Below are 72,089 nucleotides of genomic sequence, written 5' to 3'. Positions count from 1 at the left end.
AGGGTCTCCCATTAGATCCCTACCTTGTTCAGGCCCTGGCTTTGTTTTCTGTCTCCTTAGGCCCTCAGGCCATTAAAACAAATCCAGGTTTGCTGGGTTCAGCAGTTTGGCAAATGATTTTAGGGCAAAAATAGTTTTCCTCTCAGATTTTTTTGTCTTCGCTAAGATTGACCTGATAATTTTTTGTACAAGATTTTAACTTTTCCATTTAAAAATACATTTATATACATATTATCAAGATTTTCTAATTTGCTTTTAATAAGAATGTGCAAACACACAGCCCACTATACTCTAATAGAGCTTGAAGCCCACAATCACTGCCATAATTTGAGACATCACACGATCATTCTATTTTTAAAAAATAAGTTACTTGCTTAAAATTTTTCATTTCATAAATATACCAACTTTTTTACTAACAATGTTGAAACTTCTTATTCAAAATACATTCAATGGGGGTGCCTGGGTGGCTCAATCGGTTAAGCATCCAACTCTTGACCTTGGCTCAGGTCATGGTCTCACATTTTGTGAACTCAAGCCCTCAGTCAGGCTCTGAGCTGACAGCACAGAGTCTGCTTGGGATTCTCTCTCTCCTTCCCTCTCTCTCTGTCCCTTTCTCTCTCTCAAAATAAATAAATAAACATTAAAAAAAATACATTCAGTGATCTCAAAAACAGGTGTTCTGAGAAATCCTGGAAGACAAGACTTTAAACATTGGTAGTTTATAATCATTTATTATTATTATTATTATTATTATTTTACATTTATTTATTTTTGAGAGACAGAGAGAAGGAGACACAGAATCCAAAGCAGGGTCCAGGCTCTGAGCTGTCAGGACACAGCCCAACATGGGGCTTGAACTCACAAACCGTGAGATCATGACCTGAGCCGAATCCAGATGTTTAATCGACTGAGCCACCCAGGCGCCCCAATATAATCTTTTTTTTTATAATAAAATCTAAGCTTGATGGAATAAGCAGAGAATAAAATGTACAAGATCTTAAATGCATAAATATATATTAGTTAATCATGCAGTTAAACATACTGTTTAATGATTCAGATTCTTACAATATTTCCATTATTAAAAACTATCAATGATTTTTTTAAATATTTATTTACTTCAGGGTATCCTCTAGAAGTTGTTCAAATAGCTTTTTTTTAGAGAGAGAGAGAAAGAGAGCATGAGCAGGGTAGAGGGGCAGAGGGAGAGAGACAGACACAAAGACAGAGAGAAAGAATCCCAAGTAGGCTTCACGCTCAGCCAGGAGCCTGACATGAGGCTCGATCCAATAACCAGAGATCATGACCTGAGCTGAAATCAAGAGTTAGATGCTCAACTGAATGAGCCATCCAGGTGCCCCTCAAAATGACTTTTTAAAATACACATCTAATACACCAACATATCTTATGTTTATTTGCCGTTTGTCTATTTGTCATCGAAATCCAAACGTGAGGAAGAGCAAATAGTGTTGGTTAATTCAAGATAATAAATTAGGTGTGCTTCAGTTAATTCTGGTTTTTATTTCCAAGCAATTTTTATTTTTTACATGGCATTGTGAAAATTGCCAGCGTTATCCCTCTTGCATGGTCCAGCAAACAGAATCTTACTGATTGATTCCAGTAGTAAATGATCAGTTCAATGTTTAGATGGTTGAGCTGTGCTTTCATTTCCCCTTGACACAGCTTCCGAGCAAAATTCAATCATTTTAAAAACTTTGAAAAAAAAAAAAAGGTTCAGTAGTAATTCAACTGGTGAGAAAATCCAACATAGAAATAGTAGGACTTGGGAAATCGTCTGACTCCATAGATTCATCCAATAATTATTTACTGTGCACCTATTTCGGAGACGCACCAGATATCGCGCACACAGTGAACAAGACAAAGTCTCTGCCCTCAGGGAACTTTGTCTCCCAAGGCAGTCTCAGGCCTTTGAGGTGGCCGATGGGAAAAATAGCTTTCTTTCTACACAGCTTTTCCTCTCCTTTATCATCTGGTTGCTCTTTGCAATTGCCACTGCCCCACCCCAACCCGGGTGCAGTCTGGGGGAAATATGATGGGAATAGGGAGGTCCCATCATCCCAGCATTGGCCTTGTTGATGCAGCCTGGTGCCATTTCCTCATTTCCCTCGCGAGAAGTCCTTCCTATGCCTTATCCCAGAATTCACTCGTTAGAGTCTGTGAGGAAATGCCCAGTAGAACCTAAGTCAGGCTTTGTTCCAAAATATGGATGCTTAGGGGCACCTGGGTGGCTCAGTCAGTTAAGCATCCAACTCTTGATTTTGGCTCAGGTCATGATCTCACAGTTGTGAGACTGAGCCCTGCATCGGGCTCTGCCCTGACAGCATGGAGACTGCTTGGGATTCTCTCTCCTTTTCTCTCTCTTGCTGTCCCTCCCCCATGTGCATGTGTGTGCACATGCGTGTGTGTGTGCTTTCTCAAAATAAACTTAAATAAATAAAATATGGACACTTATGTGGATGGTTTTATGTAGCAACCAAGGCAACAGAGGTTTTCCCAACAGAGGCAGTTCCATCCTCAAATGAGTTTGTAGGAGTTGATATCAGTAATAAAGCTAAAGCAGAAAAATAGGAGTGCCCTTGCTTATAAGTGCATAGAAGACAGATCCTGGGACTTCTAAAACTACCTGGGAGGAAGCTTCAGCTGGGAGGCTGAGGGCCTTGTCAGTCAGTAGAAGCAACAAACCAGCAAAAGGTAGGCTTTAAGGTTAATGTAATCTCATTGTTATCCAAAGCCAGTGAGAACTGGGGTGATTTGGGATACATACGTTATCTTGCTGTCTCTAAAATGTAATCAAAAGAGAAAGGAGGGGGGCTCCTGGGTGGTTCAGTCAGTTCAGCGTCTGACTCTTGATCTCAACTCAGGTCTCCACCTCAGGACTGTGATGTAAGACCTGCCTTGGGCTCCACACTGGGCCTTGGGAAAAAAAAAAAAAAGAGAGAGAGAGAGAGAGAAAAGGGGATTGGAGAGGACTCTGGGAAATGCTCAGAGAGAGACTTTACTCTCTAATTCTTTTTTTTAAAGCCACATGACTCCTTCACAGTTGGGTGCAGAGGGGTGAAGTTACAAGATTGGGTAGGCTCTGTCCCATGGTGGGTCTTAGACGAAAGGGCCTGCTTAGAAGGGACAGTGCTAGGAAATCAGAAGCAAGCACCCTGTGTCTGGATGAAGTCAGAAGAAAGCAGGCATTGACTAGGACCAAGAACTATGCAAGCAGGAAGCCCGGACCCTCACCCCAATTCCCACCCTCAACAGTAACTTGTCCGACCACCACCCCCAGAGGCCCAGGCTTACTCCTCACTCCAGCTACTTCCATCATCCTCACCACAACCTCCCACTTCATTTTAACCCAACAACCAACCTACAAATTTTAGTATTATGGCTCTCAACCTTGGCTGCATATTAGAATTACCTGGGGAGCTTTTAAAAACCCCAATGCCCAGGCCAATTAAATCAGAAGTGAAACCCAGGCATCCATAGGTTTTAAAGCTCTCCTGGTGATTCCAGTGTGCAGCCAAAGTTGAGAACCTCTGCGTTAGGAACACAACTTATTAATAATAAATTGAATACTGCCTAGCTTTTCATCAAAAGCAGAGTGTCAAAAAGGGAAAGAAAACAGAATGGTGGAGATAGGGCAGGGGTGCAGCGTAGAAGGCAGAATTTTGTATCAGTAATGAGAGACCATGGATGTGTGTGTGTGTGTGTGTGTGTGTGTGTGTGTGTGCGTTCTATGAAGAGCTCTTTCAAATTTAGAACAAAGACATTGAGACCTCCAAAGGGAAACGCACAAAGGTCATGGACAATTCACACAGAAGAATGCAAAGAGTAAACGAACATGGAAAAATCCTTTTTGCTGATGATAAAAAAAAATAAATTAAAAGCAATCTTGAGGTCGCATTTTACAACCACTAGTGTAAAAAGGAAAAACTTAAATGACGCTTAATTTTGATGAGATTGCTGTGAAACCAATATACTCACAAATTCTGATGGCACCGTAAATTGGTTTTAAAAAAAAACTCCTTCTGGATAGCAAATGGTAGCATGAAAAAAAATTATAAAGGTGTTTGGACCCATGGACTACTAGAGGTTGATCTTCAGGAGGTATTTGAAGCCAAATGATATACACTTGAAAACAATCTCTGCAACAAATTCTAAATAGCAAAAAAAAAAAAAAAAAGGAAAAAAAAAGAAAGGAAACAAGCTAAATTTCCAACATAGGGTAATAGTTTAATAATTCATGGTATACCAGCACCACAGAACATTATGCAGTCATTAAGCTGACAACTATGAAGACTGAGGAAATGTGGAAAAAATGCTCCCTTGAGGGGGCCCTGCCCCAGGCTCAGCACAGCCCCGCTTCTCTACAGCAAACTGCCTACTGGGCCCATCTGAGAAGGAAGCTGTAATTTGACCTGATTTCCCAGCCTCCCCTGGGAGACCTCTGGGAGTAGCTCCTGTCAGGGCTCACTTCTCTGTTTCCCTCCACGGGGGAGGCCGGCTTCTTGCCACCCAGGCTCTTATCTCTAGAGCTGCGAACACCCCGCTACCTGCCAGATCCTTTTTCACTCTGCCCTCCAGAACCCTGAAGTCTCATCTGCAAAAACCCCTGTATCTCCCTCCAGCTTCATCTCTGAGCCGTCCCCTGTCACGTGGTTAGGAAGCATTTTGGAAAGTTCAAACGTCAGTCGTGGGTGATCGGGTCCTGCTTCTGCCAGGGCGGTAGCGTTTGTTGCAATGAGCTAAACAGCCCCGCACAATGAAGAATCGCTCTGTGTTCTGTTTATAATCATCTAAAGCTAGACTTGACCTGTACTCTATGTATAAACCCAAAGTATTTTTCACATTATTTTTAAGTATAGCGAATTTCCCAGAAATAAAACTTCCATGTACATTGAGGGAAGAGGGCACTTTGGGGCACTTTCTTAAGAGTTGCACAGCAACTTTGGAGAATCCCATCCAGGCCGCACACCTCTGACCAACCGCCTGCGGATCTGGCCCATTCGCAGGGTTCCCCTGATGGGTTCATACAGTGAGCAACTTCGTCAGGCCTTTTAGTAAGGTCATGACCAAACATTTTTACAGGTCAAAATAAAATATCGTACTGTAAGTTACTTTCCTTTTTATCCTTGCGTTCCGTTACAGCCAGAGCGTTTCAAAATATTTGTCACAGAAGGGGAGCCCTGCACCTAACAGGGATGAGCCCCAAGCTTCCTCCTCCCTGTAGCTCTTGCAAGTGGCGGCTGATTTTCCTCTCGTTCCTCTCACACGGGGTCTCAGCGTGGCCTCCTTCGTCACCTCTAGACCTTGTCTGCGGTTTCCTCCAATAAAACGTTCAGGTCTTTCTATGGAATGTGCCTTCAGACTAGCACCCATGACTCCTCAGTGCTCTCAACTGCTGACTCCCAGGCCGTGCCCCTTCCTTTACTGATTTTTAGCACCCTGCTCAGTCAGTCATCTTCCTTCTACCAATACTTCCGTCCTCATTCCTCGAAACCCCAACCTCTATGAGGACAACCCACCATGCCCCTGACTTTGCATTTTCTTGATCCTACTTCCAGAGACCTCTTCTTCTACCCCACGTTAGCCACGGCTATGCTCCCAGTCCTCAACAGCACCAGTAATGGCACTACCTCTAATATCACAGTTTAAAGCCTCTACTCTCTGACCACCACGTCATGTCCTTCCAGCTCACTTCCTCTACTGTCCTCCCCTTAACGATTCCTGGACCTCTATGAGACTTCCCGTCCGTTGGTCCCATCATTTTCGCACTCTCACTCTCCTTGCCTGATCTTCTGCCCTCTCCCATGTCTTTACCTTTATCCTGACTCTTGACCGACGCTTGATCCCATGGTGTGCAATTTTACACACCGCGCACACAAGCACACACACCTGTATCTAATTCCTTTGTCACTTGCTCCCTTCACGGTGTCGTCTGACAAAAGCTCCAATCCTAGTTGCACATTCTACCTCCTGCTGAATGTAACTGAGAAAAACACACCATCTTGCAAACCAGCCTCACTTTCAATTTATGACAAACTTTACAAGTAGCATTCAGCTGTCCACACTGGTAATGTAATCCTAAAGTATGTCCCTGGGAAAATAGACTTTCTCCCTAAGTCACCTCTCCCACATTTTCTCCTTTCCCAAACCATCGACACCACCTTCCCCTCCTTACTCCTTGATGATGGTCTGCGCCTTTATTTCATTGACAAAACAGACCAGATTTGATGAGAATCGCTTCGTTGTTCTACTATTAAATCTAACAACCTATATGAATCTGTGCACATATATCACATTTAACTAATATAAATTGGGGGAACTGTACATATTCCATTGAAGACCAACCCCCACAACTCCTAAACTGATTCCCATCACCTCTTGCCTGCTTAAAGCTTTTTGCCCCGTAATTATCCCACTTTCTTATGAATCATTATTTTTCTTCTCATCTCCAATTGTCTGCAAACTTACCATAATATGCTCCGCATCCTTGACTACATCCTCTTCCAACTCTACTCTATTTCTTTCCTCCTGCTCACAGCAAAACCTCCCAAAATGTGTCTCTCATGATGTCTCCACTTCTTCACCTCTCAGTCTCTCTATACTGCATCCCATCAGAACCTCATCCTCACCAAACCGCCAAAGCAGCTCCCATTAAGGTTACCAACAACCTCCAGGGGCATCTGGATGGCTCAGTTGCTTAAGCGACCAGCTCTTGATTTCGGCTCAAGTCATGATCTCACAGTTCATGAGTTCTAGTCCCATGTCCAGCTCTGCGCTAACAGTTCAGAGTCTGCTTGGGATTCTCCTTCTCGCCTTCTCTCTCTCTCTTTCTCTCCCTCCCTCCCTCTCTCTCTCTCTCTCTCTCTTTCTCTCTCTGCCCCTCTTGTGCATGCTCTCTTGCTCTCTGTCTCAAAAATAAACTTAAGGTTACCAACAATCTCCAACTGGCTAAACCCAGTGGGTTTCTCTGTCCTCTACCTTATCCCACCTCTCAGGAGCATTTTATTCCATCCTTCCATCACATCCTTCTTAAAGCATGTTTTCACTGTTTCCAGGATGCCACACTATCCTATTTCTTCTCCTACCTTATTGGCCACTCATTCTTAGTTCCCTTTACCAGGTGCTCAACCTGGTTCTGCTCAACCTCTAAGTGTTAAAGCCTCCTAAGTTTAGCCTAATCCCCTTCTTTTCTTTTTTTTAATTTTTTGAAATGTTTATTTATTTTTGACAAAGAGAGTGAGCAGGGGAGGAGCAGAGAAAGAGGGAGACACAGAATTGGAAGCAGGCACCAGGCTCTGAGCTGTCAGCACAGAGCCCGACATCGGCCTTGAACTCATGAGCTGTGAGATCATGACCTGAGCGGAAGTCAGACGCTTAACCAACTGAGCCACCCAGGTGCCCCTCCCCTTCTTTTCTATTTACCTGGAGACCTATGGCTTTAAATACTACCTATAAGCTTATGACCCCCAATTTTATATCTCTAACTCCTCTCCCAAGTTCAGATGCGTATCTCCCATTGCTTATTCGGTATCTCTTAGGGGGCTGCCTCATAGGCACCTCAAACTTAGCATGACCAGTACGAAATGCCTTGTGCCCCTCTCCCCACCCCCATAGTCCACTCCTCCATGATTCTTCCCAATTGCCTTTATGGCACCATTATTTTGATAGCTAGGGGCCCTACCTATCAAAATTGTTATTTACAATGGGAAATACAAACATGCAGCACATCTTTGTTGTCAAGGTACTCTTGCAAATGTGTGCCACTGTCTGAGGCTCAGACCACAAGTGAATCCAGCCAATCGGAAGTCACCAAATCCTGATGACCACCTGCAGACACTCAAAATTGTCTATTACCTAGCTGTTTTAGTCATCTGATATTGTATATAACAAACCACCCCAGAATTTGGTGGCTTAAAACACGATAGTCCCTTGTTTGCTCACTATTTGGCAGTTTGGGCAGCTCATGGTGGAAATGGCTCATCTCTGATCTATAGGCATCTCCTGGTGAGCTCACCTGGGGCTGGAGGCATCAATCTCCTGGGAGGATTCATTCACAGGCGTAGCCAGTGGATGCTGGTTATCCGACTGAGATCATCAGCTGGTGACTTCGATTCTCTGATTCTCTGTTGCGTGGGCTTCCCCCAGAAGCTTCTTGGATGTCCTCATAGCAGGGTGCATTCTAAGAAGAAGGTGATAGAAGCTGCCAGTCCTCTTAAAGGATAAATCTGAAATTGGCACAGAGTCACTTCCATCCTAGTCTGTTGGTCAAATCATCACAGATCCAGCCAAAATTCTAGGGGGCGGAGAAGTATACTCTACCACTTAGCGAGGGGCAGTGACAAAGAATTTGGAGCCATCTTTAATTCATTGCACCATCCCTCTGAACTGTGGAACTGACCTGTAGCTGGTTTGACTCTTCAGAAACTGTGGTGTGCTGGCAGATGTTTAACAATTGACTGGACTGCCCTGGGAACATGGGGGCTGGGTGTCACAATCTCACTGGTTCCCCGACACATGTACAGGTAGTACACCCCCACGGATATAGACGTCAGACAGAGGAGGGAGGCAGGGAGAGGTGGGGCCTCTGCCATGGGAGCAGTGAATATAGACTCCCACACGTTCCTGTCTTAGCCCCCTCCTTCAGCAAAAAAAGAGCAGAGGTAATGTATCTCTGACTTTTCTGCTTACCCATCTATAAAGCAATCTCAAAACTAGTTGCCTTTATAACTGAAAAGCTTTGTAAAATACTATATGCCAAAATACAGGTTTTGTGACCTCCATTTTTTTTAAAAAATCCTAAAAGATCTCCTCTCCCTCTAAACACACATTGTCATTGTTCTCAATTAAATGGGTAAGAGCTGGAGCAAGAAAAGGAGCCATGCTCCCTGGCAGAGCCCTGGGGCTGATGAAAGCGTTGACTCAGTGGGTCAGAGGAACATGTCCCTGGAGACACGCTCTAAGCTTACACTGAGAAATCGGAGTTGAATCAGGTGTCAGAAGACCCATTGAGCCTTGTAAATGGTTAAGGGAAGGCTGTGATCAGCATCGAGGAGGGCTGCTGAAAGATCAAAGGCACCATAGAGCAAGAGACAACCCAAGTCAGCCGTGAATAATAACTTGTTTTCTTCCTTGAGGAGCAAAGCATGCTAGGGCTAAAGCCAGAATGAACACATTCAGGCTCCATCAAATACTGCAGGAAACGCTTATGTGGATGTGGGGGTGGGAGAGGGGTGCGGTAAAAAATTAGTCTATATGGGGCGCCTGGGTGGCGCAGTCGGTTAAGCGTCCGACTTCAGCCAGGTCACGATCTCGCGGTCCGTGAGTTCGAGCCCCGCGTCAGGCTCTGGGCTGACGGCTCGGAGCCTGGAGCCTGTTTCCGATTCTGTGTCTCCCTCTCTCTCTGACCCTCCCCCGTTCATGCTCTGTCTCTCTCTGTCCCAAAAATAAAAAAAAAAAAAAAAAAAATTAGTCTATATGGTCCATAAACATTCATTAAGTCTCTGGAGCTATGAGGAATGTGCTTGGAATTAGGCTCTCCATTTTACGGCTGAAAGAACGCATGTTAGATGAAGCAAGTTGTTGAAACACTTAAGTAGACGGAAAGAAGCAAAAACAAACAAACAAAGAAACTATAAAAAACCCAAATATTTGTTCCCCCCTGCTCTGTCCATCAGAGAATGTAGCCTTTATCTTACATGATGGTTATCTAGTTACTTTCAGCCTGGGGAAAGATCTGAAAAATGGCAAAACGCCTAATCTATAGGCTCTCTTGGGAAAAGAGCAGGTGAACATAAGAGGTTTTCCTATCAATGGAATACCAAGACTGACTTCCAGCTAGGAACCCAGCCAACTTCTTCTTTCCCATTGTGAAGAAATACTGTAAGTGGACACACTAAGCCCTAAGGAAACTGGTTAGAGGGGAAAGAAAAATCAAAACCCAAGTATAGAAAGATAGGCTAGTAGGATCAGTTTGCTGGGTTTCCATCCAAATCCACCTAATTATGCATGAGGCTTGGCTGGCAGCTTGACATCAGCTAGGCTGTCCCCAGGCTCCTCGGGCTGAGCCTGCTCTGAGTGAGTAGCAGGGCAGCAGATCAACCTTCTAGAAGCAACTGGGTTTTCTGTCCTTGTGCCCAAAGGAGACCCTTCCAGAAATCTAAATGTATTCTTCTCTTTAGAATTACTCCTTCAGAAGAATGTCTAAGATGTAGTTACTCTGCTCCTGCTTACACACAGCTTAATGCTGTCCCTCCTCCCTGCCCTTGGCCTTGTCCCTTTCCTTTTCCCACTGACCCCACCCAGAAAGGGCTGTATTTCATTGTCTATAGCTAACTCAGTCATGCTCTCTGCACCAAGGATAGTTTGGGGGGGGGGGGGGAACTTTAATATTCGGTGGCATCTACAAAAACATCTGAAAGAAATCTAGCAGGCCTCACTTTTGCTGTCCTCTCCAAACAAGCACACGCCAAGAGAGGCTTTCTCAACTATGGGAAATTTTAAAGGCATACAGCTACCCTCGGCTTGTTCTACTTCTTTCGTTTTACCCCCAGCCCCACCCTTGGGCAGCAGAGTGGAAAGGGACCTCGATGTCCATACCCTCCTCCCCTCTGACCCTCAAGGAGGGAGGGTGGTGTTCCACTGCAGACTGGGAGTCCATGCACAGGCAGATTCCCAGGCTCTGGACACTGCCCATGATCTGCCCCTCCTCTTCCTCTGTGTCAATCAGCCCCTTCTGCTCTGCCAAACCAGCTGTCTGCACCTGGACATCTCTGTCATTCTGCTCCCTTACTCTGCCTGGCCAGAAGCCAGCTTGGCATGATCCTAGCTGGGGTCTGTGCTCCACTCCGGGCAGCCAGCTGGACCTGGGTGGGGGTGGGGAGGGCTCTCCTGGGGCCACCAGCCCCACCACTGACAGAAGCAGCAGACTATGTTCTGGCTTCACCTAACTTTTGAACCAGCAGAAACTAATCTTCAGGCTTTCCGGGAGATTCGGAGTGCGTGCCCTAACCGAATGAATGGGCCTATTGCAAGGCATTTCTTTTTTTTTTTTTTAAATTTTTTTTTTTCAACGTTTTTTATTTATTTTTGGGACAGAGAGAGACAGAGCATGAACGGGGGAGGGGCAGAGAGAGAGGGAGACACAGAATCGGAAACAGGCTCCAGGCTCCGAGCCATCAGCCCAGAGCCCGACGCGGGGCTCGAACTCACAGACCGCGAGATCATGACCTGGCTGAAGTCGGACGCTTAACCGACTGCGCCACCCAGGCGCCCCAAGGTATTTCTATTAATGAACAACATAGTTGGGTTTATATGGGTGGGCATATCTATAGATCAAAGCAGATATTGTCATCTAAGTAATGTCCTTACAATGTGATTATAAATGGTAGGGTTTTGTTTGTTTTTTTTTTCAATTGCCTTCAATCCATTTAGGGTTCTGAGACTTCCCAAAGTTCATGTAATCTCTCATAAGTCTCCAAAGAGCCACATTTTCAGGGACCAGATTTACAACGTGATACACATTGTAGCAGGACACCCAAGCCCTCACCTCCTTATGTTGAGCCTTACTTGGTTATAAGCAACAGAAAACCAAATCTACTGACTTAAGCGACAAGAGGGAATTTATTGGAAGATACTTGTGTAGCTGGTAGTGAAGAATGTGAAGGAAGGAAATAACAAGGGTGTGCTGAGGCCCTGGGTCGCAGGGGGTCACTACCCTCTCCAGATGCATTGTCCTTGTCCTGTGCATTAGTTTTCTGTTGCTACCCTAACACATTACCACGAGTGTAGTGGCTAATTTCTTAGTTCACAGTTCTATAGGTCAGATGTCTGCCTTGGCTCAACTGGGTTTCCTGCTCAGGGTCTCCCAAGACCAAAATCAAGGTGTCGGCCATGCTGGGCTCTTATCTGGAAGCTCTGGGAGCTTTTAGGCTCATTTAGGTGGTTGCTGAATCCATTTCATTGCGATTGTAGGTCTGAGTTCCTCACTTCTTCACCTGCCATCAGCTGGGGGCCTCCATTGGCTCCTGGAAGCCACTGCAATTTGTCTGCATATGGACCCTTCCAGCTTCAAGTCAACAATGGGGTGTCAAATTCCCCTCCTGCTCAAATTTCTCCAGCTTCTGCTGCTTTTTAAGAGAACAACTGGTTAGATCAGGCTCACCCAGATATCTCCCTATCTTAAGGTCAATTCTGCCACATAAAATAACAATCATGGGAGCTATATCTTATCATCTCATCATATTACAGTTTGGGGGGGAGGGGATTAGAAAGTTTGCCAACCACACTATGACTCAGTTCCGATAACTTTTAGTCCTTGTCTATCTGTGTCATGTGTCAAGCTCTCAAGAGAGAAGCTCAGATTGGCCAGTATAGGTTAAGTGTCCATCTCCATCATCAATCAGCTATGATTGGGGATAGGTTCATACAGAAGAGGGGTCAGCACCTAGATATCAGCGGCTGTTCCGGGACAGGGGAAGATGGTGGGGAGAAAGGCGAAGATCCTGAGAAGAATCCTTCTTGAAGAGGGAAATAAGGCAAGTGACAATAAGAGAAGAGAGCCCTAGGCAGCACAGCTGGAAGACAAGCCACCCAAATTAGGTAGAGAACCTAAGAGGAACATGAGCAAGATTTCCGTGCTCACGTTTTGTCCTTGTATTTTCCACCTGGGTTAAAAATCTGTGGTGTTGACCCTGCTGCAAAACAGAACAGTGACTCATTTTAGTTAACAAGTACATTTCTGAGAGCTGCTTTTTCCTCTGAGGAGTTGGCGTGTGTATGCCCCCCCTATGCTTCCCACTGAGGGAGAGGGTTTAAAACAGTACTGCCACAAAGGAAGTTGGTAGAAAGCAATCCAGAACCAAGCAGACAACCTTTGGATTTTGTAGGGTATTGTCATATCCTTTTTGTCGCTCCCAAGAAAACTAGGATTTGGGGGCACCCTCCTGATTTTAAAGACTTGAAAACTAAAACCCCTAGCCAAAAGTAATGGCTCTCTTTAAGGTGACTCAACAAGGCACCAATGTATATAGTAGCACTTGAGACTTTTCAAAGAAAGAAGTCCTCATTGAATCGTATGCCTTGTTAGACTCATTTGGGGAAAAAACAAATGTGCAGTTGGCTGCATCTGTCAAGTGCCCACTTTGGGCAGAGCTCCCTGGGAGAATCAGAGAGATAGGAAAGAAGCGAAGAGACTTTGCGATACAGCGGAGGAAGCAAGAGCAAAACTAATTATGCCTGGAACTGTGTTTTACTTAAAATGAAACAGAGCCTCTCCAGAAGAAGTGGTGCAAACCCTCTCATATTACGAAGTCACAATGAAATTGATTTTTATTCTCTTCAAAAGTTTATATGGTATACTGTACTGTACCATACAGGTCTGGATGGGTTCATATGGTAGCTCCAAGACTTGTGGGAATGATTTTCTGTGCTTCACTTACTTCTCACCACACTGACTTCCTTCCAGAAGCCATTCCTCCTGCCTAGAAAGTATTCCCTCATTCCTTTCGAGTGTTTTCCTTCCTGTCTTCAAAATGCTTCTGAAATGGTTTGTTCCTTTTATCCCCATCATCTGCCTTCCTATTTGTTATTATCCTTACTTCCCCAGTTACTATCTTAGTACCCATCATAGTTCATGACCATGCGAGTGGGAGAGGGGTAGAGACAGAATCCCAAACAGGCTCCGTTGCCAGGGCAGAGCCTGATGGGGGCTGGAAGTCACGAACTTCAAGATCAAGACCTGAGCTGGGACCAAGTCATTTAGGCATCCTGGCGTTGCTTTTATAATAAGGATTTGGGAGGGGGGCACCTGGGTGACCCCATTGGTTAAGTTTCTGACTCTTGATCTTGGCTATAGTCATGATCTCACAGTTCATGAGATTGAGCCCCACTTGGGCTATGCGCTAACAGTGTGAAGCCTGCTTAGGATTCTCCCTCTCCCTCTCTCTCTGTTCCCCCCACACACACACACTCACATGCCCTCTCTCTCTCTCTCAAAATAAATAAATAAACTTGGCAAAAATAATAATAATGACTTTTTTGTGGTAATTTCCAAAACCTCAGATTGCAAATAATTTGCCAAGTTCTCTGAATGAGCTACTTTTCAACTTGTTTTCTTCTTTTATATCCCACTCCATCATCTACGACAAATCTCATTCCCATAACCCCACACCCACCCACATACCTACTTATCCACATGAATTATTTTTATGTGATTATTATTAATATGACAATAATATGACAAGCATGCAACACTACAAACAGGCACATTTCAATAACATAATGACAAAGAGATTGTTGAACACATTCCCCAATGTTAGGGTAGAATTTTGCAAAATAATTACTAAAAATTCCAAGAGGCATTTACCAACTCTCTCTGTGCCACTGGACTGAGTCCTTCACTTGCATTATGGCACTTTAATGTCAAATACATGATTGAACAAAACAACATTTCTTTTTTTTTTTTTTTTTTTTTTATTTTTTTTTTTTTATTTTTTAATATATGAAATTTACTGTCAAATTGGTTTCCATACAACACCCAGTGCTCATCCCAAAAGGTGCCCTCCTCAATACCCATCACCCACCCTGCCCTCCCTCCCACCCCCCGTCAACCCTCAGTTTGTTCTCAGTTTTTAACAGTCTCTAATGCTTTGGCTCTCTCCCACTCTAACCTCTTTTTTTTTTTTTTTTTTTCCCTTCCCCTCCCCCATGGGTTTCTGTTATGTTTCTCAGGATCCACATAAGAGTGAAACCATATGGTATCTGTCTTTCTCTGTATGGCTTATTTCACTTAGCATCACACTCTCCAGTTCCATCCATGTTGCTACAAAAGGCCATATTTCATTTTTTCTCATTGCCACGTAGTATTCCATTGTGTATATAAACCACAATTTCTTTATCCATTCATCAGTTGATGGACATTTAGGCTCTTTCCATAATTTGGCTATTGTTGAGAGTGCTGCTATAAACATTGGGGTACAGGTGCCCCTATGCATCAGTACTCCTGTATCCCTTGGATAAATTCCTAGCAGTGCTATTGCTGGGTCATAGGGTAGGTCTATTTTTAATTTTCTGAGGAACCTCCACACTGCTTTCCAGAGCGGCTGCACCAATTTGCATTCCCACCAACAGTGCAAGAGGGTTCCTGACAAAACAACATTTCCTTCCCCAACACAGCATTCTCAGTAGATTCTATCTTTTCTGAAAAATAGATTCTTTCTCTTCCAAGAACCTCAAGGCATTCCATTGGCATCAAGTAATTCATTTAAATTCTCTCACCATCCCTAAGAGGAAAACACAGGATTGGATATTACTTATCTTTCTGTAGAGTTGAGGAAGCCACAGAGATGTAATTTCCTCAGAGTCACTCAACTACCAGTGACATCTGTACATGTCTCCATTTATTAAAGCTGAAGGCACTGTGAGAACAATTCTTTTATTTAATAGACATATCTTGTGGTTCTACTTTGTATCAGGCTTTTGTGCAGGGAATTAAAGTCTGATTCACGCATGGACATCCATGCTGCGTGCCTAGGCTGTGCCAGGTACCAGGAACAAGACAGATGCAGCCCCAGGCCCCACAACGGAGAGGCCCTAGCTGTTCTCAAGTTTACAGTCAGAGGGTAACCAGGGGAGCATCTGCAAGTGAGGCGTGTGGCCTAAGAAATAGAAGTGAAAGTTGTGTCTGAGGAATTGGAAATATGCATGAAAACACTGAAGTGACAAACAAAAAGATGGTAGATATGTATAAGGCAAAGAAACTTAGAGACGGGTGAAAGCTACATGTGGAGGAAAAGGAAGTGAGGAAGCAGCATTCACAGGTAGAGACAAAAACCTGGGAACACTGAGGGCCACCTTGAGAGGAGCTGCTCCTTCAGTGGAAGGACACACAGGTCAAGGCAAACTTGTAGAGGGGGCAAAGAAATAAAAACCTAACTCCGTCCTGCAGATGTGCCTAATCTCCTGCCAGATCTCCCAGTGGCCAGTCCAGGGATCTGGGGTGTCTGCTGATACAGTCTAATAGGTTTTCCCAGGCTGGGTGGAGGGTGGAGGCGAATGGACAGTGAATCTGGAGGGGTGAACAGAAGATACCCAACACTTCCAGTTATGCTGCTAATTTGTGTTCCTTGACCAAGTCCTTTGGCCTCTTTGGACATCAGCTTCCTTACTGTTCATAGGAAGGCCTCATTCTGGTCATCTCTAAGGAATCTCCCAGGGTTGGCACTGTATGGAGAAAATGAGTCATTGGTCTGAATAGGCTTGCATTAAGAATTAGGGAGGGGCGCCTGGCTGGCTCAGTCGGTTGGGCGTCCGACTTCGGCTCAGGTCATGATCTCACGGTTCGTGGGTTCAAGCCTCTGACAGCTCAGAGCCTGGAGCCTGCCTCAGATTCAGTGTCTCCCTCTCTCTGTCCCTTCCCCTCTCACACTCCGTCTCTCTCTGTCTCTGGAAAAATGAATAAACATTAAAAAAAATTTTTTTTAAAGAATTAGGGGAGATTGGGACACTTGAGTGATTCAATTGGTTAAGCATCCAACTCTTGGTTTTGGCTCAGGTCATGATCTCATGGTTGGTGAGATCCAGCCCCTCATCCAGCTCTGCACCGGCAGTGAGGAACCTGCTTGGGATTCTCTCTCCTCTCTCTCCGCCTCTCCTCTCTCTCTCTGTCTCTCTCAAAATAAATAAATAAAAATTTTAAAAAAGAATTAGGGAAGATTTCCTTCTACTATCAACCAAGAGTCATTCTTTCCCACCACCTGAGCATGTATGGTATTAAACTGACTTAATAGGAACCCTCTTGACTAACAAATGGAAGAATCTACACTAAAATCACAAAAGGTCTGTAAACTACAGCTCTGGGACTGTTCATCTTGGTGTGTACCTTGGGGGAGTCAGTCTTCCCCTTGCTGCAACAGCCAGGAAGCAGACATAGACACAGAAGGTCATACCTCCCCTGTAAATATAATTGCTATTTTTAACACCAAATAATTGAGGAGCAAGGAGACAGAAGGAGAAGGGAAGATTATCACTATCTATATTGGAAGTGACTTCTACCAGTTCCTCTAAGGACACTACAGAGTAATTACCACTGAGAGGAAGTGTAAGATGCTGGCTGGTTGGCCAGCAGACAAGGGTTGAGTAAAGGGATTAATGTTAAACTCAAGGAAGCTGCTTCCCTATGCAGTCAAGTGGCTCTGATGGGTCTTCTGCTGGCTGGTAGAGAGCATGGTTCATTCATTAATTCTGAGTGTGTACTGAGAAATGGCACACACATTAACTGAAGAGGAGAACTTGCCACTATAAGAAGAGAGAAGGATTTCTTCCCCCATCAAAACCAGTAAGATGTCATGGCTCATTTTATCCATGAATTCCAATGTACTTGCCGAGTCGCACACTCTGACTTCTTGATCCGAACAGATGGGAGAGGTGACATGATGAGGAGATTAAGCAGTGGCCATTAGAGCCAGGATGCTGGGGTTCTGTCTCTCACATCAAGTGACCTTAGCAAGTTACTTAACTTTTCTGAAGCTTAGTTCCTCATCAATAAAATGAAGAATTGTGCCTTCTCATGGACTTCTATGAGGATTAAAGTATTTACTAAAGAGCTAATAAAGTTAAGAAAGGTAAGGGGAGCCTGAGTGGCTCAGTCGGTTAAATGTCTGACTCTTGATTTCAGCTCAGGTCATGATCTCACGGTTCATGGGTTTGAGCCCCATGTCGGGCTCTGCATTGACGGTGTGGAGCCTGCTCGGGATTCTCTCTCTCTTCCTCTCTCTTTGTCTCTCCCCAATTCTCTCTCTCTCTCTAAAAAAGGAATAAATAAACTTAAAAAATTTTTAAAAAGAAAGGTAGAAGAATGACCTAATATGCAGAAAGTACAAAAGTGCTTAATAAAATAAATATTTCAATGGGAAGGCAAAGAATAGAATCCAGAGACCATCAAACTTAAATCTTTGGTAGATGACAGTGTTGTCTTAAAAAAAAATGGAAAAGACAAAGGTAATTCCTATTGAGTTTAAGCCAGTTGCCAAGTAAACTTGAGAAGTATTTGCTATCATGTTTTTTTTTTTACAGATGTTAGTAAGTGTTTGGCCTATGGTTTTTATCTATTACAGTTGTCATACATTAATATTTAAGTGTATATAAATAGATACACACATATATGGGCCAAAGTTCTCCAAGTACATAAGCTACTCTCTGAAGAGTATCATTTACTTGCAGTGGAAAGAGTAATACATCTGAAAACATGTTAAGATTTTGATTCTCAGCCTTTTTTGGGAGACCTTGGATAAACCTAGCTTTAGGGTATATTTCACCATCTAGATAGGAGGTAATATCTCAGAGCATTATGAGGATCAAACGAGTTAATACAAGCAAAGTACTTAGAATAGTCCTTGAGACATGGTGAACACTCAAAAAAATGTATTTCCAATATCCTTTCCAGTGTTAAGTGATGTCAGGGCACTTGTTTGGTCACAGAGGAAAGGATTAGCTGAGTAATCAGCCCAATGAACATTTCTTCCAGGGCTGAGAAAACAAAGTTGCTCTAACTATGAGGCATATACATGCAAGAATTGTTAATGAAGAGCTTGCTAACACATCCCTGGATCCCACCACCATACCTGGGCCCTCACCTAGGTGCTGCTGCTCAGGGCTATGTTGGGCACCCATGTCTCCACTAAATGAAAGCTTCCTGAAGTTCTCCAGAGGGGTCAACCTGATGGCCCCTATGCTCTGTGAGAGTTTGGCTCCACTCAAATCACATGTGGTACTCAGGTTTGCAAATCCAAAAAGAATGAATCAAAACAGAATTAGTCTCTACCGTAGAGGCAGCCACATTATAAAAAGCCTGAAGTGCCAGAATCATTTACTTTATGATTGCCCATTTGTTGAGCACTTTATCGAAAACAAGTCTTATGTTATTCTTTTTCTCATAAGAGAAACTTGGTCGCTACAATGACTGTTGTCAGTTTTCCTTTAAACAACGTTTTTGTTAATCTTGACAATTATCACTCTTGGCCATATACAACTGCTGCATTGCATTTGTGTGTGTGTGTGCGTGTGTGTGTGCGTGTGTGTGAGCGCATATGCATATGTGGGTGCAACACTTTATTTCATTTAAATAAATGCCTTGTTATCAGCTTAGGCAAATAGTTGGTGTATGGTTCTTGTTTTTTAAGTTAAGTTTTTTAAGTTAAGTTTTTTAAGTTAAGTTTTTTAAGTTTTTTAAGTTTTTTAAGTGTTTAAAGTTAATCTTTTTTCACTTTTTTTTTTTCTGTTACACCAGTCAACCTGATCTTTAATTTTCATGGCTTGGAAGGCTTTGGAGAATAGATAATATCTTTGGTGTCAGTCAAGCTAAGCCAGAAATATACTCATCCCTGATACAGGACACTGAGAGGAAAATTACCTGTCTGAAACTCAGCACTGAGTAAAATGGGGGAAATAGCCCCTGAGAATTCACCCTTCACAATGATTTTAACCTAGAATTTTTACGCCCAATTCATACTACCAAGGTAGTCCAAAAATCCTTAGGCTTAAACTGAAGCAAGAGGCTTTTAAAATAACTGAGGAGGTTTTCGGAAAAGTAAATAGAATTTCTAGTAGTGAAAAACATAATAACCAAAAGTATTAATGATTAGGTTTGATAGCAAATAAGACACAGTGAAAGAGAAAATTAGAGAACTGGAAGCTGAAAAAATTAGCTATAGTAAAACACACAGAGGAGTTCCTGGGTGGTTCAGTCAGTTAAGCATCCGACGCGTGAGTTCGAGCCCTGCGTCAGGCTAGGCTGCCAATGCAGAGCCTGCTTGGGATCCTCTCCCTCTCTCTACCACTCCCCTGCTCTCTGTCTCTCAAAATAAATAAATAAACTGTTAAAAAAAAAAAAAGAACAAACACACAGATAAAGAAAATAAAGAGAAGAGGTTGAGTATGAGTATGGAAAATACAGGCAAATGCCTAACATACATCTAATAAAAATGAGAATATGAGATAGTAAAAGAAAATACTGGGATGGACAAAGGCAATATTTGAGGAGGTGATAGCTGAAGAGTTTCAGAACTAATAAGAGACAATAAAAGTGGAATGACAGGGGCACCTGAGCGGCTCACTTGGTTGAGCATCTGACTCTTGATTTCGGCTCAGGTCATGATCTCACAGTTTGTGAGTTCCAGTCCCACATCAGGCTTCTCTCACTGACAGCACGGAGCCTGCTTGGGATTCTCTTTCCCTCTCTCTCTGCCCCTCCCCCACTCCAGCTTTTTCTCTCTCTCTCTCAAAAATAAATAAATAAACTTAAAAAAAAAAGTGGAATGACAAAAAATAATCCAAAAGAAGACAAAGTGGGGGTGAGAGGGGGGGTGGACCATGGAAAAAGTGAGACACCATAAAGTATAAAATAAGATTAATAATAACTTCAAATAGATCAATAATTATAATATTGGACTAAATATTCCAATAAAAAGGCAAAGGTGTTGAGAACATATTTTTTAAAATTATTTTTTAATGTTTATTTATTTTTGAGAGAGAGAGACAGAGTGTGAGTGGGTGAGGGGCAGAGACAGAGGGAGACACAGAATCTAAAGCAGGCTCCGGGCTCCGAGCTGTCAGCACAGAGCCTGACGCAGGGCTTGAGCTCACGATCTGTGAGATCATGACCAGAGCGAAGTCGGATGCTTACCCAACTAAGCCACCCAGGCGCCCCAGGACCATATTGTTTTTATGCTTTTATAATTCTTTTTTTTAAATATGAAATTTATTGGCAAATTGGTTTCCATACAACACCCAGTGCTCATCCCAACAGGTGCCCTCCTCAATGCCCATCACCAACTTTCCCCTCCTTCCCACCCCCCATCAACCCTCAGTTTATTCTCAGTTTTTAAGAGTCTCTTATGGTTTGGCTCCCTCCCTCTCTAACTTTTTTTTCCTCCTTTCCCTCCTCCATGGTCTTCTGTTAAGTTTCTCAGGATCCACATAATAATGAAAACATATGATATCTGTCTTTCTCTGTGTGACTTATTTCATTCTGCATAATACTCTCCAGTTCCACCCACGTTGCTACAAAAGGCCATACTTCATTCTTTCTCATTGCCACATAGTATTCCATTGTGTATATAAACCACAATTTCTTTATCTATTCATCCTCAATGGGGGGAAACTGAGAGCTTTCCCCCTGAGATCAGGAACACGACAAGGATGTCCACTCACACCACTGTTGTTTAACATAGTGTTGGAAGTTCTAGCATCAGCAATCAGACAACAAAAGGAAATCAAAGGCAACAAAATTGGCAAAGATGAAGTCAAGCTTTCACTTTTTGCAGATGACATGATATTATACATGGAAAATCCGATAGACTCCACCAAAAGTCTGCTAGAACTGATACATGAATTCAGCAAAGTCGCAGGATACAAAATTAATGTACAGAAATCAGTTGCATTCTTATATACTAATAATGAAACAACAGAAGGACAAATAAAGAAACTGATTCTGTTCACAATTGCACCATGAATCATAGAATACCTAGGAATAAACCTAACCAAAGATGTAAAAGATCTGTATGCTGAAAACTATAGAAAGCTTATGAAGGAAATTGAAGAAGATACAAAGAAATGGAAAGACCATATATTTTTAATTCTACTTACATACTTCTAATCTGAGCTACTTGTAAAATATAAAAATACAAAAAAGTTGAAAGTAAAGAAATGAAAAATATATGTCAGGCAACTATTTGCTATGCTAGTAATCTCACCAAAATACACTTTAAGGCAAAATCATATTTTCTTACACATGGGAAAAAAGGTTAAATTCACTTGAAAAATATAATTCTAAATATCTGTGCACCGGGGCACCTGGGTGGCTCAGTTGGCTGAGCATCCGACGTCAGCTCAGGTCATGATCTCGCAGTCCGTGGGTTCGAGCCCCGCGTCCGGCTCTGTGCTGACAGCTCAGAGCCTGGAGCCTGTTTCAGATTCTGTGTCTCCCTCTTTCTCTGACCCTCCCCTGTTCATGCTCTCTCTCTGTCTCAAAAATAAATAAATGTTAAAGAAAATTTAAAAATAAATAAATAAATAAATAAATAAATAAAAGATATCTGTGCACCTAATATTGTCTCAAAGTATAGAAGTAAAAAGTGATCAAATTACATAGAAAAACAGACACATTTTACAGTCAAAGTAAGAGAGTCAGTAATCAATAGATCACGCAAACCAACAAAAATTAGTAAGCATATAGAAGATTTGAACAAACAATTGGGAAACTCATGTATAGAACATTGAACCCAATCGTTGTCATTCAAGTGCACAGGAGGAGTTGCAAAATCGATCACCTAATGGGCCATTAAAGAAGTCTCAAGAACTTTCCAAGAACTGAAACCATACAGACCGTATTCTCAGATCATAGTTCCCTTCCTCTTGAGTATGGACTAGACCCAGTGACTCATTTCTTACAAACAGGAGAAACAAAAGCAAAAGTGGTGTGAGATTTCACAGACTAGATCACACAAGGCGCAATAGCTTCCCGTGTTCTCTCCCTCCGGTTCACTTTGTCTGGGGGAAGCCAGCTGCCATGTTGTGAGGAGCCCCGAGGAGAGGTACACGTGGTAAGGAACTGAGGCCTCCGGCCCACAGCCATGTGAGTGGCCATCTTGGGAAAAGAACCTGCAGACCCAGTCAAGCTTTCAGAGACTACAATCCCAAGCAACGCCTTGACTGTATCCTAATGAGATATCCTGAACCAGCACCACTTAGCTAAGCAACTCCTGGATCCCTACCCCATGGAAACTGTATGAGGTAATGTTTGTTGTTTTAAGCTGCTACATTTTGGGGGTAATTTGTTATATAGCAATAGATAACTAATACAATAGCGGTGGACTGCCTGTTCTACCTACTGGGGGACTCAGAATAATAGCAAGATACACACACAAATTAGAGAACAAGTCGACACATAGTAAGGTGCCACAGCATATCCTGCAGCAAACAGGACTGTGCACGGTGAGATGATAATTCTAAAATATGAAAACTAAGTTGGAGGAGGAAGACACCAACTTTCCAAAAAGAAAGTAGAGGTGAAATTTAGTATTTTATTCATCCATGCAACAAATAAATTGAGCCCCATTTATGTGTGATACGCTGGGCTAGGAACTTGAGCTACAAGAACAAATGTGTTAGCAAGGATTCCCACCCAGAAAAATTCACAATTTAATGGGAGAGAGAGTCAAGTAAACAAAAAATTACATCATCAGTGATAAGTGTTCTGATAGTACCCTACAATTTTTGGAGAGTACGGAAAGCCTCCTAGATGAAGCAATATCTAAACAGAAACACGAACATCGGGGTTGCGTTAGCCAACCAGGAGGAGGAGGTGAGGAACAACGCTCTAAGCCATGGAAACAGCACATACAAAGGCAGGAAGGCAGAAAACACAGCACATGAAGTGTCCAAAATAAAGTTCAGGATGTCGGGAGACTTGGACTGAAATGGTCTGATCTAAATAGAAGATTGGAGAAGACAGAAAGACCCGATCCTGCAGAGCCTAGAAGCACCTTAAAAGACTCTGTGCTACACCAACAGCAAGAAGGAACCACCAGAAAGTTTTAAACTCCAAAGTTTGGGCTGAGTAAGAGATGACAGCAGCATCCTTGCAATGTCTCTCCGGTTTACCAGGCCTTCAAAGATACCCCATCTCCTAATCCCCACAATCCATCCCCAGGTAGGTATTGTTAACACCTTTGTAGGGAAGACAAGAAGGCAAGGAAGGCAACCGAGGCTCCAAGAGTTTTTGTGCCTCATGCAAAATCACTGGTTACAGGGGGCAGAGCTGCAGCTTAAAAGCAAAGAAGAAAAAAGGAAGAAAGAAGGGAGTAAAGAAAGGACCGATAGGTAGGGAACCCGTTTGGCAGGACAGCACAAAGGACGGTATTATATTTTAAAAGCCTACTTCAACTATCTATTATTGTAATAGACTTTCTTTCAAAAGCGTGTTGCCTTTCTATAGGGGTGTGAACGTGTGGGAATGCATGTAAGACCCGCTGTAATTACAGAGAGCTAGAAATAACTCTGACAGGCTCCTACTGATTTCTTTATAATAGCATGTGCCCTGCGACGTTTATCAGTGTCCCTGATCTAAATTAATATGATGACAATGCACACACAAGTGATAGGTACAACTCAGACGCCATTCTGTGCCAGTCGTTAAATGTGCCATTCCACTGTGGGGGAGACCAGCAATGCTCCCTGGTGGGAAAGACCCCCTACCCTCTGCCCTGCCTGCCTCCAGGCTGCACCTGAGGGGTGCTCCTGTCTTGTGTGGAAAAGAAACAAAAGCAGAAGCATGCCTGCTGAGCAAAAAGACGTTTTAAAAATCCTAACTGAACAACAACTACAAAAAAATCCTTAGGTGCATTCCTGAGAGTGGTATTTATCATTTTCTCCGGGCCTTTCATTTACATAATTTACCTAAGTATAAATTCTCAATTACTTTCCAGAATTTCCACCGAGGGGCTTACAAAACAGCAACGAGAAGTTCATTTGTAACAAAAAACTGTTGTAATGAGTAGCGGACTGTCCTTATGCCAAATCAAACATCTGGGCGCACCTTTGAGGTTTTCCTTTTTTTTCAGTATACTGCTTTTCATTTGTCTTTAATATTTCAGTGGTAGGAGAGGAAGAAAATTAATGTCTACCATGGGAAATAGCAAAAGGCTGAAAAAGATGAAAGAGAATAGGATAAAGGCAGATACATTTTTCTAAATTTGATGGATCTATTAATATGGAGGCTAAAGGCAAATGCAAATAAAAAATGAGTTCGTTTGTAATGGAGAGAGCTCTTTGATAATATCTGAACCCTGTAATCAATCTCAGTCTCAGAATCACCAAAAAATGGCCAATCAGATTCTATGGGCCTCAAAAGGTCATGCAACAGAAAGTGCGTGTGCCACTTGGAAGTGAAAAACAATTGAATGTGGATCTCATGAAGCCTCTAGTTTTTGCCTACCCATTTACAGGAAATACAGAGGACAGAGGCAGGACCTGAATGACACCACAGAGAAGCAATTAGCTAAATCCAAAATATGGAACATTCTTCAAGACAAATGACTTGTTTGCTGTCACAAGGCCATAGCATGAGAAGAAAAAAAGAGGGTGGAGGTAGATCATAGAGACGTAGAAGAAAGGGAAAAACCAAATACAATGTGTAGACCTGGTTTTCAACTTGATTCAGATGAATTAACTATAAAAAAGACACCTGTGCAGAAATCGGTAAATTGAATATGGTAGGGGTAATGCAATTAATTCTGTTAGGTGTGGTAACGGCATGGTGCTTATGTCTTTCTTTCTTTTTAATCTCTATTAGTTACAGACACTAAAATTCGTACTGGTGAAATAATATGATATACAGGCTTTAGTTTTAAAATACTGCAGGGGAGCCTGGGTGGAGCAGTCAGTTAACCGTGCAACTCTTGATTTTGGCTCAGGTCATGATCTCACGGTTTGTGGGACCAAGCCTGGTGTTAGGCTCTGCGCTGACAGCACAGACCCTGCTTGGGACTCTCTCTCTTCCTAACTGTCTGCCTGCCCCCCCCCCCACCTCTCTCAAAATAAACAAATTTAAAAAAATAATAAAAAAGAAATAAAATACTGCAGATCATTTTTAAAATGAGGCTAGAGGAAACAAGATGGGCAAATGTCGGTCTGGTTCAAGCTGGTTTATGGCACGTGAGGCTTCATTCTATTATTGTCTCTATTTTTGTGTGTGTTTGAAATTTTCCATCGTTAAAATAAGGGGAGGGGCGGGGTGCCTGGGTGGCTCAGTCGATTAAGCGTCTGACTTCAGCTCAGGTCACGATCTCGCGGTCCGTGAGTTCGAGCCCTGCGTCGGGCTCTGGGCTGATGGCTCAGAGCCTGGAGCCTGCTTCCATTCTGTGTCTCCCCCTCTCTCTGCCCCTCCCCCGTTCATGCTCTGTCTCTCTCTGTCTCAAAAATAAATAAAAACGTTAAAAAAAAAAAAATAAGGGGAGTGGCGCCTGGGTGGCTCAGTCGGTTGAGTGGTTGACTTTGGCTTAGGTCATGATCTCACGGTCCGTGAGTTCGAGCCCCGCGTCCGGCTCTGTGCTGACAGCTCGGAGCCTGGAGCCTGCTTCAGATTCTGTGTCTCGCTCTCTCTGCCCCTCCCCCACTCATGCTCTGTCTCTCTCTCTCTCTCTCTGTCAAAATAAATAACCATTAAAAAAATAAAATAAGACGGGGGGAAGCAACTCACTTAAAGATCAATTTCTGTGACAGGGCATGGCCGTATGGTGGTTTAATCTCGTTTAGATCACTTATAAACGAAGTGACCTTGGAAATCAAGCCTCTTGGAACCCAACAGGACCTCAGGGATTATTTTTCCCTTGAGTTGCAGATGAGAAAGTTGATGCCAAAGTTAAGTGAATGATGGAGGACATGCGGCCGGTCGTAACCAGGCTGTGGACGACCAGGAGCAAAGTCCAGATTCTCAGTCCAGCTTTCTTTCTTCTCTGACATGTGGCAGACCAATTACTTAATCGTCCCGGAGCTCAGTGTCTTCATCCCCAAAATGAAAGGCCACTACTTACTCTAACTAAGTCATTCAGAACCACCCTGGGGAGGAGAGAGGGCTTCGCAAAACTCTTCACAACTGCAAGAGGTCGTGACCGTCTTTTCGAATGTACCCAGTATAAAATGGCAAAACTCCAAGCTCACTGAAGAAGGGGCTGCGGGCGGTGGCGGGGTGGTGGAGAGTAATAAAGAACAACAGGACAACAGATCGGTTTCAATCAGGCCAAGAGAAGTCCAGTGTAACCTCCCCACGAATGAAGCAAGATGATTGCAACAGAGGCAACAATGGCTCCCAACTAAATCTGCAAAAGAAGACAGATCGTCTTGCATGTTTACCTGAGAGCAGCGTTCAGAGGGTGCCTGCCACATGATAAGAGTTGCCCTTGGGGCTACTCCCTTGTTCCTCTCTGGCAAATCCTTTGCCCCAAAAGCCATATGGCTCCCTGCTGGGGGCCCAGGCACAATAGTGTGCCTGCCAACCAGGAGGTGTGACTTCCCTAATTGGCACAGTCTGTTCAAGTGTCTGGCCACCAGCTGACAGACGCCAATGTTGACAGTGGGGAGGGGGAATCTGAGGGTGGGCAAGGGGGAGGGGGAGCATATGATGTCTGAGGCAGAATTCTCCCATTACATTGACTCATCTTTTTCGCTTCCCCCATCTTTAGAGTTGAGGGACATGAGCAGCCTAATTGGCTGTTCGGGTGAAAGACACTACAGCAAGAGAAGTCAGATGCCCTCTCAGGAACATCTGCTCTGCAGAGTGTCTACAAAAATAACGGCACCCATGAGAGACAGGCTGAGGCTGGTGAGTCCCAGAGGAAGGGAGGAGGAGGAAACACAAGCAGGGGATTTGCTGCTTGACCAGAGCTACGATTCCATTCCATGCTGGCAAGCGATGGATGATGGCGATGAGCAGACTGAGCCATATTTCCGAGGGCAGCAGAGGAAGCCTTTCTTTGTGCCATGATTCCAAACACTTGGAAAAGAGAAGCCTTGCATGGAGTGCAAAGAGCTCTGGTGTGGGAGTCGAACAGCTTGGCTTCTTTCACTCGTTTTGTCATTCCACAAACATTTGTTGGGCACCTGCTCCGTGCCAGGTGCAGATTAGCCGCTGGGATCCAAAGATAATGTGGGAGCTAGGAAATAAAAAGAGTTTATAGGCTATCGGGAGATGCAGAAAAGGACAGATTTTTTCCAATAGACCTAAACCCTGGTTTCTGTGGCGGCAGCCAAGTCAGACACAATTGTTTGAATCTAGACTCCTCACTGGTTTGCCCGGTGACCTTGCTTCAGCCACCTAATCTTCCTGAGCTTTTGTTTTCTTACCTGTAAAAGAGGACTAAAGCTGCTTTTACCTTTTATAGGAGGCTCAAGGGAGACCATATCCATGAGAGATTTGTAGATGTGGAAGGTTCCTTTATTAATGGTGTTGTGTCCTTTTCTATGTAAGGAAGGCTTTAGATTTCCAGAAAGGTATGTATCAGTTTGGTCTTATTTTCTGAAGTGTGTCAGACGTCACAAAAGAGAAAAGAATCACTTGGCAAAGATTCCCCACATAAAGAGAGAGATCTGGGAAGAAACGATTGTTCGCTTGATGTGTGTCCCAAACCACAGTAATGGCTGCCACATATTTAGCGTTTACTTTATGCCAGGCACTATGTTTGTATGTTTTACACACATAACACACATTTCATTTAATCCCTAAGGCCGTCCAGTGAGTTAACTTTCTTATCATCGCTTTATAGGTGATGCAATTAAGATCCAGAGAAGTGAAGCAACTTGCCCGAGATCACACAGCTAATAAGCAGAGGTGCCTTGGGTTCAAACCCAAACCTGCCTGACTCTGGGATCCTTGTGTTTAAGCCCCAGACTGCACCATCTCCACTGTTGGTGGAAAAGGACAAAGCTAGGACTCCAGCAAGCCGTCAGAACAATGCACAGATCTGAGATAGGGCTAGAGACAATTGTCAAGATCATTTGCTCTTCCCCTGCACCCCAACCCATTCTATATAGGAAAAAAATAGGTCACGACAAGGTGAAGTATCCTCCTGGGAAAGGTCATCCATAATCCCATGATCTTCCCGCCATATGGCATGGCCCTAGAGGTTGGTCACTGATCAGGAAGAGGGATTTACAAAGGGTGGCTTCATAAAGACAAGAGCAGTCAAGGATCAGAAACTGACCACTTTCAGGCCTCTCCTTCCTGATTCATCTCCTCTAATGCCCAACTTCCCATCTGGCTTTTTGGAAAAGCATAGTGCGGACCAGTGGTTCCCAAACCTTAGCAGGCATCAGAACCACCTGGAGGGCCTGTTGAAACCAAGATCGCTGGGTTCCACCCCAAGTTTATGATTTGGGAGCTGATTTGGGAAGGGAGACAGAGGGTGTGAATTTGAATTTTTATAAAGTTTCCAGGTGATGCTGGTCTGGAGACCACACTTTAAGAACCACTGGTGTGTAGGGCCACCTGGGTGGCTCAGTCGGTTAAGCGTCTAACTTCGACTCAGGTCGTGATCTCACAGTTCATGAGTTTGAGCCCCGCGTCAGGCTCTGTGCTCACAGTTCAGAGCCTGGAGGCTGCTTTGGACTCTGTGTCTCCCTGTCTCTGCAACCCCACCACCCCCACTCACGCTCTGTCTCTCAAAAATAAACATTAAAAAATTTTTTTTAATTTAAAAGAAGAACCACTGGTGTGTGGCACTGGGCTTGAGGATACATAGGCATTTGATACGGTATGTAGTCAAAATCCATTCGTTGCTCCCTACTATCTATTCTCCCCTTCTTCTCCAGTGATAGGACCTGGTTATTTAGCTGAGCACATAGCTGACCAAAATAGATGCAACATTTTCTAAGTCCCTCACAGCTGAGTGGTCACTTGTAGACCTATGTGATCTAGTTACAGGTACTGGTCTATGAGGACCAGTGACGCGTGCAGCTTCCAGATCGTGCACCCTCCTCCCCCATGCTGGCTGGAATTCAGAAATGGAGAGAAGTCACCTTAGATTATACAGAAGGAGTAGGGTCCACTAATGACTTAGTGAAAGAGAGTCATTAGCCATCTTGGACTTTTATATAAAAGAAAAATAAACTCTATTTATACCACTGTTATTTTGGATCTCTGTCACTTGCAGCCAAACTATATTCTAATGGATACAAACATACCAACAAATATCTTAGAATGCCAGAAAATAGGGTAGATAGGTAGATCACTAGAGTAGCTAAACAGATCATTGGCGATTACCAGATGTCAACAGTCAGAGCCCAATATGTAACAAGACACTTGATCTGGAGAGTTGGTTACACAGATAGATCCCCAATCAACTTCAGTTGGCTTAGCCAAGGTTTAACTTTGCCAGAAGTCATTTAGTTGTTTTTAAAGATTTCATTTCAATTTATAATTATGGAAAGTGTTCCCCATTCATTTTATTGCCCTGCCCTACATTATACCTATAATCTTCCTAACTTGGATTGTTATCTGATACACAATTATGTTTCTAAAAGACTAGAATTTCAGCAGATGATTTAAAATAAAAGTTAAATGGTTATAATTTGTGTTTATTTTTGCCTTATTGAAACCAAATACTATAGAAGTGTCTATTTCACAGGGATGATTTGAGCCAAGTAGATGTAGTTTCTCTTTAAATAGCATCTTTGAGGAAAGCATATGCGGATGAGACTATAATTGTCCAAAGAAGGAAGGCAAGGGGAAAGGTCAGGCTTCACCATGCCCAGGTTCTGTTCATGCAGATTCACTTTCATCCATATGTTACATTCCCAAACGGTGGCTCCTACATTGGTCTTTGAAAAAAAAAAAAAAATCAAAAGTCAGAAGGAATAGCAAAAATCAAAGCATTTCAATGCTGGTAAATAACAACAAAAATCTTATCACTTCTGGAGCACCTCAGAGTTTGCACAGCATTTCACAACATATTATCATACCCCCAGGTGGCAGAAGCCAGAAATTGGTTTACTTTTTAAATAAATTGCCAATAGTGATCACCCACAATTACATGAAGTTGCTGGTTGATAGTGCTACAATAGAAGTTTTAGAACAATAAACTTTTTGAAAGATTGGATGCTAGCTCCCCATCAATAACATATAGCTCATCTTGAATTGTTCCAAATTGGATTGGTTGGTTTGGATTTGGATTGAAAACTTTGGATAAGCTATTTTCTGACCCTTCTGCCTGTTCTTAGAATCTATAATAGTGCCCAACGTTTAGATAGATAGATGATTGATTGATAGATAGATAGATAGATAGATAGATAGACAGATAGATATAGATAGATGAAAGGAAAAGAAAGGAAGGAAGGAAGAAAATTGATATACATAGAAGCAAGTGGGAATTGAAATGAACCACTTGGAATTCTAGCATCCCACAATGCAACGTACTTTATGAGGGTTACAGAGCTGGTTGACAAGAATCCCACCTTTTCCTTTGTAATTAAGTCTTCAGCAGAGCTAAAAGGTGATTATAAAGATATAAGCTATATATATATCTATAAGGTTCTTAGAATCTATAATAGTGTCCAACATATAGATAGATAGATGATAGATAGATAGACAGATAGATAGATATAGATAGATGAAAGGAAAAGAAAAGAAAGAAGGAAGAAAATTGATATACATAGAAGCAAGCGGAAATTGAAATGAACCTCTTGGAATTCTAGCATCCCACAATGCAATGTACTTTATGAGGGTTACAGAGCTGGTTGACAAGAATCCCACCTTTTCCTTTGTAATTAAGTCTTCAGCAGAGCTATAAGGTGATTAAAAGTGACCTTGTACGTGGCTGGCATTCAGTTACATGGAGTAATTACGAAGCAAATGTGTATTTACAAGAGTCATTGACAATACTTACGGTATGACAGAGTATCCATGCTAATTATAATTCATGAGCAGTACATAGGAATATATATTTAAAAGAAGATACTAACTAAGCAGTTTCAAAATAATCTTCAAATTTCAGCCAGGGTGTCTCTTGCAACACCCACTGTGATTTCATCAGATTCTAACTGTAACTTTCAAATTAGACTGTGATCATAGACCTCCCAAAAGTCTGATGTCATTGATGGCAGATAGTTTCACTGATCTGTGAATGTTTACCTAACAAAGTAAAAATAAAGTGTTTTTTACAACCTTGGAAATTACAGTGACTAGACACTCTCCCAGAATATTTATCATTCTTGTTTAATATCTAAATATGTTTTTATTAAGGTTTAGAGAAAATTAATGGAAGGAAGAGATGTGATGGGGAGTTAAGGGAAAGGAGGGTGGGTTGGGGTCAGCCCCACTGGGAAGATGACCAAGCCCTCCCATGATACATTTCTTGTTGTGACATCAGAGATGAACAGGGGAAGGCTGTAGAGACACCTTTAGGTGTCTTTGTGATTATGTGATTATATTATGATTAAGAAAATATGTTTCATAAGAAAACACTGCAGAAAGTTATTTCCAGAAGATACCAGTCCATCAGGAGGATTTTTTAAAGTTTATTTATTTTGAGAGAGAGGGAGAGAGAGAGAGACCATGAGCAGGGAAGGGACAGAGAGCAAGAGGGAAAGAGAGAACATCCCAAGCAGGCTGCGCACTGTCGGCATAGAGCTGGATGGGGAGCTCAAACTCACAAATCATGAGATCATGACCTGAGCTGAAACCAAGAGCCGGAGGCTTAATCGACTGAGCCACCCAGGAGCCCCACAAAGATTTTTTAAATAAAGACATTAAAGATTGTTTGGCTAGAAGAGACCACTCTTCTCCCATGTTCCTTGGTAGTGAAGCAACATGTACAGCAAAGCTCATCCTGTTCCAAGAAGATGGAAAACAAGAGGGCTAATTACAGGACGTTTGAAAAAATAATACTCAAGCAATTTTTGTATTTGTCAACTTGATTGCAAGCCATAAAAAGTGATTAAAATACTTATTGTGCTGTAATTTCTTTATAATTTGGTATTTTTAGAGTCATGTTTCCCAATGATAGCATCTAAGGGACTCTTAGAATTTAAATGCAAAATTAAAAAGCACTTGTACAACAAAACAAGCACTTACCAGTAGCTAGTTCTTGTCAACACAAGATGAAGCAGGTTTTGCATCTCATCAGGTGATAGGCAGTTAATTACCTCAGAGCAGGAAAGTGTTGGAAATGTGATGCTTTTCTCCAGGCCTAAATTGGTGACCAGTGGCCACAGGAACCCAACATCTGGCGGAGGTCCCAAATAATTTAGGAGTGGATCCAAAAAATGCAATCCTGTTGCTCTCAGGCACGTGTAAATGCAGAATGAATGAATGAAGGAATGATCGATCAATCAGGTATGGCTCAGAGATCATTGACCCAGGGAGTAAAAGGATTTTTAAAGTCTTCCTATGTGGTTGGTGGTGCATCTTTCTAAACTCATGTGCAAGTCTGACTTTAACGACTAAATTTCGAAGTGACCCTCTCCAAAGCTGATCCTCAAACACCCCCAACCCAGCTTCCCTTCCTCCAAGTACATCAAGCCCTCTCACTGCCAGCAGCCATGAACTGAATGTTTATGCCACCAGATGGGCTTTTATCCTTCCTTCCGCCTGGGTCAGGCAGTTGTTTTGACATAAAAGCCTGAGGGAGAAATTTACAGGCTTGTTCATCTGAGCTGGTGAAAGACTGGTTATTTTGCTGGTTCACCTCCCTGAGAAGACATTATAGTTCAGGACTCCTCTGCCTTCTCCTGGCATCTGGCACCCCTGGGGCCATCAAGGAGAGGACAGATGGAGCCACTGGACTCCGGGGCAGGAGTAACTGTGACTAGGTGGACAGATGGATGGGGGTAAGGGATAAGAGCCAGAACTTGAAAAGGGGGAGAGAGGGCTACCCCTGCAGTCTTTGAGACCACCAAGCATGTTCATTATAAGTTAGAATGTATGGCTTAACCATGGGGAGGTCACCATTTTATACACCTTCAGATTCCCTGGGGGTCACCCGTTCCCTCTCTTCCATGATATGGGTTGAATCCTGGGGCTACACTCAGTTGTCAAAAAATGGACACACATTCACCCATCTTTTGGTCAATTTTGTTTTATAAATCACAATTCAGTGTTAAATGTTGAAGACGCTATAGTGGGGAGGCCCAAATGTAACGCCAGTAAATGCTTTCCACCTGGAGAGAGCTATACCATTCACAAAGGAATCCTGTGATTTCGTAATTGCCATTTAATTCTACTGCGAGACTGAGAGGTAGGTATTAGCTGTCCTCCCACTTGCCCTCCTCACCCCCCACACACGCCAATTAATGGATGAGCAGACTGAGGCCCAGAGAGGTTAAACGACCTTTCTAACCAAGATCACTGAGCGAGCAGACAGCGGCATCCCTGACTGACAAGCCAGGCCTCCCCTTCTTTATCATGCTTAATCATTCCGGGCTGTGCATAAAACACTGATCTGTTTGCTTGTGTGGCTGATGTTTTAAACATTTAATAGTGTGCCCACAGAGATCAAATCTGTGTGGTTTTCCCACTTTTTCAGGGAGAAAAGTGCCAGAAAACCATCTCTTGCCCACTAAGAGCAGCTTCGCCTCTGGGGAGTCAGGGGTAAAGGAGATTCCCTGTAATGACTGAAGGTAGCTTTACTCTGAAAGTCAGGGGCAGAGTGACTGGCTCAGCTGTCCAGAGAAAGGACATGTAGGACAGCCACCTGCCTGCTGGGGGGGCACTAGAGAGAAGAGAGTCTCTGAACCCTGGCTGCTTGGTCAGTGGACAGAATCTGACCGAGTGGCCTGGGCATGGGAAGGGGCTGGAATAAAGGATACAGCCTCCTCTACGTTCAAGGCCAGATTCTGCTCAGCACTTGCACTCTCCCGATGGCAGAAAACAGGCCCTGCATCCTTGGTTCCCACCCGAGGAAGGGCTGGGCCAGCCTCTGTGCACTCAGACCATCTTCCACAAAGCCAGCCCTCAGTGGGCAGAGAGCTCAGCCAGGCCAGGGCACCGGTCAGCCCTCACCAGCCCTCAGAGAAGAGGCCCAAGTGTCCCTTCCAGCTTCACACTGAGTGGGAAGGTGGTAGGGCTCCCAGTTTAAAACAATATTGCCAGGGGGCGCCTGGGAGGCGCAGTCGGTTAAGCGTCCGACTTCAGCCAGGTCACGATCTCTCGGTCCGTGAGTTCGAGCCCCGCGTCAGGCTCTGGGCTGATGGCTCGGAGCCTGGAGCCTGTTTCCGATTCTGTGTCTCCCTCTCTCTCTGCCCCTCCCCTGTTCATGCTCTGTCTCTCTCTGTCCCAAAAATAAATAAAAAACGTTGAAAAAAAAAATTAAAAAAAAAAAAAAAACAATATTGCCAGATACTAGATTTTGGTCATGGCTAAGCAAGCTCGGTGCATAAAACACGGACAGTATACCTGCAGAGTTTACCCCTTCAAAAATACGGTGCTTATTCACAGAGGGTTGTGTGACCAAGTGATTTGGGGAAGAGAGGTGTCAAAGGCAAGGTTGTCCTTTGTGAGAACAACTAATAGAATGTGCTCACTGATGACACATCACTGAAGACCAACTGAAGCGCCTAGAGTTTTTAAAGATCATGGTGTTCTTTCATTACAGTTAAAACTATGTCTGGGGTGCCTGGGTGGTTCATGCAGTGAAGCGTTGGACTCTTGATTTCAGCTCAGGTCATAATCTCACGGTTCGTGAGATCGAACCCCACGTTGGGTTCCGTGCTGACGGCACAGAGCCTACTTGGGATTTTCTCTCCGCCCCTCCTTCCTCTCCCACCCCAAATAAATAAATAAACTTTAAAAAAAAATTGTTCCTTTTGTGCCAGGGAAACCTAATAAACTCTCTCTTCCTTCTATTCTCCCTTTCCCCCCATTTTAAACAGGAAGCTGGGTTTTGTGACTTCTTGCTTTGAGTACCATAGCTTCACAGAAAGCAGAAGCAGCCTGTTGTCCAAGACTGTGCCTTTCTCAAAGCCCAAGTCTACAAAGCACAGAGAACAAGACACATGCAGCCTATACCAAAGAGGGGCCACTCTCTAAGGAATGACTCCCATGAGGCAGAGAGTTAGCCATAGCTCAGGCAGTGGCCTCCCCAGTCCACCAGAGTCCCAAGCCCCTGGCCAGCCCAGAAGCAGCAGAGCCCCCGAGAGAGAGAAGGATCCTAAGGTCAGCAGGGCCATAACCATGTGGACTGTGCTGAGGCTCGGGGTTTTTTCTGCTTCTGACCCCTGAACTTTTCACATCCGGGGTCGAGGAGGAGAAGGTCGAAGAATGACGGCAGTTAGATTTCCTGCCGGCCTGGTGGGAGGGAAACTCAGGGTGGGAACTTCACCTGCTTAACAAAACTACACGTCTTCCTCACCTAAATTTGAAGATTGTAACTCATCTCTACCATATAAGCTACTGATGAAGATAGCAGTCACTCCACCCGCAAGTCACACCGTGATCCATTTTGAGGACGAGCCAGCTATGTTGGTTGTAAAAGATGCAAGAATTTATTTGTGGCCATGAGAAGAGGGCACGATGGCTCAGAGGCACAGTTAAAGCAGGTGCTGTGCATCAACGAGTTGCATTCTTAGCTCCTAAATTCCTAGCCACATCCTTGCACTTTGTCAGCAATATGTCAAGCCAACACCTTCAAAAATTGACAACTGATTGGTGTAAAAAGTCTGGCTCAATGGACATAAAAATAATTCGAGAAGGTAAATCATATATCTTTGCTCTTTGCAACTAAATACACACCTGACTTGGGTTTCTTCGTGCTGGTTAAGCAGCGGCAGGTGCTAGACCCTTGAGACAGACATGCCTGGATTCGAAGCCTCACTCTGCCACTGACTAGCTCTGTGGCCTCTCACAAATTGCTTGATCTCTTATAGCCTCAATTGCTTCACCTGTAAAACGTGAAGGATGCTACTAAATGCCTTGGGAGGGCCTTGTGAAGAATAGATATGTGTTCAAGATCTATGCCTGGTACATGGTACCAGCTACATGCTTGTTAGCTTTTAAATAACTTCTTATATGTTTTCATTGATGTAGAACCTCAGGTAGTCTTACATTTAGCAGCATCAAGTTACCAGCAAATCATGAATGGCCTCATTGCTTTTTTATATGTTTAAACAGTTTATTAAATATATATTTTTTAATAATAAAATATATTATATATATTTTAAGTATATATATATTTTTAAGTATATATAATATATTTTAAGTAGGCTCCATGCCTAGTGTGGGGCCTGAACTCATGACTCAGAGATCAAGATGCCCTACCAACTGAGCCAGCCAGGACCCCCCTAAATATATATATATATACATAAATATACATATATGTATATATATGTATATATGTATTTTTTTTAGATGCTTTCTACTTTAGGGAGAGAGCAAACATGAATGGGGGAGGGGGGAGAGAGAGAGAGAGAGAGAGAGAGAGAGAGAGAGAATCTTAAGCAGGCTCGACGCTCAGGTGGGCCTAACACAAGGCTCGATCCCACAACCCTGTGATCATGACCTGAGCCAAAATCAAGAGTCAGACACTCAACCAACTGAGCCACCCAGTCACCCCAATATATATTTTTATGAATAGATTCACTATTACTTGTAATTCATTGTTACTTTTATTTTGAATAAAATTCTTTTGTTTTTATTAACTCATTTGTACAGTAATGCTCTATTTTGGCAAGTATATAGGTTTTCATTATGTTAGTTGAAGATAAGTTCATATAAAGATTACTAGTAAATGATTGTATAAAGTTATAACACTAAGTCCAAAATCATGGAACTGCTAAGATGGACTTTTGGAAACTCAAACAGAATGCTTCCTAAGCCTGCTTTCCTTTCTAACATCTTATTTTTAGTCTACTTTTGCTCTTTTTCCCCCCAGCTTTACTGACGCTTAATTGATAAATAAAAATTGTACATATTTAGGTTGTACGGCATAATTATTGGGGTATAATGTGATGCTCTAATATGCATTTTGAAGTGATTACCACAATCAAGTTAATTACCTTAACCATCATGTCACATGGTTACCATTTTTTTAGTGTGTATAGTTAGAACAATGATAATCGACTCTCTTAGCAAATTTCAAGTGTACAATACACCATTATTAACTACAATCACCATGCTGCACATTAGACCCCTAGAACTTATTCATCATACATAACTAAAAGCTTATACCCTTTGATCAACGTTTCTCCCATCTCTAAACCCCTGGCAATTACCATTCTATACTCTGGTTCTGTGAGATCAGCTTTTTTAGATTCTACATAGAGTGAGATCATAAGGTATTTGTCTTTCACTGTCTGGCTTGTTTCACTTAATATAATATCCTAGGTTTCATCCATGTTGTCACAAATGGCAGGATTTCTTTCTTTTTTATAGCTGAATAATATTCCTAGATAGATAGATAGATAGACAGATGATAGATAGATACATACATACATACATACATACATATTACATTTTCTTTATCATTCATCCATTGATGGCACTTAGGTTGTTTCCATGTCTTGGCTGTTGTGTAAATAATGCTGCAATGAATATGGGAGTAGAGATGTCTCTTCAAGATCCTTATTTAATTTCCTTTGGATATATACCCAGAAGTAGAATTGCTGGATCATATGGTGGTTCTATTTTTAATTATTTGAAGAAACTCCATACTGTTTCCATAATGGCTGCATCAATTTACCTTCCCACCAACAGTGTACCAGGGTTCCCTGTTCTTCACCTCCTCACCAACACATGTTATCTCTTGTCTTTTTTTAAAATGTTTATTTTGAGAGAGAGAGAAAGCTGTGGAGGGCCAGAGAGAGAGAAGCAGAGAGAGAATCCCAAGCAGGTTCCACAGTCAGTACAGAGCCTGATTCAGGGCTCAACCTCACGACCATGAGATTATGACCTGAGCCGAAATCAACAGTCTGACACTTAACTGGCTGAGCCACCCAGGCCCCCAGTATCTCTTGTCTTTTTCGATACTAGCCATCATACCAGGTGTGAGGCAATATCTCATTATGGTTTTGAGTTGCATTTCCCTGATAATTAGTGTTGCTGAGTGCCTTTTCATATACCTGTTGGCCATTTGTGTGCCTTCTTTGGAAAAATGCCTATTCAGGTCTTTTGCCATTTTTCAGTCAGGTTATTCTTGCTATTGGGTTGTAGGAGTTCCTTATATATTTTGGATATTAGCCCCTTATCAGATAGATGGTTTGCAAATATTTTTCCCCATTGGCAAAAATCATTGCCAAGACCAATGTTAAAGAAATTCTCCTGTATGCTTTCTTCCAGGTGTTTCATGGTTTTAGAATTTACATTTAAGTCTTCAATCCATTTCAAGTTAATTTTTGTATATGATATAAGATAGGGGTCCAGTTACGTTCTTTTGCATGTGGGTATCCAGATTGCTCAGCACCATTATTCCTGCCCAAGATTAGACAACATATTGCCCTTTTGAAAGATTTTTGCTAGCATTTAATAGTATCTAATGAGTTGTGGTTGGAAATGGAGGAAAGCTTAAAAGGAAAGAAAGAGATGCTATTTCATGAACCTCTAGAGCTGTACTTCTCAAACTTTAGCATTGTATACAAATTACCTGGGGATCTTAAGGTGCATATTCTGATTCAGTAGGCCTGGGGTGGAGCCCATGGATTTTAATATCCTTCTTTATTTTATTAAGCTTTTCATTTTAAATACAGTGTAGTTAAGGATGTCACTTCCTAACAAGCTCCCAGGTGATGCTGATGCTATTGGTCTGAGGACCACACTCTGAGCAGAACAGGTGCTAGAAGTATGTACAGACAGAAGAGCTGTGTGATGTGCCAAGATAACCGTTATACAACTTAAAGAGATATGTCATGGACTTTAAGATTGGTCATGGTTCGGGGCGCCTGGGTGGCGCAGTCGGTTAAGCGTCCGACTTCAGCCAGGTCACGATCTCGCGGTCCGTGAGTTCGAGCCCCGCGTCAGGCTCTGGGCTGATGGCTCAGAGCCTGGAGCCTGCTTCCGATTCTGTGTCTCCCTCTCTCTCTGCCCCTCCCCCGTTCATGCTCTGTCTCTCTCTGTCTCAAAAATAAATAAAACGTTAAAAAAAAAAAAAAAAAAAAAAAAAAAAGATTGGTCATGGTTCTTTTATATTGAAAGTTGAAAGGTTCATTTTGTCAGTAAGACATGGACAAAGAGACATCTTTTCCAAATTTCATGAGGTATTTGCAAAGAATATTTCTGCCTGCCTAGAAGTTCTAGGACACGCAACTGAAAAATTCAGAATTAGCAAGAGAATTCAATCACACAACTGTTGATAGGAAAAAAAAAAAATAGATTTCCTATAAGCCAGTAAGAAGCAGTTAGAAAATTTCACTGTATGTGGGCGTAGGGCAAAGAAGAGAAGTTTCATTCACAATAGCAACCAAAATACAAAGTACCTGGTGCCTGGATAGCTTGGTCACTACAGCATGTGACTCTTGATCTTGGGGTTGTAAGTTCTAGCCCCATTTTGTGTGTAGAGACTACTTAAAAACAAAATCTTAAAAAAAAAATTACAAAGTGCCTAAGGCTTTGCTTAGTCCAAAATATGCAAGAACTATAAGAATAAAATAACAAGATTAGAATTTAACCAAGGTGTATGTATCCACATGCAAAAAAGTAAAGTTGGACCATTGCCCTATGCCATATACAAAAATTAACTCAACATAGATCAACAGTGGGGCCTGGCTGGCTCAGTCAGAAGAACATGTGACCCTTGACCTCTGGCTTATGAGTTCGAGCCCCATGTTGGGTGTAGAGATTACTTAAAAATAAAATCTTAAAAAAAAATAGATCAACTAAACTTAAGAGCTAAAACTTTAAAACTCTTAAAGCATAGAGGGAAAGTTTATGACTTTGAAGTTGGCAATTTCTTGGATATGATGCCAAAAGCAAAAGCAACAAAAAAAAAAGATAAATTTGACTTCATCAAAATTTTAAAACTTTTGTTTTTCAAAGAACATTATGAAGAGTGAATAGGCCACCCATGGAATGAGGAAATCGTTACAAATCATAGGTTTGTAAGATGTCAATATCTCAATGTATAAAGAACTCTTATAACTCCACAACAAAAAAAATAAAACAACTGGATTTTAAAATGGGCAAAGGACTCAAACAGATATTTCTCTAAAGAAGATATACAAGTTGCCAGCTAGTACATGAAAAAAAAATTACCATCACTAATCATTAGGGAAATACAAATCAAAATTACAATGAAATACCACCTCCCGCTTATTAGGATTGGTGCTATGAAAGCAAAACAAAGCAAACCCCAAAATAACAAGAATTTGCAAAGATGTAGAAAACTTGGAGCCCTTGTGCACTGTTGGCGGGAATGTAAAATGGTGCAATTGCTGAAACTCGGTAGGACAATTCCTCAAAAAAATAATAAAATAAAATAAAAAATAGACTTGCCATATGATCCAACAATCCCACTTCTGGGTATTTGCCCAGAAGACTTGAAAGCAGAGACTCACTAGAAAGGAGGCTAGAAACACCCCTGTGTTCAGAGCATTATTTGAAACAGGCAAAATGTGGAATCAAGACAAGTGTCCATTGGGGGATGGATAGATAAACAAAATGGAGTATTACTCAGCCTGGAAAAGGAAGGGAATTCTGACACAGGCTACAACATGGATTAGCCTTAAGGATGTTAGGCAAAGTAGAACACGCCAGTCACAGAAAGACAAATCCTGTACATTATGCTTCCACTTATATGAGGTACCCAGAGGCAGAAAATGGAGTGGTGGTTGCCAGGGCCTGGGGGAAGGGAGAATGGAAGGGAATGAGGGGGTCATTGTTTAATGGGTACAGACTTTCAGTAACGTTTATTTATTATTGAGAGAGAGACAGAATATGAGCATGGGAGGGGCAGAGAGAGGGTGAGACACAGAATCTGAAGCAGGCTCCAGGCTCTGAGCTGTCAGCACACAGCCCGATGAGATCATGACCTGAGCCAAAGTCGGACACTTAACCGACTGAGCTACCCAGGTGCCCTGCTAATAATATTTTTTAAAGGGATGGGGCGCCTGGGTGGCTCAGTCGGTTAAGCATCTGACTCTTGATTTCGGCTCAGGTCATGATCTCCCTGTTTGTGATTTGGAACCCCACATCAGGCTCTGCACTGTCAGTGTGGAGCCTGCTTGGGATTCTCTCTTTCCCTCTCCCTCTGCCCATCCCCTACTTGTGCTGTCTCTCTCTCTCTCAAAATAAATAAATAAACTTCAGAAAGAAAAGGAGACTAATGAAGGATGTGTTTAACTAGAAATAAAAATATACTACTACAAAATAAAAGACTGATAAACTGGACTACAAAAAGTTTATCACTTCTGTTGTTAAAAAAATAAACAACACATAAAGCAAACTATAAACTGGGGAAAATGTTTGCTCTAAGTTTGGCAAAGGGCAAATAAGCTTAACATACTAAACTTTTATAAATCAACATGAAAGACACAATCGAACTCACAGAAAATGAACAAAGGGGGAAAAGGTAATTCATAAAAGGAAAATGCAATGGCCAATAGAGTCATGAAAAAGCTTCGACTTCACTAATCAAAGTAATGCAAGTTAACACATCTATCAAATTGCACTAATTTTTAAAAATTAGACAATAAATTTCATATATTAAAAAAAAAGAAAAAAAAATAATGAAAATTATAATATCCTGGGGCGCCTGGGTGGCTCAGTTGGTTAAGCATCTGACTTCAGCTCAGGTCATGATCTCATGGTTCGTGGGTTTGAGCCCCGCGTCGGGCTCTGTGCTGACACCTCAGAACCTGGAGCCTGCTTTGGATTCTGTGTCTCCATGTCTCTCTGCCCCTCCCCTGCTTGCACTGTGTGTCTCTCTCTCTCAAAAATAAATAAACATTGAAAAAAAATTTTTTAATAAAAATAAAAATTATAATATCCAGTGTTGGTGAAGTTACAGAGAATGTAGCACTTTTGTACATTGGTGAGTGAGAATTAGAGGAGAGAGAAAATTATTACAAATTTCTTGGGACAATATAGCAATATAATTTTTCCTACCCTTTAATTAGAAAGTTTATTATTAGATACATATAATGTGCAAAGATTGAGCTAATAATTATCCCTAACGGTGCTACTTAGAATAACAAAAACATGACAACTTCTTAAGTGTCCAAAACCATGGGATTGGTTAAAATGGTACATCATCCATGAAATGGAATAAAACTGATTTTAGAAATGACATTTAGAAGAACATTCAATGAACAGGAAATGTGTACCAATGCAGCAAATGGGACAAGCGGATTATAAACAGTAGAAGCAACATACATACATTGAAAAATTACTGGCAGTATATACAAAATATTAGCAGCCGTTATGGAAGAAAGTGAACTATAAATTATTTTTCTCCCTTTCATCTATCTGTATTTCCTATCTTTTTTTTTTGTAAGATACTTGGTTTACTTTTGTATCAAAAAATAATCAGCTTAAAAAATAATTTTAGGGGCGCCTGGGTGGCTCAGTTGGTTAAGCGGCCGACTTCGGCTCAGGTCACGATCTCGCAGTTCGTGAGTTCGAGCCCAGCGTCGGGCTCTGTGCTGACGGCTCAGAGCCTGGAGCCTGTTTCGGATTCTGTGTCTCCCTCTCTCTGACCCTCCCCCATTCATGCTCTGTCTCTCTGTCTCAAAAATAAATAAACGTTAAAAAAATTTAAAAAAAAAATAATAATTTTAAAAACCTCTAGATGAATTTTGAGGAAAAGACTGTAATCATTCCTTGGCCCGTAACAGGAGATGTCCACTTTAGATTTTTTTTTTTTTAATGTCAAAGCACTAAGGAAAGACTGAGTCCAACTCACTTTTTTGAAAATAAAAAAGCGAGTGTAAAGACATTAAGTAAACTGACAGAAGCCTCTTTGTTACTTCAAATTCAGTTTGGCTGGGAATAAAAGACACCCAAATAACAATGGGTCAAATAACAGCGCACAAGATTTTATTCACTCAAGTAACATGTCTAGGGTTCAGCAGCAGCTGGGGCTGAAGTCATATTCTCAGTATTTCGGAGGGTTGGTTTTTATCTTGTTGCTCCACCAACCTCTGTGGCGAGCAGCCACCTAACAACAACTTAGCTGTTTCAGCTCCAGCCATCACATCTGCCTTCCAGAGAGCTGGAAGTAGAAAGAAAAGAAAACTTACCCTATGTCTTTAAGGACTTTTGTAATTGCCCATAAAAGCAAAGGGAGGGGAGCCTGGGTGGCTCAGTTGGTTAAGCATCCGACTTCGGCTCAGGTCATGATCTCACAGGTCATGAGTTTGAGCCCCCTGTCAGGCTCTGTGCTGACAGCTCAGAGCCTGGAGCTTGCTTCAGATTCTGTGTCTCCCTCTCTCTCTCTGTCTCTCTCCCTCTCAAAAAATAAATAAATGTTAAATTTTTTTTTTTTTTTTTAAAGAGCAAAGGGAGCTAGGAAACACACTCTTTACTGCGTGTGACGCTGCTCAGCTAAGAATTTGGAGTTCTGTTAGTAAGGAAGAAGAAGAGGAAAAAAAAATACGAGGGTTTAGCTCTGTGTCTCTGCCAGTGCCTCACTGCCGGCAGGAATGGGGCAACAGATGGACTGGAGTTTCTCTCTCGTGCCCGTTTCCCTGCGGAGGGGAGCGCACCAGAACTCTCACTCTGAGCATGCAGAGTGGGAAAATCACTGCACTTCTGGATATGGAATTTATTTTCAAGTTCGAGTTGCTAGAATTTTAAATTAGAATATATTTAGCCAATATTACAGTAAAATATAAGCAAACATCAAGACAATATTGTGTGTATATATATATCTGTATGCTGTATACAGATATATATATACTAAAGCATCCCTTTTCCATAAATGTGTAGTTTTTACAAGCTTCTGTGACCTCTTCTGATACTTTTTTATGTGATTTTTTATGTTTTTATGTGATTATATTCTTTTTTTTTTTTTAACGTTTTATTTATTTTTGAGACAGAGAGAGACAGAGCATGAACGGGGGAGGGGCAGAGAGAGAGGGAGACACAGAATCGGAAGCAGGCTCCAGGCTCTGAGCCATCAGCCCAGAGCCCGATGCAGGGCTCGAACTCACGGATGGCGAGATCGTGACGGGCGAGATCGTGACCTGAGCTGAAGTCGGACGCCCAACCGACTGAGCCACCCAGGCGCCCCAGTGTGATTATATTCTTTAAGATATATGTGCAGAATTATAATCACTGTGTATTGAATGCGACATGGTATTTTTCACTTAATGTTATTTAAAATAACTTCCCCACATGTCCATATTGTCCACATGTCCACCATTTTGATGCCAAGATCTAGAATCAATATGCCAATTATACCTATAATACCAGTTATAGGACATTTCCATTATTTCCAGCTTGCACTGTGTTATTTTGTCGTCGCTACAAAGAGACTAGCTATAAACATCTTAGTGCAGGTAAACACTTCTTTCTTCCGAGTATTTCTTTAGAATATATTTCCACACTCAGGATTATCAGGGCGAGGCCTATGACCAATATGATGGCTCCTACATGAACCATAGTCTCTCCAGAAAGTTCTCTAATTTTCAAGACGTCTACGCTATTCAGTGAAACTGTGTGGCTGCAACCCTGGCAGATCGGAAACTTGTACCGCATTTGATAGTTTCCAGTTTACTGGAGATGCAACAATATCAATACATCCCTTGAACTTAAGTATCTGTAAATATTTTTTAGCTGAACACTGTCCGTGTTTATTTGCTTATGTTTTTAATCCCCTTGAATCACATGCCCATTCATACTTTTTGCAATCAAACTAGAACAAGAAACTGGTGTTGTAAGTTTGCACCCGTTCTTCTGAATCCTAAATTTGTTTCTATCATTTTTTACAATGCATGGTTTTTTCCCTTCTGGTGTTTTCCCCTCCCCTTAGGGCAGCTCCAGTGATGGTGAAAGGGTTAAAAAGAATATTTATTAGAAGGCATAATGATGCACATGTTTCTGCTCAACTGGGAATCCGTTGTCTGCTGGGGCCCAAGTCAGAAGGATGTTTCCTATTAGGAGTAGCAGGCTCGGAAGTTGCCTTCGCTGCCCACAGAGATGGCAGGACTTGGGATGCAGAGTGGGAACCCAAAACGAAACATGAATAAAGGAAGCATTTCCAGACATGCTAAGCGCATGGTGGCAGGTATATTACAGCCCTCCCAGGTGGTCTCCTCGCTTTGCACATGATGTGAAGTATTCCTGAAAAGCCATTTGAATCTGAATGTCTGGAAGTCACATGTTAGGGCATGTGTTATGGATGGGGGAAAGAGAAAAGAAAAATAGTAAATCCCAAACTTTTGATCCCTGAGGCACTGCCTCCCTCATGGCCAGACTACCCAGTGGATTGAAGAGAGACTATTGAGTCAAGTATCTCCCCTTTGTCTGCACCCCTTTCCAGGCCCTAGCAAAGGGTCATGATGCCCTTCGCCTTTAAACTTGAACTCTGGGACACACTGGTTATCTAGGGCAGAGGTGGTATCTCCTTTCTAGCAGGGAGATGGGCAAAACACAAACAAACAAATAAAAGCTAAAATCTTAAAAACAAGCAAATAAATAAGCATGACAATTACCAACTGTGACACATGCAATAAAGGAGTAGGATGATGCAAGCAAGAGTAACTTGGGGTGGTGCTACCTGAGATAAGATAGTCAGAGAGGGTGTCCCTGGGGAGCGGACATTTGAGCTAAGACATAAGGATGATAGACGACACAAACAGCAGGGAAGAGCGTGCCAGTGAGAGAGCAAGCCCTGGGCTACCGAGACAGGAAAGGGCGGGAGGTGGTCAAGGAACAGAAGAGCAGGGTAGGAAGGAGAAAGTAAGGTCAGAGGGAGCCAAGCAGGGGCCATATCTTGGATACTTTTAGAGACCGCAGTGAAGACGGAAATTTTTAATCCATAAGAAGTGAGAAGTCAGACATTATAAATATATGATTGCGGTGGGGGGCACCTGGGTGACTCAGTTGGTTAAGTGTCTGTTTCTTAATATCAGCTCAGGTCATGATTTCGTGGTTGTGGGATCGAGCCCTGTGTCCGGCTTCAAGCTAAGCATGGAGCCTGCTTGGGATTCCTCTCTCTCTCTCTGCCCTCCCTCTTCATGTGTGCTCTCTCTCTCTCTCTCTATCAAAAATAAATAAATACCATTTAAAAAAAGAAATATATGATTGGGCAAAGCAAGATTTCAAATGCTGTGCAAAAACGCTATTTCCTGTTTAGATCTGCTATATACTATATTAGATTCATTGCATTTCATTATATAATTCAAACATGTTTACATAATTTTTAAAAATATATTTTTTAAAATACTTTTTTTAAAACAGAAGTTTCAGGTTCATCACAAAATTGACAAGAAGGCATAGAGATTTCCAATATACCCCTGTGCCAAAATATGCACAGCCTTCCCCACTATCAACATCCCCACCAGCGGGGTCCATTTGTTACGACTGATGAGCTTACATTGACTCAATAATCTCCCAGAGTCCATAGTTTACATTAGGGATAATTCTTGCTGATGTACATTCTACGGGTTTGGAGGAATGTACGGTGACATGTATTCATCATTATAGTACCATACAGAGTATTTTTACTGCCCTAAAAGTCCTCTGTATTCTGCCTATTCATCCCTCCCCACCCTCCAACGCCTGACAACCACTGAACTTTGTACTGTCTCCATAGTTTGGCCATTTCCAGAATGTCATAGAGTTGGAATCATACAGTATGTCAGATTGTCTTCTTTCACTTAGTTATATGCATTTAAGTTTCCTTCATACCTTTTCATGGCTCGATAGCTCATTTCTTTTTAGCGCTGACTAATGTTCCATTGTCTAGATGAGCCACATCTTATTTATAATCTAGTTACCTACGAAAGGACATCTTGGTTGCTTCCACGTTTTGGCAATTATGAATAAAACTGCTATAAATATCCATGTTAAGCATATTTTTATGTCATGAGTCCCCTTTGTCACAGGTAATTTGTTCGTTCTGTTAACGGACAAAAGACTAAATTTTCTTCACAGTTATAGTGAGTACATTATCTTCTTTTCTTATAGGTGTTTTATGAATATTTTATATTTGGCCCATATTAAACTCACACACACCTTTCTTTGCAGACAAATTCACTGTTGAGGCACCAGCTTACGTTCCCTCTGTGTGTGCCCAGACAGCAATTGTCTTGATCTGATCTCATATTCAGACTAAGGCTTGATAACATTTGTAGTTACCAGGAATATTAAGCACTATTCTGTCTTCTGTTTTAGACATTGGGCAGACAGTACACCAATGGCTCTCCAGAGGATTGCACCTCCCATTACTTTATTTGTTGATTCATTTCTTCCCAGCCATTAACTCAGTAGATATTTCCTTAGTATCTATTATGAGCCAGGTACCATATTATCACGGAGGACATAAAGATGAGTAAGACAATTTCCGCCCTGAAGGGGCTCACATCCTGGCAGGAGAGATAGATTCTAAACAAATAATGATGTGCGATATGTCTACCATCACAGTAGCGGCATGTACAAAATGCAAGGGTAACTCAAAGTGGGAGAGTCATTAATTTGGCTTGGGGGAGCTGGCACAAACTTTGGCATGTGACCTGGGTCTTAAAGACTTAAAGATTTCATGGGCAGAGATGAGAAGAAGGCCTTCCGTGGAGGAAATATCACAAAGAGGAGAAGCAATACGTATTTTTAGACATTTTAATGTTTTTATCAGATGAACACATATGCAGGGTTTTAAAATGTAATTTTCAAGGTGGGATTATAATGAGAAGCCCCTCACGCACACCTTCATTCCTACTCAGCCCCCAGGGGTAACCTTCTTTTTATCTTTTTTCTAATGACCTTCTTATTTTAGGATAGTTCTAAATTTGTGGTCATTTGACACAACAGCCATAGAAATCTAATGCAGGGCTTCCCTCACGGGCCGTTCCAAATGGACTTCACTTTGGTAGGAAATTATCCTTTCATTGGAGAACCCCGAAACGCTAGTATGTGGCCATGTTTTCTCAGGAACTGCTCAGTTTTTCCAACAAAGGATCTTCAGTCTTGTCTGAAAAACTACCTGCATTTTGAGGAGCAGTCTACGAGGGAGAGGCTTTGAGGAGTCTGACCATTCCGTATGAAGATTTTCAGTTAATTCCCCCATTTATACTCCTATGCCTAACTCCTGCCCATGCTGTACAAATTGTCGCCAAATCCTAAGAGTTTTTTCTCATTCCCTTTCTTCAGAGAATAAATCCACCTCCTGCCTCAGTAGTGATTATACAGACACTAGCTAGTGTTCTATGCTTGGGCTGTAAACAAGGCGATAGACTAAGATCTTCATGGAGCTTCAACTTCTTCCCGCACACTCTCGGCTGTACTGGATTCCTCAAAGCCTGAGCTACTCCAGGGTTCTACCGAACTAATCTGCTCCCTCCTTGTTGTTGCCCTTGTTCTTGTCCTTTAAAACATGGAATCGTCGGTCCAGCTGTATCAGACGCCTCTCCTCTATCCCTTTTCTGCCTATTAAAATATGATTGAAATATCTTGACAACTAATGTCCTTTGTCCTACTTTTGTTGTGCCTGCGAGTTTAAGCCTCTTTTATTCTTTCAAATATTTTAGCAGGGTTTCTGGAAGGAGACTATAAACTTGCACGTTTATCTTTAACCTGAACAAGGGGAAAACATCTTAATGGTTAAGAGCATAGATAGACCTGCGTTTAAATTCTGCCTTCATCACATAGTGTCTCTAATTTACTTAACTTTTTGAAACCTCAGTCTCCTCTGTGTAAAATGAGGATAATTCTACTACTGACCTCATTGGGTTGCTATAAGGATCAAATGAAATATTTATGTTTGGCACAGTGCCTGAAGTCAGTGACTCTTTAAATGTTAGTGACTGCCATTATGCAGGTAAGAAAGGATTTTCAAATGATGGAAAGAATAACTTTGGGACATGAGGCTAAAAAAAAAGGTCAAATTGGTATTATGTCAGCTATGGATGACCCAGAGAAGACAGGAGTCAAGGAAGTCAGTTATAAGTCTTTTTGCAATAGTCTAGGAGAGACATGGTAAGGCCATGAATCAAAAAAAAGTGACAGTGTTTGTAAACAGGATGAGATTGATTACAGCTAGGTTTAGACAAGTAGCTCTCAATCCTGGATGCACATTATAATCTCATGGGGAATTGTTGGGTTTTTGTTTTTGTTTTTGCTTTTTTTTTTTTTTTTTTAATATTGACACCCAGATCCTGCACCCAGGCCACTGAATCAGAGTGTCTGGAGATAGGGTCCATGCATCCATGTTTGTAAAGCCTGCCATGTAATTCCATTGTGCATCCAGACTTGAAAACTAGTTTAGATGATAGAAGTCACAGGACTGGCCCAGTGATTGTCAGAGGGCACAAAAAACGTTGAGAACTACCACCAAGTTTCTAGTTTGGCTAATGTGTTGGATGGAGCTTCAGTCTTTGGAATATGTTTAGGGGACAATTCATACTGCTGCAAGTAACTTTTTATCCAACCTCCATTGTATAGAGGACAGAAGTTGGGATGTCTGATCAAGCTAATAATGCAACGTATTTCTAATTATCACACTGCCTGTCCCCCACCTGTTCCATCTTTAGGGAGAGCAAAATGTTGGAACATCGCTTCTCCCCATTGCATTCACAGCTGTCAATGGGATAAAGCCAGAGCTTCAGGGGGTCCCAGGGAGGTAGTTACTGTGAGCCCACAGGATGGGTATCAGAGAATGGTTTGCAGATCACTGTCCTTGACAGGAGCCCAAAACCAAGCTTGGCAGTGATAGTCTTATTTATTAGAACTTACAACCTGTTTACTTTCAAAAGGATTTGAGCTAGCTTATCAGACTAAGCTAAAGCATATGATTAGGAAATCAAAACAGAGACCACCAAAGGTCCTGGAAGAAATAGATGTTTCCATTCATTGAGATCAGCTGGTCTCTATAGGCCCTGATGTAGGCTATGGGTTCTCCAGTGGGCGCTGAGTTTTTCTTAAGTTTAGACTCTCAAAAATGCACACCCTTTTCCAGAAGATGCCTGCTTTTTTCATGAAACAAAAACTTGAAAAGGGTTCACTGCAAGTACCTATCCTTCCCTGAATAGCAAATTTCTGAAAGGCAGAAGGGAAAGAGAGTGGCTAAGTAGATGACCCAGGTACTTAGAGACTCAACAGGTATAAAACTGACCAGGAGTTGGGGAGGGGCTCTCTATCAGCTTTTTTATCTGCAAAAAAAAAAAAGACAACACTGAACATTGGAAAAATACATTTTCACTTGAATTCATTCATTTATGATTAAATTAGGAGGGAAGGATAGAACTATATATTCATTAGATTTTATAGTGAATCCATCCTTAAAGTGCTCCTTTGGAAATACTAAGTTAACCAGTTGAGGCTTTTTTTTTTTTTTTTTGAAAGAGAGAGAGCACAAGCAAGGGAGGAGCACAGAGAAAGGGAGAGGGAGAGCCCAAACAGGCTCCACACTGTCAGTGCAGAACCCAGTGTGGGGCTTGTAAGATCATGATCTGAGCCAAAACCAAGAGTCAAACGCTTACCCAACTGAGCCACCCAGCTACCCCCGTTGAGCCCTTAATACATGCTGGAAGAGTTAATTCATGGTCAAATCTCCAACAAGGGTCTGTAGTGTTAAATTTCTCTTGTTGGCAAAGTCAGAACCAAACAATTTAGATGTTGGGTATGAAAAGGACAAACTGTATTATACTCTCCGTCAAAACGCAAGGTCAGCCCACATGAACTTGAGAGTGGGTAGTAAGGATTCCTGCAGGCAGAGCCAGTGCTTTAGTCAGGAGTATTGACTCTTCATAACAATCTGCAAAATGGGAAAGAAATTAACATTTACTGGATTCTGGTCCTACTCCACGAGGTGGTATATACACCTCTATCTCCAGAGCCAAAGGGCCCCCGAGGACCCAGCTAACTAGGCTGGTGCCATATGTAACTTATTTCACTTAACCCTCACAAGAGGGATGTCAAGCAGACATAGGTTTCCCCATTTTACACTTGAGGAAACATTTTAAGGAATCTGCCCAATTTTTCTTTAAGTTTTTATTTTAATTCCAGCTAGTTAACATGCAGTGTTATATTAGTTTCAGTTATACAATAGAGTGAGTCAACAATTCTCTACCTTACTCAGTGCTCATCACAACAAGTGCACTGCTTAATCTCCGTCACCTATTTAACCTCTCCCCTCCCTCCCCTCTGGTAACTACCAGTTTGTTCTCTATAATTAAGAGTCTCTTGTTTTGTCTCTCTCTCTCTCTCCCCACCCTCCACTTTGTTTTGTTTATTCAATTCCACATATGAGTGAAATCGCATGACATTTGTCTTTCTCTGACTTATTTCACTTAGCATTATACTCTCTAGCTCCATTCATATCATTTCAAATGGCAAGATTTCATTCTTTTAGATGGCTGAATAATATTCCAACGTGTGTGTGTGTGTGTGTGTGTGTGTATCACATCTTCTTTATCCATTCATTAGTCTATGCACACTGGGCTGCTTCTACAATTTGGCTGTTGTAAATAATGCTACAATAAACATAGAGGTACATGTATCCTTTTGAATTAGTGTTGGGTAAATACCCAGTAATGCGATTGCTGGATGGTAGGGTACTTCTGTTTTTAACTTTTTAACTTCTATTTTTAACTTCTTTTTTAACTGATTTCCTAATCTGCCCAGTGTAACTCAGATTGGACTCAAACTCAGGTCTGTGTTTTTTCCAAGTCCCTAATTTTCCCATAGCCTCTTGAATGTCAGTGTACTTGGTTGAGTGTCTAAAGTTCCGGCTCATACAGAAGAGGAACCGCTATTTTCTGAAGATCTCCTTCTTAACATTGTAAGGGCATGATCAAAAAACTTTGACATGGTAACCAATAACATCTGCTACATGGGGTAACTCTTGTCCATGTTCTTCAAGGTCTTCAAGTCTATAAGTTTCTTCTTATTTTCCCAACAATCCCATGAGTTGGCTCATGGTGGAATTAAACCTGTTTGACCTTACGGAAAAATTGAGACCCCCAGAAGTGAAGTGACTTGCACAAGGGAGTTGATGAACAGGCTGTCGGCAAAACTGCTGCACTCCAGAACCGGCTGTGCCTCCACCTCTGCAAAGCTCCTCATTCCTCAGTCCAGCCTTAAGGATGTTGCTGTCGCCAATGTATCGTGTGTCAGAAGTGGTTTTACCTGTATCTATTTATCAGGTATCAGAATAATAAAGACCGTTACCTAGCAACGGAAAGCAAAAAAAAAAAAAAAAAAAAAAAGGATGGGAACTGGCCCCACACTGCTGAGAAAATGTGCAGGGACAGCGGTACAGGAGGCCAGATACAGGATTTAAGCAGCCCGGTTGCCAGAGCCAGACAGCCAGGGTCATGTCCAGCTAATTCTGCTGGTGAGGACCAAATCCCTTTTCCCTGTGGGTGGGTGGGCTAGAGTAAGAGATGGGAGAGTAATGGTCCTGTACTCCAGGAAAGCACTTGACCTCTGGTTTGTGATCTACACGGCCTCTAGGCTGGCAGTTTCCTGCAAACAACTGGTAGAAAGATCCCTTTTCACACTTGATTCCTATTCCTAGAAAAGGAACTTCTATTTTGGGGATTCCTTTATATTCAACAAGTATTTGTATTGAACACTGGGGTTAACATCATCCTAGTGTTAGGGGGAATTGCTATTGTAGTTATTATGTAAATGAAATAATGAATGTACAGTGTCTTAGTATTGAATTAAATATTAGGGAAACACACTGTGAAAGAGAAAACAAACCAGGGGCTTACACTGTAATTCAAGAAAATAAGTCAAGAGGGCAAATTTGGGAGCCCAGGAAAGGACCCAGAAGAACTGTTTGGCACCTTCGTAACTTCTAGTGAAAATGAGCAAAATGAGTTAAAGAATCCTTTACAAGGTCAACTGACATGAAATTCTCCATATGTAAAGATATAAAAAGTATATCTAAAATGGCAAAGGTGGGGCACCTTCTAACGTGTTTCATTTGGAAGGAATCTAAGCCCTCTATTTGACCCTGTGAGCATAAGAAAAGATGAAAAAAATACAAAAGTGTAAATGGGAAACAATAACTGCCATCAGTTTACCTTTTAAAAATAATGTATGAAGGGGCACCTGGGTGGCTCAGTCAGTTAAGCGTTCAACTTCGGTTCAGGTCATGATTTCGCAGTTTGTGAATTTCAGCCCGGCTTGGGACTCTGTCCTGACAGCTCAGAGCCTGGAGCCTCCTTCAGATTCTTTGTCTCTCCATCTCTCTGCCCTTCCCCTGCTCTCTCTCTCTCTCTCTCTCTCTCAAAAATAAATAAACATTAAAAAAATTTTTTAAATAAATAAAATGGCAAAGGGGATCAAGGTAAATCTGAGAGAAAAGGGATTGTTGAGTTTACATTTACTTTCCAATGCGATGGCATCTTTCTAAAAAATGTGAAACCAAGTAATTTTTTAGAATAGTCTTAATGAATATCAGCAAATCACTGAAGCAGAACTCTTACTTTTGGGGTTGCTCTAAGACATAAATGACACTTTTCTCCATTGCTGCACACCAGATTCATGTGCGATGGCGAAGGCGGAATGACCCAGTAAAACCACAAAGGGGAAGTAGGCGGCTCATCTTTGCAAGGCTTGTTTAGTACAGATTGTATTTAGACACATATTCTTACAATAGTTTTGCCACTCTGAGAACTGGGTGTGTAGATTAGTGCTGAAAATACATGGCAGCACACCCAGACTCCACATGATGTTTGCAGTGTGGCTCTCATTTCGTGGTCTTAGTATTTCCCTTAACTGTTCATTGCTCACGCCGAGGCAGTTTCTGCCTCCAACTGGGACCAGTGCTTACGGTGCTTTCTTTCCCAGATTCCACCCTTCCAAGGAAGGAAGGAACGCTTCAGACTTTGAGTTGTTGGTCCGATTCCCTTTAGCCTAGTTTGAGCCCCATTCACTAAAACATTGTTTCACTTGAAATTTGGATCTTAAAAAATAAGTTTCTCACCCTCCGTGGTACATGTCAGAAAAAATACAGAATTATAAGCCAAAGGATCGGAGTCCTGTCCTGGTGCTGCAGCTGGTGGCTGTGTCCCCTTTGGCAAGCCTCTATGTCCTTTGTCTTCACCTGTAAAATGGTGGGTCCCAATACATTCTGTAATCGGCACCCAGTCCTTCACTAATAGTTTGGGTGCCTACTGAGTGCTGAACCCTCTGCTGGGTACCAGGGAAATCACACAGATGATGAAGGCATAAGCCATGTGGTCACAAAATCTGTACTCCTGACACAGCTGATCACTGGCTGGCATTGAGCTTTCCTGAGACAGTGCTGTTAGAGCGACCTACTATTTTTACCGGAAAAGCCATATTTTAAGAGGAAATTTTAACCTGTTTTCCCCAACCCGAAATAGAAATGGGGCCATAACGTTAGGTCTATTATTATACTCTGCGTGTCATATGCAAAGATGCTGGATTGGATTATGGAAAGGGAGAATCCCAGAATGAATTCCAAGCGTTCTGCTCCCTGAAACGCTCTCTTTGCTAAACATTTGGGGCAGCATTTTTCATAATGTGTTCCATAGCACACTCGTTTCTCAGAATGTTAATGTGTTCTGTGAAAGAAGTTTCCAGCACTACAGACGTTGGAAGAGTACTAGGCAAAAGAGTTAAACAGTTTTTCTGAGAGCAGGTTTCCTTGGTGCCTTTACTGAGTAAAGTGACTTTAAAAGAGCAGAGAGAAGAGGCACTAACCACACCTATCTGACCATAGAATCTGTTTTGTCTGTTTTGCAGAGCCTTTCATGGGGCCAGTGCTCTATGGGGCTTAGGGCCTTTTTGAAAGCAGCTGTTTAAAAACACGTGTCTTTCACACAAAAACTCATACATGAACATTCATAGTGTCTTATTTGTAAGAGTCCAAAAGTAGATATAACCCAACTGTCTGTCACCTGATTAATGGATAAATAAAATGTGGTGTAGCCATACAACAGAATATTGTTTAGTCATAAAAAGGAATGAAATACTGCAATGACATGAATGAACCCTGAAAACATGATAAGTGGAAAGATGTCGGACATGCGAGGCCACGTATTCTATGTATATATGATCCACAGAGACAGAAAGTAGATTAGTGTTTGCTAAGGATTGGAGGTGGGGGGGAGGGGTCTATGAAATGACAGCTAATGGGTTTGGGGTTTCTTTTTTGTTAAATTGTCCCCAACTATATTGCAGTGATGGAAATGCAACTCTGAATATACTAAAAACCATTGAAGTAAAACTTCAAATAGGAAAATGTTATAGCATGTGAGTTATATCTCAATAAAACCATTCACAAGTACATGTCTGTGCAAAAAAAAAAAAGAGGAGAAGAAGAAGAAAGAGATTAAATGGAAGGGGGTCAGGCCTGTCTTTTTGAATGCCATCAATTTATAGTTATGATTCATTGTCTGAGAAGTTCGCCTGCTATAGCAAAATGAGCCAACCTGGCCTAAAAACCACTTGTACCATTTACTGATGAAGCAACCACGGAAATGTCCTAACCTCTCTAAGTCGTCCCTTATCTCTAAGTAGGACCAATAACAGGACTGTTGTGAAGATGGATAAAATCATGGTTGGACATTCTTTCGAAGAGTATAAACATTTTATTAATGCTATTATTTTACTGTAAATAGTAAAAGGACCGTTGGGTGCAAAGTCTGTGTGTGATGTTTGTAGGACTCAGTTTCCTCCTCTGAGATCATAAAATACCTTCCTCACTGGGTTGTTACAAGAATGTAATGGGTTAATATGTGTAACACTTTGAAAATTGAGCCTGAAATTTAGTAAGATTTCCATATTTATAGCTTAATTTCTTATTTCTCTGGCCAAGCTTACTTCCCAACATAGTTTTCACACGTTGTATTTTTTTATTTCATTCTCCTCTTGCCTTGATGGCTTTGACCACTTCTAATATATCATTCCTCCCTTTCTTTTTAGTGGCTCTTAGTTATTTATAAATCACCATATCCTTCCTTTCCTGCCATTCTTCTAGGGTGTGCATGCCAACTTATTTTCGTTGCTTCTTAAACATATGCCCTTTAACCCACATTGTTGTTTTCTTGGCCACTTTCCAATGTGTCAGCAACCTCTCTGCTCATGTTGCTGTGTGCAAAGCAGAAATGTCTATGAGTCTAGGACTCGAAAGATCTGCCCTGGACTTCTGGTGGCGTGGTCATTAGCACCTATGCAAAAGTCACTGTCACTAGACCGCAAGCTCAGGGAGCAGGAACTCTGCCTTCTTTACAGTAGGAGCTCAAGAAATATTTGAATGAATCGATGTAATTCCAAAGGGAGCGGGAACACTGAAGTGCAAGCATGAGATTGCTACCATTTGAAGTTGAGGGTCAGTAGAAGAGCCTACAAAAGAGGATGAGAAGAAGCAAGAGGAAAAATAAGAGGACACTTGGGAGAGAATGAAGTCATGGATATCCGGGGAGGAAAATGTTTTAAGGAGACCACTCCAATGGAGGCAAAGCATACTGGAGGGTCTGATAAAATGGATCCAAAGCATGTGTATTAGATTTCACATCAAGGAATTGGTGACTTAAGGGAAGCAGGGCTGTTTCAGCGAAGGAGGGACCATCCTTCTGAAGAATCTTAGCTGTGCAGGGGAGGAGAAAGAGTAGTCACTGGGGGTCGGGGTGGGGGCATTTTAGTGAGGAAGTTTCTTGTTTTGAGATGAAAGTGCCATAATTAAGTCTATTTAATGAGAAGGAAAAAGTAGTATAATGAAAAAGGCTGGGGTGCCTGGGTGGCTCAGTTGGTTAAGCGTCCAACTCTTGGTTTTGGCTCAGGTCACGATCTCACAAGTGGTCGTGAGTTCGAGCCCTACGTTGGGCTCCGCACTGATGGTGTGGAGCCTGCGTGGGAATTCTCTCTCTCCCTCTTTCTCTGCCCCTCCCCTGCTCACACTCTCTCAAAATAAATAAAAACTTAAAATAAAAAAAGGCTGAGGCCTTTATAAAAGAGAAAAGAGAATGAATAAAATGAGTTTTATGAAAATATTCCTAATTAGAGTCCTCTAAATGGGAAGTTCCTCAGGGACCCATAAATTGTTGGGTGATTTGCAAAAGGAATAGGTTCACATCTCTTATAAGAAGTACTTTGGTTGTAGTAATCAATAAATACTTGTGGTATCTCTGTATTGTCTATGATAAATACCCGTGTTTCTAAGTTTCCTATTTTTAATTATAAAGTGAGATTAGGCCCGTTAATTCCATCTATTCTCCCTCCCGCCCTGGTTGCCTCTCTTTCCCCATGCCGAAGCAGTGATTTGTATTCAAGAGCTCCAAATGGAAGAAGATGCATCTATTCCCGGCCTTCATTCGTTCCAACCCATGGGCTTTTAAGTTTTCAATTTACATGCTGAAACTGAAACGGAAAAAAAGAAATCCCATCGAAACCACGCCTGCAGTCCTGTGGGAAGAATGCTTCAGGAACCTGGCTGGACAATGGGATTGTGGAGAGCAGGGCCCAAAGTTCCTCCTCTTGGTTGTAGGAAGACTGAACCACCAATCAAAAGCAAATGAAGAAATCTCTGAACAGAAAAACAAAGAAGAAATCCAGCCCAACGTAGCTATGTTTGCCACGCTACGTTAAAGTTCAACTTCACTGGCACTGGGTGGCCACCACCATATGTCTTAAACTTAAAATAAAGCTTTTATTTTCCATCTCTCCATCTGAATGGACAGGCCTGGTATTTTAGTCTTGGGGTTGGGAGAGGGGTACTCTAGAAAACAAAGGATGTCTTTAATTCCTTCTTTCTACCTCTCTTTATCTTCATGGTATGTAGTAAAGCAGCTCATTTCAAACGTATCTGCTCAATAGCTGACAAGTTGAATTACTAGTTTTTTTTAAATAGAAAGACTCTAAGAAGCTCCAACAGAACAGATGATATTAAGCACACAATGAAAGCCCCTCCAGCCTGTTATTGTCCTATGGCCACGAGCATTAACAGTAGTTCACAGTAGTTCTTGGGTATCGTGCGAGGAATTCCCTAACGATGGGTGAGCAAAAATATGATTACATTTCATTTGAAAAGGAGATGATAATGGTAGTAATCAGCTGGGCCCTACCCTGTCACTTTTCTGGGCTTTCATTTCCAAATCTGCAAGTAGGCAGGCCTGTTTGTTCTTTCCGACGGCATTAACCGAAGCTGGCACACCAATTGTACATGGCAGTCTTGGTTGGGTAGTGATGAGTCCTCAGTAGGTTGTAGAAGTGCCGTGAGGGAGCCTCAACCCTCTGATCCTCCTCTTTCTCCTCCAAAAGGGAAGAGCAGCTTTGAAAAGTTAAGCTCCTGCTGAGGTCCTTCTCTGCCTCCCTCTGGGGGGGGGGGGGGGGCTTCTCTCTGGAAGCTCAGTCTTTTTCCCAGCTGGAGCCCCTCCTCCTCGGATGGGGGAAGCATCCTGCGGCTGCCTTGGCTTTAATAAGTATCCAATTAAAGAGAAAGCCAAAATGCTCTTCTCTGAAGATGAGAGACCTGAGAATGAAAATACCATGAGCTAGGAAGTAAATGCGGAAGACTGCGAATTTCAGTAATAATAATAATAATAATATATTTTTTTAATTCTCAGAATGAGTTCCTATTTCCACACATATCATTTTTCATGGATCTGCCTGAGAGCTCCCTTCCTTCATACTGAATGGTTATAATACTGCTTAGAAGGTGCAAACCTGTGTGGTTTGCTTGCTTCTATTGACACAAGATAAGATCCGTATCTTTTTTGGCCTCGGACTTTCCAGTCTTCAGTGAACTGAGCAAGTAGATGAGCAAAGGGGGAAAACAGTCTGGCTCATACTTTTTGGCATCGACCCAATTTTCCAATCTTCAAAATTCTCAGCCAGTTTCCCTCTCTTCATCATTGCATTGTGCTATTTGAAAGACACAGTGGAAATAGCTATGGGAACACAAAGAAAGAAAGAACACACACCATGGAGTTAGCGGAGAGGAAACCCTCTTAATAGATTTCAAAAGAATAAATCCTGGAGCAATCCTGAGTCTTAAAAGATTTACCAGAAGTATAGGCAGAACTCCAAGACCATGTTGCTGGAAAAAATTACAATATTGGGTATTGTAAGATAGAAGATAAGGAGAAGAGAAATTCCAAATAATTTAATAAGTAAATTCATGTATGGCTTCTTGTTAACAAGGTCCAATCAAGAACTGTAAGATCCAACCTCATTACCCTCTTGGCTGGACTAGATATGATGTAGTATTTGCTAAAGCAATCTGTATCATCTTATTTCTAAAATAACCTTGTGTCCTCTGGGCCTTTCAGGTAGCCAAATTCTGTGCAGAGTAAAAGTGATTTGTTTTAAATCAATGATTTCCTATCGATATATCACCTGGTCTGTCAAGTTCTTTTTTTTTTTTTTTTAATTTTAATTTTTTAAAGTAAATTCTATCCCCCAACATGGGGCTTGAACTCACAACCACGAGATCAAGAGTCATATGCTCTATCAATTGCCAGGTGCCCCTATCAAGTTCTATGTTTTCCCAGGAATACTGAAATCTACAACTTGACTGGACCACAGCTGTGTCCTTAGTAATTATCCTCTGTCTTATGAACTCACAAGAAATACATTCTTAGCAAAGTAAGCTCTAGAAATTGAACTATAATAAGAATCTACCTAAAGATGCCTCAAGAGAAATAAGTTGCATTCAGAAGTATATATTTTCTTCATTCCAGTGTGGACTCTGACAACAGGTAAGGGCTTTTAATATGTAATCTGGATTTATTGGCTTTTTCTTTAAAGGTTGCAAAGATAAGAGCATTTTACGAATGTATGTAACCAATATATAAGTTTCAATAAACTTCAAGTTATATTAAAAGTTTAAGAGCTTGGCTGCAAACCAAAAGCACTCATCAAGTATTCAGGTTTTACTGGCTTTTTGATGTCTGGAACTTTGGGAGCAATACAGCAGACAAAACAGTAATTTTTTTTTTTTTAACTAATTAGTGAAGAGATTTGTCTAAAATGGAGACTCCACCATCCTATCTGTAGGGTCCCTGTCAGAAATGCTATGGAAAATAAGCAGGATGACAGAGCATAGACAGCTGCACTGGGGAACACCCTGGGATTGGAGCAGAGAGGCATCGGGGACAGGGGGAAGGTACAATGGTTCACGTGTCATGAGATGGGGACTCTGGCAGACTATAGTTGTTTACCCAACAGGTCCCCCACTTTGTTCAGATATAAGGAAGAGAGGCTTTGATATCAAGAAACATAGTTCTGTGGGCGCCTGGGTGGTTCAGTCGGTTGGGCGGCCTACTTCGGTTCAGGTCAAGATCTTGCGGTCTGTGAGTTCGAGTCCTGCGTCAAGCTCTGTGCTGACAGTTCAGAGCCTGGAGCCTGCTTCAGATTCAGTGTCCCCTCTCTCTCTCTGCCCTTCCCCTACTCGTGCTCTGTCTCACTCTGTCTCTCAAAAATAAATGTTAAAAAAATAAATAAATAAAAATAAAGAACATAGTTCTGGCCTCTGTTCTGGGGAGAGATGAACATGTGATCCCATTCTTTCCAGTGATGTATACGGGGAAGTCTGCTGGGGGTTCTGCTCTGGATACAAAGCAAGAGGTGTAAAAGGAGAAGGTCTTTCTGCCTGGCTGTTCCCAGGCCAACCCCATACACCCACCCTCTGCCATTTCTGGTCTTTGAATGTTGTAAAGCTTTGGCTGTGGCAGCCATATTGCAACCAAGAGAGGAGGAGGAGTCCTCAGATGAAAAGCCAACACGCTATGGATGGTAAAACAGAAGAATAGAAAGAGCCTGGGGTTTTAATGACCCCACTGAGATGATGAGCCAATGCCACCAGCTGGCGATCTCTAGACTTCTTGATACGTGAACAATAAATCCATTTGTTTTATCCACTGTTCCTCAATTTTTATGTTATTTGCCGCTGAAAGCATTCCTAGTTACTAAGGAAATTACAGGCTCGGTTCTAAAACGAAACCATAGCATGACATTGAACAACAAAAAAGACCTTGTTAAATAAATAAAATACAGTGAAGGACCTCTCAAATCCTGTTTCCTTATTTATAAAATGTGGAATAAGAACCAAAATAGTCACTGTGATCTTTTCAAGATAAATAAGACAGTCTACATTTTTGAAATAATTAAAAACACATATTTTGAGCTCTTGCCTAATATATTTTGAAGGCTTTCCTGGCCCCATGCTAAGGGTTTAGTCTACATTATCTCATTTAGCCTTCCAACAATCCTTTACAATGAGTGCTCTTAACCCTTCTTCAAATATGAGAAAACTGCAGTTGGGAGAGGCTAAGTGACATGTCCAGGGTCACACAAGCTACTAAGTGGCACAACCAAGATGCACATAAGGTCTCTTTTCTGCATCTGAATGTACTCACCACCTAGAGCAAATACACTAATGCTATGAGTGAGGCCTAAGGCTTTATGGGCACTTAGGTGATGTTTGTTGTTTTACATTTCAAGAGATAAGACTTGACCTACGGTATAAACAAAACCATGTAATAGTTACCCCAACCCACTATCTTCATATGGAGATGGGCTGAGACTATCCACGGGAGGATCAAGATTCTCCCAAGGAAGTAATTTTGAATTTATTCTGATACATACACAAACAATTAATTGAGGCACTGAGCTGTGTGCCATAAAGGGTGTAAGTAACAATTTGGGTTTGGAAGAACTTTGAATGCAGGAATAATCAAAGCCTATGTGCATCATGCAGAGACCTCTCAGGAAAGCACCCAAACATTGAATGTCTGTCATTATTGGTCTTTCCTGGTACACAGCCGAAATAAACTGCATAATCCAATCTATATAACGGAATGAATGGACTATTGACTACACGGGTAGTAACTGTATCAGTGACAAGCGAGGAGACCCTGACCAAAAAGACAACTTTGGTTTTGAAATTATGATCAATTATGCCCACTTTTTTCTTTTTCTGGCAGAAATTAGTCCACAGGTCCCATTGTCTATTAAGGTATGTCATAATTCATGATATTAACGCCTCATCCTCTACACATGGAAAAACCCTCACGTATTCTCTGAAGTTACTTTATTACTAAAGCAATACATATTTTTTGTCGCAAATCTGAAAAATTACACATAAGAAAACAAAATGAATGCAACGACAACAACAACAAAAAACCCATAAGTTCCACTGCAAGATGTCACATTTTCCCCAGAGTGCTGCTTCCAACACGTGCCAGCTGCACAGCCTGGGGCAGGTTTCTTTAACCACCTTGGCTTTGGTTTCTTTTTCCTATAAAGTGGGATAATAGGGCCGCCTGGGTGGCTCAGTTAAGCGACTAACTCCTGATTTTGGCTCAAGTCATGACCTCGCAGTCTGTGGGTTCGAGCCCCACATCAGGCTCTGCTCTGACAGGAGCCTGCTTGGAATTCTCTCTCTCTCTCTCTCTCTCTCTCTCTCTCTCTTTCTCTTTCTGCCCACCCCCCACCCCTCCGCTCATGCTCTCTCTCTCTCTCTCTCTCAAAATAAATAAAACTTAAAAAAAAAAAATGTTTTTAAGTGGGATAATAATAATACCTATTCCTTAGGTTTTTTAGTGACCATTAAATGAATTACCTTATGTAAAGCATTAATAATAGATAACACTGGTACATTAAGCACTAAATAAAGGAGAGTCATTGTAAGTTTTATAACATAGTCTATCATCTCTTTCATGTTATGTCATAGTCTTCTACAAAATAATTTTTAGTGACTGCAAGGAATTGAATTATAACAATATATTATAACTTAACCACTCTCTTATTGGTGAACATTTCAGTTGTTTCCAATATGCCACTATTTTACGCGACTCATGCGGTGACAAAAATGTCTACAGCCAAATTTTTGCACACATCCCTGATGATTTCCTTCAGATGTATTCTTAGGAATGAAATTGCTGAGTCAAAATGGTAACGCAAAGCTAAGTGTCCAGAGATGTTACATGGATTTATAATTCCTCGAGTAGTACGTGTCCCCCCACCACCCCAACTTAGAGAACATTCAGTATTTTGCCAATTTGGCAGTTTAACAATTATATGATTTTCCTGCTTAATTTCTTTTCGTGGGTTACTACTGAAGTGAACTGCTTTTTCATTGTTCGTGAACACCTGTGTTTTGTCCTTAGGACTTGCCTGTTCAGCCCTTCTGCGGGGCCAAATTTCTTACAGAGGTCTGTATACACCAGGTCTCCACCTCCCCTCTGTTCACTGACCTCTCAGCCCACTCCCCACCCATCGCTAATGACCTCCATTTCACCTAATTTGGGAATCATTTTTTCTGATCTCATTTCTTTAAACCTTTTGGTAGTATTTGACCCCATGAACCATGTTCTCAAAAGACTCTCCTCTCTTGACTTCTGAGGTACCACATCGGTCTGTCTCTCTAGCTGTTCTTCCTCATTCTCCTCTGTCTGACCCCTCATGGCCTAGTCCTGGGCTCTATGTGATCTCATCACTTTCCATTTAATTACCACGTATACTCATTATATCTCCAACCCAAACTTCCCTCCTGAGTTTCAGACTCAGACATTCAACTGGTGTCCCAGGGACCTCAAAGTTAACATGTTCAAAAGAAACATTGATTCCCTCTTCTCTTCCCTCAGTCTTCCCTAACTTAAAAATGTCACTACCGTTTTCAGAGCTACTCAGGTTAGAAACCAGGGTCATTCTTGGTTGCCTTCTCATGCTCCACTGGGCCTTCCCTCCCCTATTTTAAGCAAGTCCTATTGTTTCTCGTTCCAAAATAGATCCTGACCCTTCTTCTCCTCTCCCTCCTCCATAAACCCCAATCCCAGCCAACATCATCTAGCCTCATCTCCACCATTACAATGACTTCCCAACTTGTCACGCTGTATATTCTCTTGCATCCCTCTGATCTGTTGTTCATAAATGGACATTTTTTTTAAGTGGAAAATTTGATCATGTTATTCCTGCTTGAAACCCTTCATTGGGGTCCCATAAATTTTCAAATACATTCCAAACTAGTTATCACACTCCAAAAGACTCTGCATGATGTTTGTCTCCCTCTTCCATTTCATTCCTCACCATTCTCCCTGCCCTTTCCCTTACCACATTGGCCTCCTTTCCATTCCCCCAGGGCCTTTGGCACATGCTGTTCCCGCATACTGAAATGCTCTTTCCACTTCCTCTCCTCTTCACCCAGAAGTCTCCTGACCCAGAAGTCCCCTGCTCATCCTAAAGGTCTTGGTTTGTAGGTGACTCCTTGCAGAGGCCTCACCTGGGCACTTTCTAAGTACTTCCACTCTGCCTTCCCTGTTCTCTTCATAGCACAGTGTCTCCCATAGAACAGGCTCTCAAGAAACACTTGTTGAACAATGGACGAGTGGGTACTTTGCCCAGTTGAATTTTTATTAGTGTTTTAATATTTTCGTGTGAAGTTTCAAGAACTGCAAGTACTTTTTATGTATTAAGTACAGTAATGCTTTCTCTTTGATCTTTTGCTCTGTTGTTTGTGGTGTTTTAGGTCAATAGATGTTTTTCGCGTTTATGTACTCAATTCTATCACTTCTGTCCTCTGAAATGCTATCTCAGGTGTCAAGCATAGGCTGGACTTGCTCATTCTATTTACCCTCATTTGTTCTATCCGGTACTTTATTGTTTTGACTTCTTTACGTTCTAACCTTAAATCCACGTGGAATTCATTCTGCTGTGTAATATGATGTAGGGTTTAACTCATACCAATAATGTTCATTCACTATTTCTTTCATTTATGAGTGATTTGAAATCCCACATGCCAATGCTAATTACATGCTAATAAACATTTGAGCGTGTTCCTACAATCTCGTAAGGTCAATATGCTCCCATTACTTAAAAGATTTTCAAGGGTGATATTGACTACATGAAAGTTTTCAAACATTTTAAACCATTCTTACTCAGTTTTTCTTTCCAGATAAATTAAAAAAAAAAGACCCACTAGAATTTTCATTGGAATTATACTCAACTTATAGTTTAATTTGGAGGACACTGAAATCCTAACATTGTTAAGTCTTTCCTCCCAAGAATATGGTCCATCTCTCCATTTAAATTTTACAATTTATGATTCTTAGTAAAAGTGTGTTTTATATATAGGTCCTATTCCTTTTCAGGTTACACGTGGTAGACACTGCCAACGCCCTGCCTACCAAATAACTTTGGCATTCCTGTCTATGTGCCAAGAAAGGGCTGCTTCCTGGGCATCCCTGGGATGAGGGATCTTTTCTATAAGGGGTCTTTTCTGGGAGTAAGAGTACACTAGGCCCATTGGCAGGGCCAGCTGGAAATCTGGAGTTTATGTCCCTAGACATATGTTCACATTGTCTTCCACAGGGACCCAGTGTAGTAATGCTCTATTTACCCCCAGAAAATGGCTTCATGATGCATCTTCTATTGACTTTCTTCCCTCCTCCCTCTCTTTCTCATCCCCAGACTGGGTTCCCAGGATGACTCTTCAATAAACAACTCTAACTCTCATCCTTGTCTCGGGGTCAGCTTCTAGGGAAACCCAAGCCAAGACGTAACCCCTAATTATTGTTGGTTGCTACTGTAAATGGGACTTTCAAAAAGTATACTTTTTAACTAGCAATATAAGAAAGGTATTGATTGTTTTGTCTATGGCAGAAATATATGTACGTATAATTATATATTCAAACATTAATTTTACCATGAAAAAATGAATACCGTTAAATTTCTTTACATATATACTCAAATGTGCTGCAAATTACTGTAGATATTATATATCTATACAGATATAGTATGTAGAGTTGCATATACAACCTCCATGTATATAGTATTTCAGGGGCAATTTAGAGAATTTAAAGGGTGATTTTGGCTATGCCTAATTTTTACCTCACTGTTTTTAGAGCCTCATGATCTTTGTGAACTGGCTTCCTTACTGAATTCATTTCTTAGTTTTAATAGCATTTCAATTGATTCTCTTAGCCTTTCCAGGTAGACAATCACATCAACAGGAAATAATAAGAATTTTGTCTCCTTTTCATTATTTATACCTTTGGTTTCTTCATCTTGTTTTATTGGATTTACTGGAATTTTCAGAACAATGTTAAGTATTAGTGGTGAAAGGAATGTCCTTGTCTAATTTCAGATTTGAATAGAAATAGAATGTTTCTCTTCATATTGAGACAGTATGTGCGAGAAAGTGTTTGGTGAATGCATACAGCTTATCCAAAGGCAATTAAAATAAGTGACAAATAAAACTGAATTAAAATAAATGATACGTTGAATCCAGGATGGAATGAATACCTTTCAGTTTATACCAGAATGAATATTTTCTAATTTTTCAATAGACCATTTCTAATAAACTTGATTCTCTTAATTAAAAAAGAGTATAATTTCTATAAGCTTGTCTATCAGTTAAGTCTGTTTGAGATCTTCTCTGGCTGCTTTATTTTTCAGTGACTTTTGATTCCATGGATCATATGAAGAGGGCTTGATTCCTCAGATTGGTCTGGGGCCTCCAAAGTTCAAGACAGTTGACCTCAATTTATAGTAAGCTAGAACAATTAAGCCTCTAAAATGAAACAGGGATCCTGGGATTCCATACCCACACTTGCCAAATACACACTCCATGGAACTATTTCTGCCCTTATTATTGGTTCTGACAGACTCAGGTGTTTTCATATAAACACAAATTACAAAAATTTAAGATAATTTTAAAATTTGGAAGTCGTATCAGCTATGGTCTTCTAAGTTTCCTTTTGGGGTTGCTTCACCAACTTGGTCAGCATTTTGTTTTGTTTGTTTTGAGCCTGGCCCTCTTTATCAAGCCGGACAGCAGGAGGGCAAGAGATGGTTTTGCCAGGGCATATGTGAGATGGCACCAATTTTAAGTTAGCATCCATATCTGTTGATGGTGTATGAAGGGCCAAACTTCTTCCTTGAGGAATCCTAGATGCAATTTTTTATTCCTCAAAACTTTTCAAGTTCTATTCTTCATGGATATATTTTGATAACTCCACAGTTCACTTTATTCTTTTCCCAACTCCTATTTTCCCCAGATCAGTGATGGCAGGTTCTGGGTCAGCTATGCTAAAGTGGGAGGTGAAAGGGAAATAAACACTTTCTACAAGTTCTTAAAAAAATTTAGTCTGTTTTAAGGCACAAAGAGTTGCAAGTACCATAATTTATGTGACTAGTCACGTATTGACACTTAAGACATGTTTCCAATCTATTGTGATACAAAAATGCAGAACTTATTGTCCTTATACATACACCATTGTGTACATATGTAAATACGTCTGGCTACATTGAACATAAGGAAATATGGATTGGACGGACACTGATCTAAGAAGCCTCTTCTTAGTGGATCTAAGTAGTTGACCAATCAAGTTAAAGGAAGAGAAACCAAAATGCTGAAGGGAGATCAGCAGCAGGACTTCGTAGATCATCCCCCAGGAGCACTGCTCAGTATTACCATCTCCCAGTGTGGCAAGATACTCACCAAAGCCATTTCCTCTTTTTCCTGCTGCCATCACTAGATTACATTTCCCGGCTCCTTTGCCTATAGGTGTAGCCTTGGGACTATTTCTAGCCAATAGAATGTGAGCAGAAATGCTATAAATCACTTTTATGTTGACTCCTAAAACTGGCCATGCAATTCTCTTTTCCCTTGTTTCCCAGTGACATCCTGGTTGAAGGGTGCCTCTGTCCCTGAATCACTTTGTGAAAAGTTGCTCAACAGAAACCCAATTAGACCATGACCTTAGAGAGAAGCAAATCTTTGTTATGTAAAGCCACGGAGATCTGGGGATGTTTGTTAAGGGCAGTTGGCTTTTCCTACTAACACACTCACATCTGTATATCTCTGATCCAATTTTCAAATACTCAGTAAATAATAGTTGGCTCTTTATGGGACAATGGGACAAGTGCCTACTCCTGATGGCAATGGCTAGCCTGTGCTATTGAGGGTCAGTTCATAGAGACATGGTCTCTAGAAGCCCACCTCTGGGTTTTGGTAGCTATTCCCCAAAAGTGGGATTCACTGTGAGCTGGGAAGCCACTACAAGAATGTCTTTTACATGAAGGATGATAATAAATGGGAAGAGACTAGAGCCGACTGAGCCTCTTATGCTGCCAGGGTAAAAATTCTACCAATGTCCCCATTCCTCAGAAGTTTCACATCCCTATAAGACCTGTCATAAATCCTTCATTCCCAGAGACAATGAACTCTCCCATTTGAATGTAGAATAAATGAAAGTTAAAGATCGTTCATGTGAGACATTATGTTCAAGAAGGTATTGTGTACCTTGCCAAAGAAATTTAAGTGTGGGACCTAGCCTCTCACCCTCTCACCAGAAAACAGAATCATGACTGAAGAGGAAGAAATTTTTGTTAAATGAGCAATGACACTCAATCATGGAAATCCGAAGTTCACAGAGATACGGGTGAACAGTTGCAGGGTGGCATTTGTCATTTTTTAAATTCTGGCCCAATGTCTCGCTTCCCTTCCTATTTTGGGAAGAGTCCTATTATCTGAGTTGGTTGGGGGCAAGGTCTTACCATTTTCCACAGAAGCTGGAGAAAGCCAGATACCCCTTCCCCTCTGCCTCCCGCTCTCCAACCACCCTGAAAGCTACAGTATGGCCTGCCTGTAAGATGCTACCACCCAAGAATTTGAGGCTTCAGTAAGTGAAATGAGAATGAAGACAGAGTGTAGAATCTACTTCCAATAGTGGTAGAAGGTCCTTGGCAGTGTGAGGGCCCCAACAGAACATCCTAACCAGGCCTCAGATGTGCCCCTGGGTGGTGGTTCCTGATTCCTGCCTATTTGCTACTTTTCGAGTTCTCTCACTGATTCTCTGAGCTATACAACATCCTTCTAATAAACTACTTTTCTGCTGAAACTAGACATAGTTCATACTGCTCTCAACCAAGAACCTTGACTGATAACAATGATTTTCTTCTTTCTGTTCATTTTTTTTTTTCCTTTGACAGCCTGACACATAGAATATTTGAATACTTGAAAGTGGCAAGATGAATGTTATAAAATCTACATCTCATACAGATGTAGGTCACTAAAGTAATTAGAAAGCCGAGACATTATCTTTTCTTTAGGACTACATCAGGCTATGACCAGAAAAAAATATCTGAATCATTAAGGACACACTCTTGGAGCTCTACCAGATCAAACTCTCTCTCTCTCTCTCTCTCTCTCTCTCTCTCTCTCTCTCTCTCACACACACACACACACACACACACACACAGCACACAGCACATGTTGGGCCTCACTGCATAGGTCTTGAATGTCTCAATCAGTTTCAGCTCACCCCACGGTCAGGCCTAATCATCCTATGCCTGCAAACTGGGAAATATGAAAGCTTCTGATCCAGTTATCTGTACCAGTGGCTTAGCCACACAGGATGAGCCTCAAGCACCATCACTGCATAGAGTGGCACCAGGAAATAGATAAAAGTGATTAGTCAAGACTGGTCAGAGTGGGAGGGACAGCTGATCAGGCTGTAAGAGAAAGGGACAGGCCATCTTACAATAAGAGAGCCTCCCTTGTTAGACTCCTGCAAGGTCTCTGGTAGGAGATCTGTTGGAAAATAGATACTATAGATTGACTTAGTCCCATCCTCACACACTAGAACCACATCAGACAATGATCCAGGCTTCCCTTGGGGAGTCAAGCAATGAATCAAAAAACACCGTTTTCCATCATCACCATCTTTCCCACCCTCCCTGTGGTTTGGCTGGGATATAGGCTCTCCTCCTTTATAGACCCAATTTTTTCTTTCTAACAGGCCTGGGTTGTCCAGTAATGACCCTGACACAATGAGAGCATGTTGCAGAGGTCAGTGGACTTGGGCCCTAAAACCACATTCGTAATAATTCCTATCTTTTTAAGAGGAAAGGGAGCTAAAGCCACATGCCAAGAAGGCTCTGCTGTGACCCACCAAGGGGAGCAACTATCCAGTTTGGATAACATTTAACATGAGAGAGCTGGAATGAAGTGCTAGCACAATCCCAGCTACAGCAACTTTGCTGGACCTCTTCCAAAAAGAGGTCTAACACCATCTACTCTTACCCTTTCCTGAGCTCAGGCTGGGGTGTAGCATGGAGGGTCCTTCCCTTTCCATATGAGATTTTCCCGGGACCATCTCCTGCTTTTGGCTATATTCTGAACATCATGGATTTTCAAGTATGTAGCTCTTTCTTTAAGAACTTGATGATATGAGATATCAGAAGCAAGAATTTCACAGTAAGCCAGGTGTGCCAGGTACAGAGAGGTTAGCCTTGGGACCAGTTCCTGGTAGTGTCCTGCTCTTAGAATAAGTAAAGCTTTTTGAGAATCAGTCTTACAAGTCCCAAGGAGGTCCACCAGAAACCAGTGGCAAGGCTCCTTCAAAAGGGAAGAAAATCAGCAGGGAAAATAAGAGGAAGATAAAAGGGAAAATTAAAGTAGCAAAGACAGGAAAAGGTTTAAGTTTTATTGTTTCTTCTGTTAAATAGTGAATAGATGCCCAATACAAAAAACTTCAGAAAATTAAAAAAAAAAAAAGATACAAAACAAAGATGATCTATAATTTGATAACTTGGAGAAAATCACTGTTAAAATTTCTGGGTATGAACTTGCATACTTCTCTATGAAAATTTATATGTAGATAAATTTTAAAACAATGGAATATGTATGCATAAAAATATATAGACATTAATTTATTGTGAAAATCCTTTCACATAAATGGCTTGGGGCGCCTGGGTGACTCAGTTGGTTAAGTGTCCGACTTCGGCTCGGGTCATGATCTCGCAGTCCATGAGTTCGAGCCCCGCGTCAAGCTCTGTGCTGACAGCTCAGAGCCTGGAGCCTGCTTCGGATGTGTCTCCCTCTCTCTCCGACCCTCCCCCATTCATGCTCTGTCTCTGTCTCAAAAATAAATAAACATTTAAAAAAATTTTTAAAATAAATAAATAAATAAATAAATAAATGGCTTTATCATCATTTTCATGGCTGTGTAGTGTTCTATTATAGACATAGCTTGGTTAACACACCCAATCTCTTACCAGTGGATTTTTCTCAATTGTTCACTATTATAATGTTGTAATTACTCACATCATAGGTATACCCTTGTAAACTTCTTCCATTCTTTCCCAGAAGTAGCCTTGCTGACTGAAAGATACATACTTTTCAAAATACTTTTCATAAATTTATTAAAATAATTAATTTATTTATTTATTAAACTTTTCTTAAATTGTCATCCAGAGTGCTATGCCAGTTAACATTAGGATGTGGGTATCTACAGGTGTGCTATTTCGAAGGGGCACACGCACCCCAAAGTTTATAGCAGCGCTATCAACAATAGCTAAAGTATGGAAAGAGCCCAAATGTCCATCGACAGATGAATGGATAAAGAAGATGTGGTATATATATACAATGGATTATTACTTGGCAATCCAAAAGAATGAAATCTTGCCATTTGCAACAATGTGGATGGAACTGGAGGGTATTACACTAAGCGAAATTAATTAGAGAAAG

This window comes from Panthera onca, chromosome B2, assembly GCF_046562875.1.
Source record: "Panthera onca isolate mPanOnc1 chromosome B2, mPanOnc1 haplotype 2, whole genome shotgun sequence".
NCBI lineage: Eukaryota > Metazoa > Chordata > Mammalia > Carnivora > Felidae > Panthera > Panthera onca.
The sequence above is the reverse complement of the archived record's forward strand: the minus strand, read 5'-3'. Positions refer to the sequence as shown.